Below are 70,279 nucleotides of genomic sequence, written 5' to 3' on the forward strand. Positions count from 1 at the left end.
ATTATCATTCTTCGGCATATATTCTTCCTACAGTCCATGGTGGAATGAAGCTTCTAGTTCCCTACCTACCTCACAGGTCCTCCTATTCTATTTTCTTTAGCCACCAACCCCACTGCCTTCATTCAATCCGTCACCTCGACCTCTGGAGTCTAGCGTCTGGTTAGTGAGAAACTATTGCATGTTTCCGAAACATGCTGAATTTTCTCTTGGTCAGCCCCTTTCTTTATAAAAAGTGAGTCCCTTTATTATTTCTTGTAATATTTTGGATTTTAATAAATTTAAAGTTTCTTCCAAGAATAGACTACAGACTATAGTATACTTCATGAATAAAAATTTCCTCACAATACCACTTTTTATGTTTAAAAATGAAAAAAATAAAATAAAATAAAATAAACACGTGACAAGTTATGAATTATGATTAATAGAATATTAAAAAGAAATTGTACAAAAGATATGTATTCATAATTTGCTTTAATTTTTGCTTACCGCAATGCGGGGTTGCATTTCTTTCACCAATCCTTAGTTCTTTTTTTTTTGAGAATTTAAGATGCAATTTCAGTTAAAGGCCCCGGGGCCTGATGGTTTTCCAGTGCTGTTTTATAAACAACTCTGGCCTACTGTGGGTAATGATATAATCAAGGCAGTCACATCCTTCTTCTATATGGGTTCCATGCCAAAAGAGTTAAATAGCTCTTTAATTGTCCTTATTCCCAAAATTTCTAATCCGTCATCTGTGAACCATTTCAGGCCGATCAGCTTGTGTAATGTAGTCTATAAAATCATCTCCAAGCTTCTAGTTGCAAAGTTGCGGCCCCTGTTGGACAAAATCATCTCTCCGACTCAATCAGCATTCATCCAAGATAGATGGATAGCTGAGAATCAGATTATTGTCCAAGAGATAATGCACAGCTTTAAAACTCGAAAAACAAAGCCTGGTCTGATGGCAATCAAACTTGACCTCCAAAAGGCTTATGACAGAGTTAACTGGAAGTTCATTCAAGCTGTATTGCTGCATTTTGGTTTTAATGAAGTTTTCACCAAATGGATTATAGCTTGCATCTCCTCAGTTTCTTTTGAGGTGTTGGTGAATGGGGGTAAATCTGAATCTTTTAAGCCGAGTAGAGGGTTGAGGCAAGGAGACCCACTGTCCCCTTACTTGTTCATCTTGGGCCAAGAAATTTTATCAAGGCTATTGGATCATGAACTAAGCTTGAAAAATGTTAGCGGCATCAAAACAAGTATCAGGGGACCAACTATCTCTCACGTCATGTATGCCGATGACATCGTATTGTTCTCAAAGGCTACTAGGAGAGATGCAGCAACTTTGATGAAAATTCTGGATAAATATTGCAAATGGTCGGGTCAAGCTATCAACATGGGCAAGTCTGGGGTCTATTTTTCCAAGCACACACAAGGCCAGAACCGAAGAACAGTAAAGAGCATTCTCCAAATGAAAAACCTCAAAAAAGATGCAGTATACTTGGGGGCACCATTATTCTTATCCAGATCCCCATGTAAGGATTTTACTTTCCTCATAGATAAGCTTGAGTCTAAACTGTTGGGATGGAGAAGCAAGTGTTTATCATGGGCAGGGAGGAGAACCCTCATCAACTCAGTGGCACAAACATTACCCAATTATGCTATGTCAACATTTAGCATCCCTAACAAGGTGTGTGATAGGTTGGATGCTCTAACCAGAAGATTCTGGTGGAAGCCAAGTCAGAGGGAGGGCAGGTTTATAGCATGGAGTGCCTGGGACAAACTCTGTAATCCAAGAAGTCGTGGCGGACTGGGATTCAAAAAAACCAAGGAGATGAATAACGCACTGTTGGCCAAATTGGCCTGGATGATAGCATCTAAAAGGGATAGTATATGTATGAGGGTTCTTAGACTAAAGTACAAGGTTAGTGAGGACTGGCTGCGGGCAGAAGCACCAAAGAATGCATCTCCCATTTGGAAAGCAATTGAGAAAACAAAGTCTATTGTATCAAAAGGTGCATGCTACCTTATTGGAGATGGAAAATCTGTTGATATATGGCTTGATCCTTGGGTGCCATGGATTCAGGAGTTCACACCGGCCCCAAAAACTGCATCAACTCTGCGAGTAGCAACAAAGGTATCCCAATTAATCGACCCTGACCTGCGGAAGTGGAAAGCACCTTTAATCCTGGAATTATTTGATCCAAGCTCTGCCAAAGCTATCCTCTCCATCCACTTACAGACAAGACCCCACCCTGATAGGCTCATATGGATACCGGACCCCAAAGGATGTTTCACTGTAAAATCTGCTTACAGGAAAATATCCCAACTACCATCCCAACCAGCTAATCTAGAGGTGGATTGGAAAAAGCTGTGGAAGATGATAGGACCAGAAAGGATTAAAATGTTCCTTTGGAGAGTTGCTGCAAATGCTCTGCCCTTAAAGGAAAATTTAAGCAGACGTTTGGAGGTGGATGATCCTTGTTGTGTGCTATGTAATCAGGAGGCAGAATCGTTTGCTCATCTCTTCTTCCATTGTCCGGTGGCAAGAGCTCTATGGTTTTCCATATGCTGGGGTTTCAAGGCTGATGAAGCACAATTTACAACGGCAGCGGACATAATCAATCTGATTCTCAACCCTCCTGAACCACTTTGGCAAGCGCATGATAAATGGTTAGTGTCCTTGCATTTCGCTTACACTATGGAAGAAATCTGGTATACTAGAAACGTGGTATGCAACGACAAAGGGAAGGTAGACCTTCAGTCCTCAATTCACAGAGTTCATGCCAAAATCCAAGAATGCGCTATCACTTTCCCCAAACCAGTACCTCACTCTGTCCCGGTGTTTCATCCTCAAAATTGGTCTAAACCTCCTTTGGGCACAATCAAGATCAACTTTGATGCAGCTATCTCCATTTCGAAAGCTGCCTTAGCTGTCATGGCTAGAGATTATCGAGGTGCTGTTATAAAGGTATGGGCTAAAGTCATTCCCAAACGGTCTCCTCTCCAAGCCGAAGCTGAAGCACTACTCTGGGCAGTTCAGCTTGCTAGCCGAGAAAGATGGTTTTCTGTCACTTTCGAAGGTGATTGTAAGGTTTGCTTAGATGGGGTACTGAAACGTAAGGGCTGTCCTGATTGGGTTATTGAGAGTTTGGTTTCTGATATTTTATTCACTGCTGAGTCCGTTCCTGTTTGTTCTTTTGCTTGGATCAACAGGTCTTGCAACAATGCTGCACATGTTACTGCAAAGTTTGCTATTGAGTCTAATATGTCTTGTTTTTTCATTTCGGGCAATCTTCCTCCTAGTATAGTAGATGCTTGTAAGAAAGATGCCCCTCTTTGTTTCTCTGTTTCTTAGTTAATATATATTGAAGTTTATCAAAAAAAAAAAAGAACCCAGTGGGTGAAAAGTTGATAAGGACTGAACTGTCATTCTAAAAAAAAAGTGACATATATCATATATGCATGCTTTTTCAATGCACTGTGCAGTCTATGCTCGCTTTCTTTTTGCACAGCTTTTTAATTCCCCAGACACGCTCTCGAAAACCCTACAAAAACCTTTACAAAGCGAAGTCTCCTATTTCAACTGACATGACTAAAAAGAAAAGGAAAAAAAAAAGACAAAAAAATTTGGATAAGGTTCCGTTAAATAGTTTTAGTTGGTCCCCTCAAATACTTGGATGGGTCCAAATAGCCCAAAAAAAACTAATCAGCTAACCATTTTTCTTGGGCCCCCTCTACAGTCCAAATACAACACAACAAAAACTCCCCAAATCACCAATATCATAACCAAGGAAATTCTCTTAAAGGGGTTCCAGACTTGCGGCATTTACAGCCACTGCCCAACATTTTATTGGGTAGCTATCATTGAGAAAGACAAATTGAAGAACTATCTTACCGTATGTAACCAGTTCGTTTGAACTTTGGGTGTCAAACTGTCAATAGACTCAATGCCAATTAATTTTTAGGTAAATTATAAATTACACCCTTAAAATTTGAGAGTGTTTAAATTTTATACCATAAAATTTCAGAATTTGGATTTGAGTTTGGCTTACCTCCAGTACTTTTTTAATTAGATTTTTTTTTTTTTTAATGAGAAATTATCACATCACCCATTAACAAAATAAAATGTGAAGATTAAAATCTACTACCACTTATTATTGTATATTTAAAACAGCAGGAGATGTCCAGTTTAAAAAGTATTGGAAGTAAGCCAAATCCTTTGGATTTTACCCCCTGAAGTTTTGGGTATTTGGATTTTTTACTTTAACGTTTCAGAATTTGGATTTTACCCTATAAAGTTTGGAAGTGTTTGGATTTTACACCCAAAATTCTAAAATTTTAAGTTTTAAAATTCAAACGCTTCCAAACTATAGGAAATAAAATTCAACCACCCCTAAAATTTAAGGACTAAAATCCAAATTCTGAAGTGTTAGGATATAAAACCCAAACACTCCAAACTTTAAGAGATAAAATCCAAATTCTGAAATTTTAAAGTGTAAAATTCAAATACTCTCAAACTTTAAGGGTATAATTTACAATTTACCCTTAATTTTTTTAGTAATGTGACGTGCACAACATTTTTATAAAAAATTATAGGTGACAAATTGTTATCGGTGAAAAAAAAGTAATATAAGTTATAGACTTATATTAGAATCACTAACAAGTTACTATCTAGGATTTGTTTTGAAATTGTTGTGAAAAATTAAAATGTTGTGAATATAGAATTATTCTAATTTTTTTTGTGAATAAATAATGCACATATGATTAAACAATTTATATGCCTTTTTATATTGATTTATAAATTTATGGGAAAGTCAATTACAATATTTGACTTTTTTCAAAAGATAAAATACGATTTATTTTAGTAGTCAATATTGATGATGAAGCATTGCCAACTCTTAATATTAATATCCTAATTTTTGAAAATCCTCAAACAAAGTTTTGAAAAACTTTGTTAGTGTGATTCAAGTTGCATCCAAAAGAATGGTATTATTTGTTGGTCAATGTGATAAAATCAACATATTATTTTTTGTGGGGTAGTGGGCCAGATCACATATTGGGCCTTAGGCCCTGTCCGAGAAGGTAAGTGATCCGAAGACAAGCAAACAGTACAAATTGTTTTGAGTCAGACTTTACGAGCAGAGCATGGAATTGGAGGCTGTCCGAGGAGGAGTGTCTCCTCGGACCGACTCAGAGTGGGTCGGACACCGAACCTAATGATCATAGCTACCCCCCAGGATGCATTGGTGACAAGGACGTACCCCCAAAATATGCAAAAGAGAAGAAAACCCCAAAAGAAAAATATAATATATTTGAAGGAAAGCTGCTGCCACCGCATTAAATGCATCACAGTTACTTTTCTGGCCGCATTTATATAGAGAAAACCCTTGAACAATAGTGCCTTGACAACCGCAACTCACAGAAAGCCAAGGACAGTGCTAAATGGGATAGGTACTTAAGTAAGGGTTCAGATGGCCAACAAGTGTAAGATCAAGATAGTCCAGGGAGGACTATATAACGTGAAAAGCCCTCCATGAAAGGGGAGGAAAAAAAAAACTATAATGAAATCTGTCATAAAACTTTAAGTACAGAATATCTAAGAATCAGCGTCCTCGGACCAGTTCGAGAGCATTATTCTTTAACAGACTTTTGTTATCTTTTTCTTTTTGGCATCAAAACCCGTTCTTCTGCCACTTGGTTCACCGGAGCCCAGTCCCCCAACCCATTCTCTACAAATTTAATTGTGTTGGGTTGCTTTGGGCTTAAGTCCACACATCCGTTGGGCTAGAAGTTCAAATCAGGTCCTTATATTTCTAATTGCCCAAAATCTGGAGATCCAAAGCCCTTTTTTTTTTTTCTTCTTCTTCTTCTTCTTCTTCTCTACTTAAATATTTATGTAATAAAGTGTAATTTTTTGTCTACCATGATTTTTTTTTTTTTAAACCATGTCACTTGGAAACTTTTTTTGTTCATGCTCCCCACACCCCCCCGGGCACACGACTGCACAACGGACGGTTTAACTCTTAAGGCTTATTTGGATCTAATAATGTAAAATAATTCATGGGTTCCACTTTGCTCACTAGTAAAATCTTTTATTGTCAAATAAGAGATGATTTGATAATAAAAAGCAATCATGATAGAGCGAACTTTACTAATTGATATTTTATATTACACATGCAAATAAAAAACACAAATAATTCAAATACTCATTTATATCATAAAAACAGTAAACTTAACATTTTTAAAACATGGGTAAAAATGTAAAATATAGTTAATACTCTCTGAGGATTGGACTAATGCCAATTAGGTTCAAGACTTTTTATAATTGATCAACTTGGTCTTTAAATCCAACTTGGACCATAAACCGTTACTCATTTTCCTCACAGTAATTATGGACCAAATTTGTAAGTTTTAAAAAGTTTTGGACTTGAGTTTACTGGATTTTATCCTTCTAAACAATTTTTTCACAACCTGACTCAACCCAAATATTTAAAAGTGGAAAATATTAAACACTTGATAAGTTGTAATCGATAAAATGTAAAATAAAAAATATATATATGGTATAAAAGATTTGTATTCATAGTTCACTCCTAGCTTTTGCAGTTTGCTCGCCGCAACACGGGGTTGCATTAATTTCTTTCACTAATCCTTAGTTATTTTTGTTTGGAATTTAAGATGCAGTTTCAATTATATAAACTGCAAGAAGAACCCAGAGGGGGAAAGGAGATATATAACTGTTATTCAATCTAGAATTATCTTTATTTCTCAATTAAACAGTGGCATACATGCCTTTTGAGTACACAGTGCTCACTTTCTTTTGCACAGCTTTTTAATTGACCACACACGCTTTCGAAAACCCTACAAAAACCAGTCGCAAAGTGAAGTCTCCTATTTCAACTGACACATGACCAAAAAGAAAGGGAAAAAATGGCTCGACTTGAACCTGAACCCGAATTCGTGCGAGTCCAGGTTTTAACACATGAAATTCATGTTTTGCGCTTGTTTGCTCTCTCTTTCTTCTCATAATAGTTAGCTCAATTTAGTACTTCTCTTATTTCCTTTTCTTATTTTATTTTCTTCTTTCTCAGATTGGTTAGCTCGAGTTCTCTTCTTAATTATTTTCACAGACACACACTTCATTTCATAAATCTACATTTGCACACTCATAGAGTCGAACCAACTGGCCAGAGCTTTAGTTACCATCAAAGCCTTTGTCCAGAAGTCACACCCACTTTCAGTAGTCATAGGGTCCGTTTGGATTGAGCTCATAATAGTTAGCTCAATTTAGTACTTCTCTTATTTCCTTTTCTTATTTTATTTTCTTCTTTCTCAGATTGGTTAGCTCGAGTTCTCTTCTTAATTATTTTCACAGACACACACTTCATTTCATAAATCTACATTTGCACACTCATAGAGTCGAACCAACTGGCCAGAGCTTTAGTTACCATCAAAGCCTTTGTCCAGAAGTCACACCCACTTTCAGTAGTCATAGGGTCCGTTTGGATTGAACTTATTTTTGCTGAAACTGAAAACTGAAAATACTGTAGTAAAATAATTTTTAAATATGTGAATAGTATCGTGAGACCCATTTTTAATAAAAAGTTGCTAAAAAGTGAAATTTGTGGGTCTGTAAACAGTGTACAAATGCACTGTTCATAGTTGACTCGGTCAAACAGTGTGGCTGGAACCAAAAAAACAGAAAACGCAGCCCAGGATTTAGTGGAAAACGCTGAATCCAAACGGGCACATAGTTATAAAATTTTAATTCTTTATTGCCCATTTTCATTATGATAAAGTTATATTAAAATTTTGTATTATATATAAAAATGCTGACAAAATTACTTGCCAGCTTGAAATGTAATTATCAAATATAAATATTTTTTCTTCTGAAAATACAACTAACATTGAGTAGATTGAGATTCAATTCATATTAATTATTTACTTATTTTCTTGCATTTATGTTTTATTTTTTAAAACTTTATAGGTATAGTTTTCTTTGTAAGTAATCTAATTTTATTTATATTTGTGAATCTAATGAGGTTGATAACGTGATATGGTTTGTATCTAGTTTTTGTTTTTATGTTCTTTTATGGTGATGATAAAATTAGTAAATAACTTTGGTTACTTAAGTATTTATGCATTATTTAATTTTAATTTAAAGATTTTATGTACTATTTAACATTTATTTTTTATTGTCTTTGTTTATTTGTAACGAAGAAAAAGATTATATAATTAAATTATATATATATATATATATATATCCCAAGTTGACTCGATTATTAAAAAATTAGGTTAGGGTCATAGGTATATATATATATCCCAAGTTGACTCGATTATTAAAAAATTAGGTTAGGGTCATAGGTTTAACAACTTGTTCAAGACAACACGTCTTTGACTCGAAAGTTGATTGACCCTATTACCCAAACTCCAACATGTCTATTAGGTCAAGTCAACAACTTTTATGGTGATGATAAAATTAGTAAATAACTTTGGTTACTTAAGTATTTATGTATTATTTAATTTTAATTTAAAGATTTTATGTATTGTTTAACATTTATTTTTTATTGTCTTTGTTTATTTATAACAAAGAAAAAGATAATATAATTAAGTTATATATATATATATATATATCCCAAGTTGACTCAATCATTAAAAGATTAGGTTAGGGTCTTTGGTTTAACAACTTGTTCAAGACAACACGTCTTTGACTCAAAACTTGATTGACCCAAACCCTAACATGACTTGTTGGTCAAGTCAACAAGTTTGGTAATAGTTGACACATAACAAGTTTCAAAGCATATGGAGTGATATTGGGTTGACACATAATATGAGTTCTAGTTAGCTCACTAGTAAAGTTTTTTATCGTCGAATAAAACACTATCTGATGATAAAAAACAATTATCATAAAGGAGACTCTTAGGTTGACATTTATAGTATGCATTAAAAAAAAAGAGAGAAAATGCTAGAACTACAAACCATTTTACAATATTTTTTACAAACTAGTAAAAATAAGAACCGGTAAGAATTGATCACATCAACAATTTGTAAAAATATTGTAAAATAGTTTGTATCCGTAGCATTACTATAAAAAAAAAATGAATTGCTATACCCATAATATTTTCACAAAAAACCTAAGTGACATGTTGTTACTAGTGGGTGAAAAAAATAATTTCACCAGTGAGTTTAAATTAGAATCAACAACAATTTATCACGTAAAAAAAAAAAAACAGTAATTTAAATACTCATTTATATCAAGAGATCACTGTAGTAAATTTTCCAAACATTTTTTCACAACCCAACCCAGCCCAAGGCCCCAAACCAACCGGATGCAAATTTCACACCATTTTTCAACGGCAGGTTTTCAAATGTGGTGTGGTACAAGTATGAAGTATCACAGGGGCTTTGCTTCTTTCAGAATGACCATCTCTACCAATAGCATGGTCGAGTTCCCAAAATCCCTCTCTCCCAAGCGAGTTCTCAAGCTCCTCAAACTCGAGAAAACCGCTCACTCCGCACTAGCCCTCTTCGACTCAGCCACTCGCCACCCGGGTTATACTCACTCGGCCCCCGTCTTCCACCACATCCTTCGTCGGCTCGTGGACCGTTGCCTCGTCTCTCAGGTGGGTCGGGTCGTCGAGCTGATCCGAACCCAGAAATGCCAGTGCTCCGAAGATGTTGCATTGACTGTGATCAAAGCCTACGCGAAGAACTCCATGCCCGATCAAGCTCTCGATGTGTTTCAACGAATGGACGAGATTTTTGGTTGTACACCTGGGATAAGGTCGTACAACTCGTTGCTCAATGCTTTCATTGAATCCAACCAGTGGGACAGAGCTGAGTCGTTCTTGAAGTACTTTGAGAAGGTGGGTATGTCTCCGAATTTGCAAACTTATAATATCTTGATTAAGATTTCGTGTAAGAAGAGGCAGTTTGAGAAGGCCAAAGGGTTGTTGGATTGGATGTGGGAAAAGGGTTTTGAGCCTGATGTGTTTAGCTACGGTACTTTGCTGAACGGGCATGCAAAAGGTGGGAGTTTGTGTAGTGCGTTGGAAGTGTTCGATGAAATGCCTGTAAGAGGGGTGGAACCTGATGTGATGTGTTATAACATTTTGATTGATGGGTTTTTCAAGAGAGGTGATTTTGTTAAGGCTATGGAGATTTGGGAGAGGTTATTGAGGGCCTCTTCAGTTTATCCTAATGTTGTTACTTACAATGTTATGATCAATGGATTGTGTAAATGTGGGAAGTTTGATGAGAGTTTAGAGATATGGAATAGGATGAAGAGAAATGAGCGGCGATGGGATTTGTTTACTTGTAGTACTTTGATACATGGCTTGTGTGAGGCTGGTAATGTTGATGCAGCTGAGAGAGTTTATAATGAGATGATTGAGAGTGGGATGTCTCTGGATGTAGTTACGTATAATGCAATGCTTAATGGATTTTGTCGAATGGGGAGGGTTAAGGAGGGATTTGAGCTGTGGGAGATGATGGGGAAGGATGGTTGTCGTAATGTTGTCAGTTACAACATATTTATTAAGGGGTTGTTTGATAATGGGAAGGTTGATGAAGCAATGTCTGTTTGGGAACTCTTAATGGAGAAGAGTATTAATGCAGATTCCACCACTTATGGAGTGTTAATTCATGGGTTATGTAAGAATGGATACCTGAATAAGGCTTTATCAAATCTGAAAGAGGCAGAAAATAGTGGAGCTTGTCTTGATATTTTTGCATATTCCTCAATGATTAATGGGTTATGCAAAGACGGGAGATTAGATGAAGCGGCCAACGTAGTGGATCAGATGGTTAAGCATGGCTGTAAATTGAATCCTCATGTTTGCAATGCATTGCTTAATGGGTTTATCAGAGCTTCCAAACTTGAGAATGCAATTCAGTTTTTTGGGGAAATGGGCACCAGGGGTTGCTCTCCAACAGTTGTCTCCTATAATATTCTTATAAATGGTTTATGCAAATCTGAAAGGTTTAGTGAGGCATATTCTTTTGTGAGAGAAATGTTAGAAAAGGGGTGGAAGCCAGACATGATCACGTATAGCTTGTTGATGGATGGGCTTTTTCAAGGCAAGAAGACTGACATGGCCCTCAACCTGTGGCAACACTTTCTGGACAAAGGTTTTAAGCCTGATGTAACTATGCACAACATTATAATTCATGGGCTTTGCTCTGTTGGCAAGGTAGAAGATGCTTTGCAGCTCTATTCAGTGATGAAGCAGTGGAACTGTTTTCCAAATCTTGTAACCCACAATACCCTCATGGAGGGGCTCTACAAAGCCCAGGACTGTGAAAAGGCATCAGAGATCTGGGCTCGCATCTTAGAAGATGGGTTACAGCCAGATATTATCTCTTATAATATTACTCTTAAGGGGCTTTGTTCTTGTAGTAGGATATCAGATGCTGTTGGGTACTTGAAACATGCTTTGGATCATGGTATTCTTCCGACTGCCATAACATGGGACATTCTTGTAAGAGCAGTGATTAATAATGGGGCTTCGACTGTGAACTCTTTGGGTTTACAATTGTAAGCACATTTAGCTCTTACCAGCACATTCACCTGCTACTTCTGGAGTACATCTGTATGGCAAGAAAAGCTAATCAATGATCATAATATTTTTTTCGGCTTCTGCTTGGAATCTATGTTTCAACCTCACATTGTGTCAACAAAAGTTACTGCAACCAGTCTTCAAGCTGGTCGTTACAGATGCTGATATCTCTACTGATAATCCTGGGTTCAAGTGCTGGTATCTGGCATCCATTCTAAAGAACTACAGATACACACATTGAGAGATTGTGGAGTTCTCTGGAGTAATGGATTATACACATAATGAGTGAGTTTTCTTGAATGTTCCCTGCTTAATTTTTACTAGAGGTGTTATATTCTTAACTTCTTATTGGAAGTTTTTTGCAAGTTGGATTTAATATCTTCACATACACTGAACAGGACTCTATCTCACCAAGTTGCTAGTGGTGAGCTCTTCAAAATCTAGTTCACAAAGTTGGCTCACCAGTATCCAGTTGCTATTGCCCATTGGTTTAATTCTGGGTCAATATAGATCTTGTTATGGGTAAGTACTAAAACCATGGTTGTTAACTGAAACAACTTGAAAGCAACCAATGAGCCTTGGCTCAATGGCACTTCCCCTCACAAATAGAGGTTATGAGTTCAGAACTCACTGAGTGCGTATGTGACTTGCCAAACTTGAAAACTTGTTTAGAATCTAGATTAAAGAGGTAGATTTAGTACTAGCTATTGGCTAGGGCTAGTCATTGACTCTTAAAAATCAACTAAGAAATTAAGTTTACCACCTGATGTGTTGGTCATCAATGCTTAAAAGTCAACAAAGGAATACTTACCTTATTCTTTTGAATTAAGAGTGTTTCTTATCTGAACTGGATGCTTATTTTTGTTGTGATTTTGTAGGATATTTCAGTGCCCAAAAAATCCTGCCTACATTAGATGAGAAATTGCATACTATATATTGGACCTTGGAGATACGTAGCCAAAAGCTTAAAGCTTTTTCTTGCTGGTTTGTTCATCTGTTCTCACAGAAAATCTTCCATATTTTTTATATGTTTTATCAAGAAGTGTCAAGAAAAGAGAACATTTAAAAACAGGTATGGTCATATAGAAGGATGCGAAACCTTTAGATATTCTTTGTATTTGTTTATAATGCATCCGACATGGTAACTCAGTTACGCAGATTTTGGTGATTATAGTGATATTACCAAAATCAGATGTTGATGATGCCAAAGCGAAGTAGCATGATATATCAGGCTCAAGTTGTAAGTTTATGCTTGGGTTTATTGAATCATGCCATATTCAGTTAATACAATTATGGCTAACAATTTTATTCCAAACTTATTAGAACACAGCCAAAAATATCCAGTTCTTTTCTTCCCTAGTCTCTCCCCTTCCCCCCCCCCCCCCCCCATTCTTTGTTTTTGTAATTCTGTTTCTTATGACATCCACTGCTCACAGATGAATTGCGAAAGCAAAGCCACTTAAATTGCTCCAAGAGCTGCAACCTTTTACCATTCAGATGAAGAAGATGGGAAAGAAGCAGCAATGTCAATGGTTGTTAGGCCTATTTTTTCGCTGAATGATTATAAGGCCTATTAATGCAAGGTAAATGTTCCTCATTATTCATCCATCATTCTCTTTAGTAAGCTCTTTTTTCTTCTCCGTTTCCTCCTTGGCTTTCGCTTTTTCTGCCAGGTATCCTCAGCCTCAGGTTCTTGAAGAAAAGCCCTTCATTCTGGTCTTTCTCGATCTGACCTTCGAACACTGCTAATATGTTTTGGAAAATTTTGTTTGATTTTAAAGCATTCTATATCCAAATTAGTTTAGTTGGAGTTTTTCGCTAGAGGTCAGAAAGAGACAAATAAAATAATGTAGAGAACATGTCTCTTGGTAATTAAATTAGAGCAAAAGCTTCTTTTTACATGTTGGCCAGATGCAAATTTCCATGCAGTATTCTTTGAGAGTGAGTAAATTCTCCACTACGTCAATCTTCTACCATTCCAACCCTACTTCGCCACTTGCTATTGAAACAAGTAATTTCAGATGTTGTATTGCTTACTAGTTTGCAGGTGCTTCCTCACATTGAAAAGTAATTTCAAATGTTGATTTGCTTACTAGTTTGCTGGACTTCTTGTAATTTTATTTTATCACAATTAAGTGGGGGAGGAAGGTTTTGAACCCAGGGGGGAAAGTCCTTTTCATTTAAAATCTTGTCCATTTGATCTATTTCATGGTCTAGGTTAGATTTTACAAATTTAAATGTATACAGTCTGCTATGTCATTTAAAATTTTAAATAATGTGGCAGTCTAAAAGCAGCTAGATCCTGAAAATAAAATCTAAATCATGAAATGAAAGAAATAGACAGTTTTTGAAATGAAGAGGGTCTTGTTCCGGGGGTTGGGTAGTGCCACCAATTGAGCTACCAAGCTCTAGGCCATATGTTATTTCGATTTTTATATTCTTAAACGTTGTATTATAGGTTCCAAGTATATAGCCATTACTTAAGTTGGTTTAGAGCTTAAGCAAACAACAATCAACCTTGATATTGCATCCATTAATCATCATGAGATTGTTTGAGTTTGACCAACATGCGAAGGAAGATCACAAGTTGGATAGAATTGGATAGAAGGCTTTAACGAGTTGCTAGTAGCTCAAAATTGCATTCTTTTTCTTCGGTATAGAGGAAAAAGTCAAACCTTGCAATAGTGTATTGGAGATTTCGAATGTGCGGAAGAAGGCAACGTAGAAATTTGCAATTTGGGAAACAAAATCTAAATCATGAAATGAAAGAAATAGACAGATTTTGAAATGAAGAGGATCTTGTTCTGGGGGGATGGGTAGTGCTAATTTTAAGTTACAAAGCCCTTGGCCTTATGTTATTTCAATTGATCAATTGTTGAATTCTTAAAATTGTATTATAGGTTCAAATACTTATAAAATTTAAAATAATAATAATAATAATAAAAATGTTGTATAATAGGATCAATTATACAGCTATTTACCATCTACAGCAGTAGAGCTAAATTTTTAGTTTTTTAGCACCATAAAAAGTCATTTTATCTATTTTACCTTCTCACATCCTACAGTAGTGGAACTGTTTTAGCTTTTAACACAATAAAATAATATAAACATTACAATAAAATAATATTTCATTCAACCACCAACACATAATCACAACCACCATCAAACCTATAAAAATCACTGCACAACCACAACCCCACTGTGCCCATCAAAACCAATGAAGAAGAAAAAAAAAAGAAAGTAGAAAAATCAACATAGCCAAACCAAAACCCATGCCCAAAACAAAAACCCAACCTGAAACACAAAACCGAAACACAAGCATAAGCCGAAACACAAGCCAAAACGCAGAAAATAGAGAAGAGAGGCTAAGATGGGTCAGGTCAGCGGCCAAGCATGGGTTAGGTCGGCGGCGATGGGTCTGTGGTAGCTGGGCTTGTGCATATCAGCGATGGGTCTGTGGCAGCTGGGCTTGTGCATATCGGTGATGGGTCTGTAGAGGAAGAAAGAAGAGATGAAAAGGCAGTGAGGAGAGAGACACGAAGAAAAATCAACACAGCCAAACTGAAACCCATGCCCAAAACAAAAACCCATCCTGAAACACAAAATCGAAACACAAGCACAAGCCGAAACACAAGCCAAAACGCAAAAAATAGAGAAGAGAGGCTGAGATGGGTCAGGTCAACGGCCAAGCATGGGTTAGGTCGGCGGCGATGGGTCTGTGGCAGCTAGGCTTGTGCATATCGGTGATGGGTCTGTAGAGGAAGAAAGAAGAGATGAAAAGGCAGTGAGGAGAGAGATGGGTGTGTTGCTAGTAGCTCAAATTGCATTATTTTTTTTTAGTACAAAGGAAAAGTCAAACCCTGCAGTAGTGTACGGGAGATTTCGAATTTGAATGTGCAAAAGAGGGCAACATACTAATTTGTGATCTAAACACTTTAAACTTATCAACTTGCTATTTTTTATCTAAGGTTTTAAACTTACCTCCTGAGTTGAATTGAGTACGTATCTGTGGCTCACAGTGATTTGCTTTGATATTTGCCAAGTATTTCTCCTACAGAATCTCATTTAGAGTAGCATAAGCAAGCCGCGAATTTGGGTTCATTTCCTACCTCCGACTCAATGCTTGCAACTACGCCGTGAATGTTCATTCCTACCCACAACTCAATGCTCACAACGTCAAATCTCTTGCAACAATTATTGAGATCACACAAAAGTTTTAACAGGTATAAATGTAAATCACACCAATCTTCTCACAAGTATAATGTGAATCACACCATTTACAATAACTAAAGTTTCTATCAGTCAAGAAACACTATTAAAATTTATAACAAAGTGAAAAGAATTCATTTAAGTACAAGCAGAAGCCAAGAACAACTACAAGAGAGCTAAAAAAAAAAAAATCTATATACGGAAGAAAGCAACCTTGGACGCACACAACTTGGAAAATAACTCAGTCATGTAAATAAAGATAATTTATCAATGTTGTCGCTTGCCGGAGAGGCTGATAGAGCTAACTTTCATAGGGGTAGCAACCACCAGTGGAGCTTCTGGCGAGTCACTAACGGCAAACTTGTCATGCATGAACCGACTCTCAACAATAGACTCATCCTTCAACACAATCTTGTAACAATAACAGCTTTTAAGGCCTTGTTGATTCCTGTAGCATGCATGAGCACTGTTTTTCACCTGCTGGAAGTCCCATATCACACTGAACTTTCCCACTGTTGCAACCAAGTGACGCTCTTGTTTACCATTTTCCGTGACCTGAAAGCAAATATCATACGAGAAACAAACACATAAGTTAAAGAAATTTAAGATGATAAGATCACAAAATATGAGAGACCAAAAATATAAAAGAAACATGTATCATAAGATAAAAAAAAAAAATATCCATAATATACGGCAACAAAACTATCCAATTCAGCCGGAGATAAGTAGTTAACAGGCACCAAATAGATACACCCAAACCACCAGACCATCTAACTTTGAGGACCCAAATGCAACCAGATCTAAGACACTAAAATAAAAGTACAATCTTACATGCACACAACAAAAAGAAACATTATACAAATTTTAATTGAAGTCCTTTTGTTTTACATTGGATTTCCAAACAGCTAACTCTGTTTTCTATCAGATATTTCACAGTTTTAGAAAAAGAGATCATCACCATCATTCATGATGAGTCCAATGAAAATCAGCCCCAAATACACAACTAGACATCATTTTAATGCCAAATAGCACCAATAAGGAAGCCTAAACCAAATAGCTTTCTTCTCCTCTTTTTTCCCCCCTCTAATAACATAATTTTTTTTTTTTTTTTGTTTTCTTTTCTATTTCCACAAGGTACATGTTCTTTTTGCAGAATCTGATCAACTAAACAATAAAGTGACAACCATACCTAAAGCACAAACCTCAGAAAGCTATTAAATATGAACATACTCACTAGCGTGTGAAAGTTCCAGGCAAATACAAAATTGCACTCTCCAGTAGCTTGTCCAAAAATATTTAATTAACAATGCAAGCTTTCCGTTTGAAATTTCAAGCACTTAGTGACTTACATAATAAGTAGCTATTTTTTTAAGCAACTATTTCCTCTGTATGTCAAGTTATTATTCACCAGAACTGCTTGCAAATGCAATCTGGTAAAAGACCATTTATTTGTTATATGTTAAAAAGGGTGATGCACTCAACCCTTGTGAACAGATCCCTTTTTTGGTAAGTCTCTGATGCGGTCTGCTTGTGTAACTAGGAGGTCCAATAAGACCCTCACTTGAGCTGACATTCTGCTTTTGCAGCCCCTTTTTGGCCTATGTGAAGCCAATAAGGGCCACAGTGGGGATTGCCCAAGGCCTGCGCACCCTTTTTAAATTTTGAGTCCTCCTCCAAGATAAAAGGAAAAATTGGAGATATAAAAACGTAATCAAAGAGGTAGACATTCTTTGTGTTTCTCCAGGTTTTCAACATAACATAACAATAATTTCTAAGCAGTGAAAATTACAACTATCCTCACTAAAAGATGCTGAAATACACGTTATCTTTAGTAAAATAGTTTTTCACTAAAGCTTGACAATAGAGATGACTCCTCAATGGCAAAAATATTCAATGAATGCAATACGGCGTGAGAAGAGGGTAGAAACGTAGTAATTAGGAGGTTTTATTTTTTATTTTTTATTTTTTTGATACAAGATAGAAATTCTACTCTAGCCTAATCTAAACGTATATGTGTGTGAAGCTCCCTTCTGGAAACTTGAACCTCGGCCCTTGTCCCCCACATCCCATAAGCACTTATACTTGTGGAGTGACCATCGCACCAGGTGTGCAGTGGTGGAGGTTTTATTTTTAAATGGTGTTGGAAAACCACTAAAATTTCACACATTTATTACATTGAAACAAACACATCAAGAAATTTGAAGTAACCAGGATTGCTTTAAAGCAGAATGTCAACTTAGGTACCACTTAAGGGATTTACACACACAATGCAGAGCTATATAAAAGGGCTAAATTATCCATAGATCCATTAGTCATCAAAGAAAAATTTCCTTGACAAAAGAACAAAAGATAATTTGTAGATATCCAACTGTTACACTGATGTATCTATTGGACCTCATGCAGGCAACATCCGACCCAAATCTCAAAAAAACCTAACATAAATAATATCTTCCTCTGGCAAATGAATCAAATTTGTTTTCGAACAGTTACACAATATAGTGTTTTCACAAAACACAATTGTCATGTTACTAATTAAAGGTCACTATATTTTGAAAATGACTGTAATATGAATGCAAACAGATGCAAAACAGAAAAGATGTTGGCTATAACCATAAGAGAGATGAATACACTGCATACAAAAGGTAGTATATTAAATATGAAACTGAGTAATAAAAAGAGACATCACCATTGCAAGAATCTCAATGGTGACCATTAAATGAGTTGCAAATATAATCTAACCAAGAAAGCTGAATCAACCAAATTTGCCAATTGTAATAAAATAACCATATAAGCAGATAACAAATTAGCATTGCCAACAAATACAACAGTTAAGTAGTTGCTATATATTAAAGAGATTAAGTATGCATACCCATGAGAAATGGCCGCCATGGAATTTATTATTACTCCCAGCCAAATGTGAATCCAGAGGGGTCAACTTCAACAACCTTGGAGCAGGAATCTTGTTCCCCATTCTGCCACTAAATCCAGTCTTTGTCTTTCCATCTTTGTCAGTAAATAGAGTGCAAATAAGGACCAAATACGTGTCAGTCGTGCCCAAAATCCACTTCCCATCAAATGTAACATCGACATGAGTAATTGGTGAACCAAGCCCTGGAAAAGCAGTCTTGGCCTGCCTCATTGATGTCTTCGAATACAACCTTATCTTCCCATCAAGAGACCCAACAACAATCGACCCGTCCCCAGTTGTAGCAAAGCACTGAAAATTCGTCCCTTTCGAGAACTGATGCCCCTGTGTCCAATTCAACACAGGCGAATTCGCCATTGTAATGTTCTGAACTATTCCACTCCGATCACGCATATCCCATTGACACAACCTATTATCATCTAACCCCAAAAACGTCGACTCTGACGGGTCCAATTGCGAACCTTTAGTATCATTCGTGATATCGCGCATTGTAATATCAGTCCCATCCTTCTCAAACTTCCATTCCGTGACAATCTTCCCCGTCTCAATATCGAGCTGTTGAAGCCCAGTGGCATGAGGCTTCCCTTCCTTAAATGGACTCATTAGCATCATATTCGTCTCGGCTCTCATCAACAACGCCTTTTTTGGAGTCATTTGGGCCACACTCGAACTTTTCCTTGAACTCGAACCATCAAATTTCACAGAAACACCTTTTCCATGAATTCCATGATTGAGATTCCTATAAACCTGAACACCAGTATCGTTCACCAAGAAGCTATTATCCAATGCACCCAATGTCAAGCTCTGTACACCGCCATTGGCAGCCTCTTCGAACTCTTCCAACAAGTCCTGACTCGCCCGGACCGGCGGCTCGGGGCTCTTCAACCCATCGTCTTCAGCATCCTCCCACATCGAATCGTCGGCCGCCTCGGGCTTCACCCACCCAATAAACTCTTTCCCATAAACCTTTAGCTTGTTCTCCTCCGTAGCTTCGAGTCCGTACACATTCTCAAAAATACAGTTCTGAAACTCAGTGACGAAATTCCGATACGCTTCGTCGGTCGGGAACTTCAAAGCCCAAACGCCACTGGACACGAAATCCACGCGCCGCTGATCGCCGAACATCTTCAATTGCATCTCCGACGAAACCCTAGCTCGCACCTTAGCCCCGACTCTCAGTATCCACCACGACTGTCCTCCACCGTCCGATTCATCGTCATCACTGTCGCCGTCGATTTTCGAGGTTTTCACAAAGGAATAAGACGAGTGCTTATCGGAGACGATCCATTTCGCATTCGGAGTGTTGCCGCCGATATGGAGGTAGAGCTTGACGGAATTCGCGGAATTAGGGTTTTGCGAAGAGGAAGAAGAAGAAGCGTATTTGAGTTTGAGAGCTTTGAGTTTAGCGTCGAGTTCGTCTAGGGATTTGGGATCGGATTTGGCTTTGGATTGGGGCTTTTGTTGGTGTTGTTGGTGTGAGCCTTGGGCGTCGTCGTATTGATCGTCATCTTCTTCTTCTTCTTCTTCTTCTTCATTGTCGGTGTATTGGTCTGAGTCGGCGTCGGAGATATCGAGGCCTTCGCGGCTCTGAGAGGTACCCATTGTTGTTGAATTTGGATTCGGAAGTGGAAAATAAGTGAGAGAGTGAGAATTGAAAAGAAATGTTAGAGATTGTTTGAAATGCTTTTGGGATCTGCGATTGCGAATAAAGTTAGTTACTCTGTTTGGATTTTAGAGATTTTATAGGTGATTATTTCTCACCGGCTGTCACCGTTTTCGTTTTTGGCATAGCTCATGGCCTCATAGGTGTGCGGTGTGCCTTTTTGCGCGTGTTTTGTTTTTTATTTTTATTTTTTAAAGATTTTCATAAATGTTAATCTTTTTTTTTTTTTGTTGAGAAAAATGTTAATCTAATATTTTGATATGAATATTAATTTGGTCTTTTAACTCCATGAACGTTAAAATTGTATATCAAGCCTTTTTTTTTTTTTTTTTTTTTTTTTTTTGTTGAATCTTAGGCAACGTTTGGATAGGGCGTTTGCATCTGCGTTTCCTTTTTTTTTTTTTTTTTTTCACTAGTTTTTGAGCTTTTTGAGTGTTGCGGTTACTGTTCATGTACTGTTCAATAAACAGTAATCGCAAATTTTGACTTTTCTAATTTGTTTCAGCCTATCACAGCACATTGTGTACTGTTCACGGACCCACAAATTTCACTTTTCAGCAACTTTTGCATTAAAAATGAGTCTCACCATACTATTCACACATTTAAAAATTATTTTGCTACAGTGTTTTTCAGTTTTCAGTTTCAGTTTTTAATTTTCAGCTGTATCCAAACAGACCTTTAATCAAATTTTAAGGCTAAAATATTGTCATTGTCCTAAATTTTGTATAATTTCATTTTTATTCTTAAACTCTAAATTTTTTTTTGTCTCAAAAATTTTTAAATAGATTTTTTTCAATAATTTAAACATGAAAATATGGAAAAAAAAAATCGAATCTTTTATAATTATAAATTAATAAGCGTAACATTTTCAATTAAAAACATATCGACATAATATAAAAAATTTATGTTTTAGTTTCTTATATTAGAATATTATTTAGTATTCACATAATTTTCCTTATAAAAAAAATTGTCCTTTTATTTTTCAAACTATATATATTTTGTGTGTGTGAGAGAGACCATTAAAATTTTCCACTAAAGTCAAATCATAGCTTAGTCAATATTATATTACACCTGTGATGGAAATTTTTTTTTTTTTTTTTTTCTCAGAGAATCAAAAACAAAACTTGTGTATCTTTAAAAAGTATATTAATTATTCATTCTAAATTTTAAAAAGATTGGTTCCTCTTTTGGAGAAATTATAAAATCCACATAGTGGACAAGTGATGTGGTCCACCATTTCACTAAAAAACTTCCATCTATTTAAAATTGTTAGTTAGAAAAAAATTTTAAACAGAAATTAATTACTGACTCGGCAATTTTAAACAAGTGGAAGTTTTTTAGTGGAATGATGAACAAATGACGTGGTCTACCAGAGGACTCTATAATTTCTCCCTCTTTAGGTCATTCTTGACTTTATTAGGAATTCAAGTATCTTGCTCATCCAATTTTATTTGAATGAGCTGTGAAATATGATCTTATATGGAAATTTGTATAATTTATTTTAGGAAAAGTTAAATTTGTTATTTATTTATTTATTTTTTGATATAAGATAGAATTCTACTCTAACTTAATCTAAGTGTATATATGTGTGAAATTTCCTCCTAGAGACTTGAATCCCGACCCTTGCTCTTCACATCCCACAAGCACTTATACATGTGGAGTGATATGCGTTGGAATTATATTATTTACATTAATTTTGGGTATAAATTTGTAACCTATAAAAGAGATTTGCTGAATGTATTGATTGTACTATCATTATTCACACTTAAGGAAGCTGATTTTTTTGCCTATAATATTGCACAATTGCCTCTTTACATTTTGAGGGAAAGATCCCCTATATGTTCTATTCCTTATTTTAGCTAAGGACCCAGGAATTTCCCTCAGTAATTATTAATTAATAACTTCTTTTTCTTATTATTATACAAAGAAAAAGAAAAAGAAGAAGGCATCTACTTAAGGCCTTGAGAGCCTTTTGGCTTTTGGCAAGATTTTGGTAAGAAAGACTAAAAGAAGGGGTAGACATGTCATTAGGCAATGCCACCGGCTATAACCCATTACCGGTTAGCGTTGATTCGACGTCGTGTTTACTTAGGACTGAAGGAAATGATTAACATAGGTTTTTTTTTTTTTTTTTTTTTTTTTTTTTTTATAATATTAAACTTTTTTTTTTTTTTTTCTTAAAAGTACTTTGGTATTTGGATGTGGAGGCACTACATCCCCCATATATACGCGGTACGGACACGGTCACTTCTCCGTATCAATTTTGTGTGCAGTGCGCGCCTGCCGCTCCATTTCTTTTCTCCCATAAACCAAAAGGCCCAGAGCTGAAGCTTCCTGAGGCCCACAGATCATATTAGACATAAATAAATAAAAAGGTTTAATGCAGTATAAAATGCCATACCTTCGAACAAAAAAAGTAGTAGGTAGATATAAGAGTGACAAACAATCAGTTATAATCTAACACTTAAGATAGTTTTGACAAAAATTATGATATTTTATATAATACTAGAACCACTCATTAGACATTACTTTTATTTTGAAAAAAAGTTAATGAATATCATAAAAGCATTAATTTATGAAATATTTACCACCGCGCACTTTTAGTGCGATGGTCACTCTATAAGTATAAATGTTTGTGAGGTGTGGTAGGTAAGGGTCAGGGTTCAAGTCTCTAGGAAGGAGCTTCACACATATATACACTTAGATTCGACTAGAATAGAAATTCTATTTTGTATCCAAAAATATATATATATATATATATATTTATATTTTTAGATTCTTTTCATGAAAAAGAAAAAAGAAACTGATTTTTTTTTTTTTTTGTAACTTTTTATATTTTTTAAGAAAGTAATATCAAAACTTTCTTAAACATAAAATAGTTCATTATCAAATGCTCTAAGAGTATCCATTAACCGGACTCATTTATTTTTCAAAGAATAACTTAATTTGAAAATTGAGATTCATATCATCACAAATAGCCCTATTGTGTTAGCTCAAATTAGCTTTGGCCAATGGAGAAGTGTGTTAGATGCAGTTGGTTGATGATGTGGTTTTGCATTAAACAAGGATTAACACATTACAATAACTTTGTGGGCTATTGATGGGCACCTTTGTCCTTAAATCCATGGGCGCCAACTGAATTGCAGGACTACAGCAAGTCCAAGGTCCAAACAACCATCAGAAATTAACGATAAATTTTCTCTGATTTCATATAGCACATCAGTGATTTATAGAATTACATTGACCCTCCGCTTTGCTAATCAAATCCCACATGTTACTGCAGATATCAGGTCTAATTGGACTACAGAGGGCTATTAATTACCAAGCCACCTAGCTCAGTTTGCTTAAGGTAGTTTAAAAAAAGAGGAACTAAAATTTTAATAGATTATAACTCTTCTCACAAGGCATCACGAGCAGCAATCCGGCATACAATAGCATCTGCAAGTGAGGATATCCCTAGTTCCGGGCCAGTAATCTTATATTGCTGAAAAATGAGAGGTCATTGCTCATTAGTCAATGGAAGCGGCACAAGGAAAAGGAAAGAAAACTGGTAAAGATGTAAGCAAAATCATTGCAAAACCTTTTGTATCTGGGCCTGGTTTGCTCTGCCATTTAACTCCTCCAAGTCGATCTCTTTTCCATGGATAAGTTTCTCAACGGCTTTCACCTGGCAGAGTACTAAAATTTAGTTATACCAGAATGGGCAATTACTTTTTACTCAATACCAAATATGATCTGCTACTTCACTCATAAATAGTGATCTCACCTCATCAAGTGTAGCATTGAAACGAGCAGCAAGGATGTAAGTTGTGCTTTCAGAGATGCCACACCTTTTTAAAGATTCTGTTATCTATTCAAAATAGAAGCCTAGAAGTTATCCATCTGACATAACAGAAAAATATGCAAATGAGCCACCATAGTTAACTAGCAAAAAACGATTACATGCTTAGATCCTGAGTAATTGTAAACAAGCTCCGAATGAAGAGTGCGTGTTGTCAATGACTCCCGTGACTTAGACACAAGTGTCTTATGTGCAGCTGCTAGAACAGGGAAAACATCTGGAATCTGTTCATAATTTATTTAGGTGAAATTAGAGAAATCAAACCCAGTGTAGCTTAGAAAAGATACAGAAATGAAATTGAATGGAGAAACAAGAAATAGGATATAGTATGTATATAAAAAAATAATCGTACAAGTGATGCATTGAGAAATGCAACTTCTGGTTCCAGTGTTCCAGCTTGCATAGAATCAAGGAGTTCCCTGCATAATAAATAGTTCAGAAGGTGTATTTCACTTTTTTACTTAAATAAGCACTCTATATCGTATGGCCAGATACTGTTATAAAAAATGAATTTAAAAAAAAAAAAAAAAAAAAAAAAAAAAAAAAAAGAGCTGTTAAATTGACATGAACAGAGAAGGATCTGGGTTGCAAGTGAAATTTTTGACACTGTTCTCATTTAGTATTACTTTTTGATAGGTAACTAAAAAGCTTTATTGAAGATTTAGGGTCTGTTTGGATAGAACTTATTTTGCTGAAACTGAAAATTGAAAACTGAAAATACTATAGCAAAATAATTTTTAAATGTGTGAATAGTATCGTGAGACCCATTTTTAATGAAAAAGTTGCTGAAAAGTGAAGTTTGTGGGTCCGTAAACAGTAAAGAGGACCCACTGGTGTATATTCCACGGCTTCTTTTGTTGTGAACAGTACTGAGTTTGATGAAAAGTGTACAGTGAATAGGTTGAAAAGTCAAAAACAACGGCAGGAAAAAAAAAAAAAAAAAAAAAAAAAACAAAAACGCAAACGCAAACGCAGAAAAGTTGAATCCAAACTCTGCCTTAGTGCCCGTTTGGGTAGAGCTGAAACTTGCGTTCAGCTCTACGTTTTCCCTACCTTTTTTTTTTTTTTTTTTTTTCCCTCTGCACGTGAACAGTAAAAACACTGTGCAGGGGACAAAAAATACTATTCATACACTGTTTACGCACTGTTCATGCACTATTCATGGGTCCCACGACACTATTTACACATTTAAAAATTATTTTGCTACAGTGTTTTCAGTTTTCAGTTTTCAGTTTTCAGTTTCAGCAACAATAAGCTCAATCCAAACGGACCCTTAGTATCACTTGAAAAGAGTACAACTTAAAAGGTCTGTTCACTTAAAAATGATGCAGAAAGTGTAACCATTTTGGCTAAGTTCACATAACAGACAAAACAGGATTCTCCTTCCATTTGACTTTGCCTAATGCTACTTTCTCAATCAGAAGTTCTGACTTCTGAGCCCAAGATCCCAAGATCTAAGAGAAAGAGACTGCTTCCACTATCACCTCCTTCTAATCTAATGGGCAAAAGACATGAACTTGTGTGCCCCCATCCCATCTAATTCCTCATAGCCTAGTTCATATCTCCAAGAAAGATCAGCAACACTACACCAGAGATTACAGGATTTTACTTTGAACTTGATTCTTAGCAAGGAAATATCTCTAAAAAGACCCTTACTTCTCCCAACAACTGCAGTTCTCCCTAGATCACGTATAAATTATAGTATTGTCTCTATACACAATTACAACCTCCACCACTATTTGACTCTAAATAATGCAACCCAACATTGCTTCACTTCATCCCAGAGCACAATGACCACCATCAACCCATTAAGAGCCCCATTTAGGCCTGCAACTTTGCTGATAACGCAGAAAAGTTGGCACCTGGATTTGCGTTATTAAGAAAATTGGGTTTTTGAAACAGTGCATAAATTGGCATCAGGCTTTGCATTTTTGAAACAGTGCAAAAAGTACCTTTTCAAATTTCAGCTCATGGGGTGCTTTTTTCAACAACTCTTGCTTTTAAAGCAAAACTGTGGGAATTTCACATACACAAATACTCCAGGAAAAAAAAACAACAACAAAGTTTCCAAGTAATTTGGGTGGAAATACACTTAATATTAGTATTAACATCAAAATTTGGAAGCACCAACTTTTTAAGAATAGGCTCTAGTTCTTCAGAAGCTAAGGTGGAAAGTGTGTTGAAGAATCATGAATGGCATTGGAGACCAGCAAGATCAGAAGATATGGTCCAAAAGTAAGCTAGGCCTGGTGCAATTAAAAGAGAAGGATGGAGCCATTTGGTTAGCATCCATTCTGGGGTATATGCTCGTGTAGCCACTTGGGATGAAATCAGGATGAAGGATGAGGGTCACACCATGGTGGAAGTTAATTTGGTATTCAGATGCAACTAATTCCTAAACATAGTTTCATTGGCTGGCTTGCTGTCAACGAGAATGAGACGAGTGCAGTGGGGATTAACAGGAGATAGTGCCTGCATTTTTTGTCGGAGATAAGTCGAAAGCAAGCATGGGCCATAGATTCTTTGAATGCTCTTTTACAAGAAGAAATTAGAAAACTGTAATAAGGCTATGCTTAGTGAATTCTATTCCTACCGTTTGCAAACCTCAAGGGCAGAAGTTTTAGAGCTGCATTATGCCTAGTATGGGCTACTGTATACAATGTATGGATTCAAAGAAATAACAAAATTCATGGTTGCACTGTCCAAACAAAGGAGCAAATCCTCAACAAAGACATAAGCAAAGCTGTAAAACGCAGAATGGCAACCAGAAGCAAAATGAAGGGATCCTTAATAAAGTACTTTGGGTAAATTGGGGCATTAGGAGAACATAATACAACTCTATGAGAGCTAACAATTGATGGCTCCTGTATGTGTCCCAAGATTTATCATTTAACAACTATACAGATTACATGGACCCACCACTTTTTGTCGACCATTAACAGTCACACAAGTCAACAAGTTATGAAATTGGGTGTGTCTGTTATTGTTATTGCTTTGCCAGTTGTGTTTGTAAGTGGTTCTACTCTTTGTTTTCAATGAAATTCAGTTGATTTATCAAAAAAAGTTAATCACTCTATATTCTACAAGTGTCTAAACATGAATTTGCACTCTGTATTAGTTTGACCTTTTCAAGGTTAAAAAAAAAAAATTTCTGAAAAAAGAAAAATCAGCCAAATATAACTGGTATAAAACTGAAATTTGCTTCAAAAGTTTGAACATTTAAGTATCCCCCATGAGCCCTTTTTTTTCCCAAGAAACAAACGGAAAATTAAGGAAAGAGAAAGAGGCGTACTTGGAGTTGGTGACGTCGATGAAGAGCGCGAGAGAGACTGTGTCTCCATTGATTTCGAACGCCTTCATCGCTGGTTTGGTTCTTTGTTTTCTGATTCGAACTTCAATTTCAGCTAGGGTTTTAGTTTACGCTCCATTCCAAAAAATTTCAAACCGCACCGTTTCGACGAAACAGGAAAATAGAAAAATAAAAAAACGCGCCAGATAGGGGTCGAACCTATGACCTTCCGCTTAGGAAACGGACGCTCTATCCACTGAGCTACAGGCGCTTTGTTGATATTGTAACACATTGAAATATTATATATACTAGTCTGATCGTGCTCCACCAATCCATTGGGCTCTTTTTATATTTTGAGTTTAAGGTAATTTTTCAATTTGAATTTATCTATTGTTAATGAGGTTACACGGGAATGAATTTTTAAGAAACTAAAACTTATGATTTGAAATAGAATAAACTACTGGTTTAGCGTTTGCTACTTTTTAAGAAAAGAACGTATCAAACGTGCGTGAAATATATTTAAATAGAGAGTGTGCTAATTTTTAGGAAAAATATTTCTCTGGTAGTTTTATTTTTATTTTGAATTACAATTTTAACCCCATTTTTTTATTTTTTAAGAATAATGATTATCTAACTAGATTAGAGGTATTTTTGACATTTTTTGAAGTCATAACTAACTTTCTAAATCATCTTAATATATAAAGATAGAGATAAAACAATGATGAGGATAAAACAATGATGAGGTTGAACTAGTCAAGCATGTTCATATATTCTGTAAAACCCATTTTGTCTATCTTCAAGCATAGCCCTTGACGTGTCAAACCCGTTGAATTCCAAACCTAACCATGCCCAACTTTCCCTTCTCATTCTCTGTTTGTTTTGAGAGAAAAAACCAACAAAACTTCCCCAATTTGCATCCTTTCTGGGTGCCATAACCCCATCGATATGTGCCTCTCCATCTTCCTTCTTTGGCTTGTCAGCATCTCTTTATCTCTATATGCAAACTCTCTTTCAATTCCTGACGTTCGAGGTATGTATATCACATTTAACCACAACCATAACATATATAAACATGCACAACATTTTTTTTTCTTTTTGTTAATCCAAAACAATTTCATTGATTTACATTATACAAGTATATTATGTTCATTCATTTGATGTTTTTAAAAATGTATAACACAATTCTCATGAGAGAGAGAGAAGACTTTCTATTTGATCAACCAAATAATTATGTTTTCTTGGGGTCGACTATGGATACTCAATAGACTAATTAAGGTTGGGAATGGAAAAGATTGATCCTTTCAATGTATATATGTATTTTTTTCATGCATGCTACAACGCCATTCGTTATGAAAATTCAATATGACACATATGTATATTTTTCTCATTGTTTTTCTTGATATAGGTTTTCTTCTAAATTGTGGTGCGGACCCATCTAACGAAGTAATCACAAATGGTGTCAAATACATCTCAGATGTGGGGTTCACATCATCTGGGAATAGAACACACCTCAAAGCCTCAAACCTGTTGCCTATACTAACCACATTGCGGTATTTTCCTGACCCGACTGCACGAAAATATTGCTACGAGATACCTGTGATCAAAGGAGGGAAGTACCTGCTGAGAACAACATATTATTATGGACGTTTTGATGGAGGGAAAGAGCCACCTGTATTCGACCAAATTGTAGACGGGACTAAATGGAGCATTGTGAATACTACAGAGGACCATGCCAATGGACTTAGTTCATTTTATGAGCTTGTGGTGGTCGCCATGGGAAAAATGCTAAGTGTGTGCTTGGCTAGGAATGAGAAAACTATTTCGAGTCCGTTTATCTCGGCTCTTGAGTTGGAGTTCTTAGAGGATTCCTTATATAACACAACAGATTTTGGCAAGTATGCGCTTAGTACAGTTGCGAGGAGTAGCTTTGGAAGTGAGGAGGACATGATTGGGTACGTAGTAGCTAGGGAAATTAGTTTGTTGATTGTTTTCTTTATGTATATGTTTTGTTAGTTTTAACTTGTTGCACATACCAAAATCCTAGCTAAGTGATTTATTTAATGACATGGAATGCACAAAGAACTAACATTAATCTTGAAAAGTATCTAATATGGCTTTTATCAATCTAAGGTTTGAAATTAGATTCTAAATGTATCTCTCTATATAGTAAATGAATTAAACCCAAATCATCCATGCCATGTATCCATTGGAAAATGTTAGAGTTACTATAGTTTTATAACTAAAAAAAAAAAATTTAAAATGACGTGACTATTAATGTGATTGGTGTCACGTTAATAACATAATAAATAATTTTAAGTTTTTTTTTTTTTTTTTTTCTTTCCTGTTGTGTTTAAAAGTTGACACATCAATTATGAAACTTATGTAGTAGTTGTAACATCACTATGTATCAATTAGTTTTATGACATGTCTTATAATTCTGGGAGTTTACAAAGATGTTGTTGTTAAATGATCTTGTTAATTCATTGTATGAAAATCAAGAAAATATCAACGGTTTAAACTTGATTGATTTCAAAATATCTTGGCCATAAAACATACATATTATTTGTTAGATTTATTTGAATAGTTGTATATTTTCATCTTCAAAAACAGTAGAAAAAAAACCCTGTAAAAGTAAGTAAACTTGTTGAGAATGATGGACTTTGTAATGGACATTATTAACTATTTATAGTTAAAATCATGTCAAAAACAACTAAATGTAATAGTAGTAGTCTTTGATTCAAAATTGTTTCTTTGGTTTCCATATGCAATATTTTTTGTTTAGCAATCGAACAAATGTAAAATGAAGAAAACAGAATGTGGAATAGAAGTTTGAGAGAATTCTGATGGTGAATATCTAAACATATGAACCTAGTTATCCAGATGACCAATTCAACCGTTTATGGCAACCATTCCTGGACAAGAACCTTGTTGTCACAAGCCACTTCAATGTAACTTCTTCAGATTTTTGGAACCTCCCACCACCACAGGCATTCAGCACAGCAATCTCCACAAGCGAAGTAAAGAAACTCCAAATCATGTGGCCACCTATGGCACTTCCTAATACCAGCTACTATATCTCACTCTATTTCCAGGACAATCGGACCCCTAGTCCGTATAGCTGGAGAGTTTTTGATGTTTCTCTAAATGGCAGGAAATTCTTCACTAATCTTAATGCCACAACCAATGGTGTGACTGTTTACTCGACACAATGGCCTCTATTTGGGCTGACTGAGATTGTCTTAACTCCTGCAAATGGGATGAATGTTGGCCCTTTGATCAATGCTGGTGAGGTCTTTCAGATCGTGCCTCTTGGTGGAAGGACACTCACAAGAGATGGTAGCCCCTTAAGCCAATCTCATTTCCACTTAAGTAAAGCCAAGATACAATTTTTCACAACTGCTAACATGACAAGTTGTGATTGGAACATCTCTTTACATGGATTCACGATCTACACCACTTTTATTAGCAATAATCAGATCATGCCACTTCAATAGTTGTGAAAAATTGTCCTTAGACTTATTGCTTCCACTTTATACCTGCAATATATGCTTTTTGGAACCGTTTATGTTGTCTTGCTTAACCATTTATTTGTTTTGGTATTTAGTGGTGGCAATGGAAAAGTTAGCTAGAAGCTTTAATGATCCACCTTCAGATTGGAGTGGTGATCCTTGCTTGCCTAAAGAGAATTCATGGACAGGAGTTACATGTTTTATTTCGGGGAAATTTGCTCGTGTTATCGCTGTGTAAGTTTACCTAAAATTGTTACATGAACCAATTTTTATTAATAATGAGATTTCTATGAAACATAATAAAATCACAAGATAAGGTATATTCAAGCGTGCTATAGGTAAGATTTTGTTGTGAATTAAGACTGACTTTGATTTTTGTTCGACGTGATTCTTATATGAAGGAATTTAACTAATGCTGGACTGTCTGGATCATTGTCTTCAAGCATTGACAAGTTAACTGCACTCACCCATCTGTAAGCAATCTAGTCCTGTTAATTATGCTACTTGACTACTCCACTAACTCAATACCACTACATCTTGATGATATTGGGGAGTGATTTGTTTGCAGTTGGCTTGGGGGAAACAATCTCTCAGGAAAAATCCCAGAAATGAGCTCATTGAAGGCACTACAAACTTTGTATGCTAACAAATGTTTTACGTTTCGTTCTTTATTTCGTATAATTTCTCTGCTTCCTTAGATTCATTATTCGTATGCAACATCCTAATCAATTTGTTTTTTTTTTTCTACTTCTTTTTATTTATTTATTTATAAATTAACGACAAAATTTCCTTCTTGTTATTCTAATGAAGGAATTTGGAGAATAACAAGTTTGAAGGAGAGATTCCTCAATCATTAGGACTACTTCCAAAACTACATGAGTTGTAAGTATCGCTATTCAAAAAACCTACCAAATATTATAATCTTTTGGTTTGTTTGTTTTGTAATAATTTTTTTAGTAGAGATAACAAGTTTGATGAAATGCTTTGTTAATAGATACCTTCAAAATAACAATCTTGATACAAGAATTCCCACCACACTACAAAATAGAAAAGACATGGACATTCTGTAAGCATAATACATCCTCTTTTTCCTCTTAGTTTGCTTTAATACAAATACATTACATTTGCATTTCTATAATCTGCATTGGAAAATGTTTTTAGTTTGACTTTTCTGCTAATATACTTAAATTTGACCAAGTCTTGCAACTAAAGGCAAGCTGATAATTCTACTTTTGTTTTAGGGTGTCTTCTTGATATGATTCAAAGAATTTAACATGATCATAATGAAGGATGGATGAGAGAGGAGCAACATATTCTCTGCACCAATTTAGGATGAAATTGGGAAGTTTTACGCCTTGGATGAAACTATACAAGTTGTGTCATTGTAAATGATTGCCTTGGAGGAAGGGAGAGAAAGATTAATTAGCCTTGATTTTAGTTCTGCATATTTGTGTCTCTCTTCTCACTTTTTTACTATTTGTCAACAAACTAAATATACAACTTTGGTATGAGTAACCAAATATATACAACTAACATGTTATATTACATACTTGAAATAACTTTTATCTCTAATGAATGAGGTATTAAAGAAAGTGAGAAACAAATTTTTATGAAAAAAATAATTGGTTTTTTTATTTCTTTTTATATCTCCCAAAAAGGTGGTATCAAAATATTCCTAAAATAGAATATAAACAAATATAGTGGTGGCTCCAAGAATTTTGTTTAGGGTGGTCATTAAAAAATTTTAATCAAAATAAAATTTGAATATATTAACATCACAAAATAAAAACATATGCAAATACATAAAGTTTTAAAACTTCATTTCACAAGTTTTTATATTTTGAAATCGTTGTGTGATATGTTAGTTTTAGGGTTGTCCACGGGTCGGTCCGGGTCGGGTTTGTGCCTAACCCAGAACCAAACCGACCAGATTGGGTCTCCTAAACCTGGACCCGCCGAAGGCAGCGGTTCGGGTGGTCGGATGTCATCGGGTTTTGGTCGGGTATTGGTCGGTTTCAGACTGTGTGAATGGTCGCCAGATTATACAAAAATCATCGCCGGATTTTGCCAAAATCTTTGGTTTTTGCTGGATTTGACCGGATCTCAAAGAGATCTTGGCGGATCTCAATGAGATCAGGCCAGATCTTGAAGAGATCCGGCAAGATCTTAGTGTAACTCGAGGAGATAGGACAAAATTAGACCGGTAACCACTCAAATCGGCGGAGAATAGAAATTTTGATGAGTTTTCCAGTCGGGTCGGTTGTTTCTTGGTTTTTCATGCTCAAACCCGTCAACCGACCCGCCGGTCTCGGGTTTTATGGGCGAAGACCCGTTGCCGACCGTCGCCGACGTCGGATCGGCCGGTTTTCAGGCCGGGTCGGCCGGGTTGATCGGGCTCTGGGTCTGCTTGGACACCCCTAGTTAGTTTCACTATTAATGTTATCTGCTACATCTTTTTCAATGTAGATAACCAAGCAATTATTAAGCTACTGATTTCCCATTCAATTATCAACATATTGCCTAAATAAGTAATAATATAAACAAAATGCATTATCTTTTTTTAAAAATGTATCACAAAAATCTAATAAATTCGGTTAAAGACTAAAGCAAGCACTAACAAACTAGCTATTTTAAAATTGTGCATTTTTTAATGTAAAAAAATAGCAATTTTAAAATATGCCATTTGAAAACACAATTTTAAAAATCACAATTAAACATTTGACTTGGGTTTTTAAGCTAATTTGTTTGTTTGGACAATTTTTGAGAAGTGTTGAGTCCATATAATTTTTGTAACACTTTCACAACAAAGCCTAGGCGGTAAGTTTTTATTGGTTCTAATTTGAACTTATCACTGAAATTAATTATTTGTTCAACAGTAACAACCTTCTACTTAGGATTTTTTATGAAAATATTGTGAACATAGCATTTCTCGCAATTTTTTATTTTAACATTCAACGGACCAAAATTTTGGAGAGGTTGAATTTTATTTTTGATGGACTCAATTGTTATTAAGGGTACTCAAGTTTTTTTTAGGGTGGTAAATTTTTTTTTTCTAGGATTGTCAAAAGACCCATATTAATTTAAAAATCAAAGAATTTTAAGTTATATTAAATATATATATAAAAAAAAAAAAAAAAAAAAGTCTGGGTGGTCATGTGACCACCCTGATTAACCCTTGGCGCCACCCATGAATAAATGCCCTAAAGACACCTGATGATTGGACCCTTAAAGGAATGGTGCATATATAACTTATTTTTTGATGGCTTTTGTTAACGACTGGTCAATTGCCTTAAAAATAATGATTAAGATGCGTTTAAAGTTTTATTAAATATTATTTTTATACATTTTTTTAAGTCAAATTGTGTACAAATATCCAAAGAAGTACACATAACAACAACAAATTTGTGTGTGTAAGCCAATAAATTATTAACAAGTATATTATTAAATATTAGTATTGATGTGTATATACCATGTTGTATATGTTAGAATAGATACAAAAGAGCAAGCATAGAATAAAAATATGAGAACATGAGGGTTATGTAGTTTAGCCTTGTTGGCCTACGTTCACAAAGGAAACTTTTAAGGGTTACATTTTTATTTTATATATATATATATATATATATATATTTTGAGATAATATAGATAGAAGACATAGGAGATAGGGAAGGAGGAAGTGGGAAGACAAGATTTTCAATTCTAGCACTTATGAAAGGGCCTATATTTTTATTATGCGAGAGTGTAGTACAAGTCTATGTTATAATGAACCATAATATGAGTATTTATAGTAGACTAAACTATAAACTTTTAGTACAAATAGGAGACTTTCTTGTACACAAAGTAGGTGGGTTTAGGGCTATTACAATAGACTAATATGTCTAATATATTTTTCACAGATATTTTCTTATTCGAAAAATGTATATTACAACTCATTATTGAACATTTATTAATGCTTAACTCATGTCCGTAGGCACTCGTTAACAGAATTAAATTAATTCTAAACTATTGTGTAGCACATTTTTCTATTGTTGCAATCATGATGTGTATGATCATCATCACAATTTGAAAGTTGAAACCCAAAACAAAAGGCCTAAGTGTAGTTCTTTAGTTTGTTTCGAGTTGAATCTCTATATGTTATACCTAACCCAATTTGCTATGCCTTATATGGCAATGTTGTGCATTTCTAAACATTCAATAAACTTTCCAAGTTTGTATGTACTAAACCACTAACATTTTCATAACATTTTCACAACGCTTTCATAAAAAATAATTAGTGGTAAATTGTTATTGGTTATAATTTGAACTTATCACTGAAGTTACTTTTTAGTTCATTAGTAACAATTATCAATAACAACCAGCTACTCAAAATTTGTTGTGAAAGTGTTGTGGACATAGTAGTTTTCTTACTAAAAATGTGAGTGCAAAAATGGACCAGGTTCAATTTGATCCATTACTATTAACTATATCAATTTAGTACTTAAACTTTCAAGATTAAATGAATTTCATAATTGGATCTCATTTTTCATTTAAACAAAATTAACTTATTTTATTAAGAAAAGTGTAAAAAAAAAAAAAAATTATAATTGAAGGACTAAACTAATAATTCAACCAAGTTTAGGTTATATTAAAAAAATCCCATCAAAGTCGGGAGTTGGAATAGTTGAATCATATTATGTATGGAATTTAGGCAGGTAAAACGACAAAGATTTCGTTGTCGTTTGCATAGTTGCACTTCTCTTCTGTTGCACTTCTCTTCAGTTGTACGTGAGTACGTGGACCTTGTCTTAAACTTAAATCCCCCAATCTTAACTCTCAGAACCCAAACCCAAACCCAAACAAACCTCCACTTCACAAAGTTCACAGAACCAGTTCTTCCTTTCCTCCAAGAAAAAAAAAAGAAAAAGAAAAACTGAAAAAACTAACCAAACAACAACCAACTGTCACAGCGTTTTTTCCACCACCAAAAACGGTAGCGTTTCGAATGTTCGTCACAAACCCTAGCTCCCTCTTCTTCTCAGCCAAGCTCTCCGCCCTCCGCTGCCGAGCCTCCGCCGCCGACATAAATCCGACGGGCCCCACATTCCCTCGCAAATGGTTCCAATTCCCCTCCATCTCCGCCTCCTCCGCCGATATCTCCATCGGAATCGGAATCGACTCCGACTCTGCCGCTAACGACGGCTCGGCTCGGCGCGCCGGTAAAAATGGCGGCCAAGTGAATGCGAAAGAGAAGAAATGGTCGCGTGACAGAGAGAGCTACTTGACTGACGATAGCGACGCTCTTCCACTGCCAATGACTTATCCTGATTCTTCTCCGGTCCCACCCGAAGTTGTCGATCAACGGCTCCGATGCAATCCTGTATTTGAGGTTTTTATTTCCTACTTACTCTGTTTGTTTCAAGGGAAAATCTTATGCTAAGAATTTTCCTTGGTAGCATCACAAAAAAAAAAAAAAAAAAAAGCTAAATAAGGAAAGTCAAGGTATAGCTTTCTAACTTATTTTAAGGTTGCTACTGAACATAGGAAAAAGATATAGTTTTCTAGAAAAATGTTTTTTGGAATATAATTAATTTGTTAGAAAGTGTTAATATTGAAACAAACACAACATAAAAAGTCATATTTACTACCTTTTTGGCTGAGTGGAGGAAAACGAACATTCTCGAATTTCATTGGTTTAAAAAGTGAATGAGAGATATACTTCTGTGATGGTTAATAGGATGTTGTTTAATCAACCAACTCATATAGTAGTCTCAGTAGGGGTTCGTGTAACCGAACCCCAATTATTGAGCTGAGATATTTGAAACCCTACACGTCTCCATTGGATTGGAAACATCAGGAGATGTTAGTTGAGCTACAAGCCTCTTGCGCCCGTCCTTTTCGTTTTTCTGTTTAAAGCTACATTTCCAAAGTTTATTTCCGGTTTATTCAGCATGTATACAACTTTTTAAAGCTTTACATTTTCAATAAGTACATGACGGCAACGTTGTTTTACAACGTTTTTTCTTGACAGTTTACATACTTGTTGGGATTGGTGCATTGGCCCATGCGAAACTGATGTTACTCTAATCACAATAAATCGTATTAGTAGTTGTGAAAAATGTTGTGTCCCTAGTATTGCTTTTACCTTTTTCGAGGTATGCCCAACTTCAATTTTAAGCCCATTAAGGATCCATAACCAAACACATTGGTGTGGGACTAAGACTTTTTTTTTTTTTGGGGGGTAAGTTATACACACGTTGAGTGCATTAGGGAAGTTTGGTTTTAGCTAGACCTCATTGAAATATTAGGGAAGTCCCAAAGAAGCTTCTTTTTAAAAAGAAAAAAAGAAAAGAAAAAAAATTAGGTGTCTAGATTGAACGGAGACCTCTGTAGTTCCCCTTAGGCACACACACCCCAAAAATAAAAAATAAAAAAAAGAAAAAAGAAAAAGAAAGTCATTGGATTTTGATCCATTTTTGGATTTGTAGGACTGTAAGGAAGTCGTGTACGAATGGACTGGAAAGTGTCGAAGTTGCCAAGGATCGGGACTTGTCAGCTATTATAATAAAAGAGGAAAAGAGACTATCTGCAAATGCATACCTTGTCAGGGAATAGGTATTCTTCTTCTTTACTAGCACTGCAAAAAGAGTAATTTTTTAGTGTTTATAATATGTTGATATTTCTTTAGCTCAAGTTGTTATTTTTGAATGAATAGGCTTGAATAGTGGGGTATTTTTTCTGGAGTGAAGTACATGCTTATATTCTCACCCACTTTGTACTTTTAGTTGTAGTTGAGACCCTATTATGATGTATTTTCTAGAAACAGATTACATACCAACTAGGAGAGACTTACATGATTCGTGAAACCGAACTAAAAACATCCCCATGAAAAAAAATGTGCATGGAGCTTGAGAATTATTATTTTTGATAAGGCATGGAGCTTGAGAATTATTGCTTTAAGATGGGGATGGTTTGTATATGGTTATTCATAAATACAAGCATTATACCAGTTTGAAGCAGGCACCAAGAAACACAAATGCGTAGATTATGAAAGTGCTCATATGACGTATAATGTTAATCTTGGTTTTAAAAGATCACACGTGTCAGAATATTTCTACTGGTTCTCAAGTACCCATTTCTCTGCATCAATTTCTTGATGTATTAAAATTTTACCTGTATGAGAAGTTTCGTAGTAATTTCCTTGGGGAGGTGGACCTTGACAGCCTAACTCAACTTGCTTGCCAACAGAATAACCTATGGATAAAAGCTTAAGCATTTCCACCACCAACTTTGGAATATTCCTTATGGTAGATAATATAGTTGTGCTTTTCTAGATTCTAAATCAGCTAATTCGGCCACAACTTTCTTTTCCATATAACTGTCTGGAAATATTTAGATGGTACTTTTTGCCCATTCAACTTTGCTAGATTCTTTTAAGTGTACCATTCCTTATTCCTTCTTCTTTTCAGGTTTCTCATACCGTGTAAAATAGGTATAGTAAGGCCACTAAGTTCTTCACCAGTAGGCATTCACTCAACTTTCATGTTCCAGTCATTGGGATTTGATACTAGCAGCACAACAGCATGTTCATGATATCTAAACATTGATCACATGTAAAAAGAAAGAGTAAATTAGAAAAAAATGAAACAATTGACCTCAAACTGCTGTGTGGTACAGTAGGATGATTGTAGCTTGAAAAATTTGATCATGCAATCAAGTAATGATAGTAAATTGTTCACTGAAGTATTTTTTATGATAATCATTTCAGTTATAAGTGCATCAATGTTCCAAACATGTAAAATCATATCTTACTTAGTAGGAGAATTTCAAGATTTTATGTTTTGTCTTAGGTCTGCAAGCTGTCGTAATGTACAAAATGACATTTGGAGATTATTCGTAAATAATTATTTCTGGTTTAAGTGATAGCTTACCAGTTGTTGAGCAATGGCGCATCCTACAAGAATATAATTTATAATAATCCAAGTTTTATGCATCTTGAAGCAGCTCAATTAATGAAAACACATAACATAGAAAAATTAAACTTCCAAGCAATAATTTATGGAAGTGAGTAGAGTTCCTTCAAAGTGACTTTGATATGGACTTGCTTCTAATGCCAACCGTGCTGAATATATTGATTTGAAACTGAGTCGTTTGGTTTCTCCTTTTTCTGGTTGATATGTACTGTTGATTTCATTATTTACTTGGACTTTTGCATTGAGATGAAGCATAAGTAACTTGTAGTGTAGAGTGGTATGAATATGACACCTGCCTATGCATCATATGAACTCTGCGACGTTGGACAAATTGGGGAATTTGTCTACATGTGCTTGTTGTGGGTTAAAGTTTAGGAGGATTTATACTTATCAAAAAAAAAAAAAAAAAAATTAGGGGGATTTATAGACTTAGGGTTTAGAGTTGAAGAAGAAAAGGTTAAGGCTCCAAATTGGCTATGGTTCAAATAGTTTTTTTTAAAAATATTATTATTTAGTTATGGTTATTTGATAGAGAAAGTATGTGGGGCTTTTTGGTTTTGATAGGTAAGAGGAAGGTCTTGATTTGGGGTTGTAAGGAAGAAGGAAAAAAGAGAAATATATGGTGTTCAAGGGCTATATAAATAGTACCCCTGAACAATAGTTTGAGAAAGAGAAGAAGAAAATACAGAAGAGAAAGGGAGAAAAGAACAATAAGGCCAATGTGCCTCAATACTAAAAACGCTCAATATTTTTTTGGTCTACTCTATCTATTTTAAAGTACAACATTGAGCATAAATTTATATAATGATTCCTTCTTGTACACTAGTAGTATTAGAACTCCTAGTTTGACCAATATACTAAAAGCTTACTAAGTTAATTACTAGTAAAATATTAACATGGACTCAACAAAGAGAAAATCTAAGATATTTTAGGATCTCCTAAAAAGTTCTAGACTCAACTAAACTACCAAAATATCTATAATTTGCTAGGATTGCTAAAACTATAGTTTTTCCCCCAAAACAAAATCGATCATAACTTGTTAAATAAAAACCTAAATTAAAAATTGTTTAACCTAGAAGACGCATATAACTAGACCTTTAAACCATACTACTTTTACTTCAGTTGACTTCACACGTGGGTCCCATTAAATTAATCTTGAATAGACAAATTTGCGAAGTAGTAACACATTTATCTTCCCTGGCTGCATCACTCTGGTTTTGATAAGCCACCCATTTTTGGACAGCTAAAGTTTAACATTTCAAGAAAGACTAACTACCAAAAGTTTATGGAAGACATGTACCATGATACCAAAGATATATAGAACAATTTAATTTATTACTTAATTAAATGTAGCATTCATTGTTGTGTTGAGGAATGTAAGGGGCATAATTTCCAAGAACCTTGTAGCTCAATGGCACTGTCTAGTCTCTTTTACAAAGAGAACCAAGGTTCAAATACTACCTCCCCCACTTGATGTAACAATTGAATTACTCAAAAAAAATTGTAAGGGGACATAGATGACTCATGCATTTCTGTGAAGCTTTTGAATCACCCAAGTCCATACTTGTTTGGAAATAGTTTTGTTGGGCATGAAGGTTGTTTTTTTTCAACATTGTGGTCAATGAGTTCTATAGTTGGAGTGCTGTTTAAGTTTCAGACTGTCTATGATAGGATGGATACAAAAAACACATGGTTTTGAAGAATTAAAATTTTCACTTGGTTTAATGGAATTTTATGAAGATGCATTGAAGCCTGAAACCAGGGATTTCTACAATGAAAATTTTGGTTTTCAATATGTGGCTCTCATAGGGTTGAGATCCTTGAGGTTCTGTGCTTTTATCATGAATTGTTTGTGATTATTGGTCACAACATATCAGATGGATATTGAAGGGTTAGGCTAGTCTGCTAATTTGATCTCGTCTCTAAGGTATAATGGGTGTGGTTTCAACAGTGTGGTCAATGAGTTTTATGGTCAGAGGGCTGTTAAGTTTCAGTCATGATTTATTATGGGATGAATTTATGAAGATGCGTTGAAATCTGAAACCAGGATCTCTACATTGGAATTTTTGAATTTTCCTTATGTGGCTCTCAGTAGAATTGAGGCCCTGCTTTTATCATGAATTGTTTATTGAAGTAGGTCAGTCAACACATCAGATGAATATGGAAGCTCCAAGTAACACAAGTTCCATTTTCATCAGGATTAAATCAAGTAATGTGCATGAGGCATCATCCTATTATCTTTTTACATAGCCGACGAATTCTAGGTATTATAAGTATATGATTAAATTTATTCAGCAAAAAAAAAAAAAAATGATTAAATTTACCATATCCTAATAGCTTACGCTGTTGAGACAATTGGTAATTTAACATGGTATCAGAACAGGAGATCTGATAGCTTAAGTGGGAGTTTTAGAAATATGTGATTAAATAATTAAATTTACCATATTCTAATAGCTTAAGCTGTTGGAACAATACAGTGGGCCATTGTCTTCTCACTCTTTGTTGAGTTTTCCTTAGCTTGCCAATTTAATTTCCTGTAAGTGGAAAGCTAAGACCAAGAAAACAGTCTGTCAACAACTTCTGCATTCTTTCTTTGATATATTTGAAGGGAGGGAAATATAAAGATATTTGATTGCGTAGAAGTTCTGTTCAAGTTGAGGATATTTTCTTTTTTTAATTTTATTATTATTTAAATCTAGGAATCTTTATTCTTCTTAGAGGGGTTAAAGAGTTTTTAATGATCTATAGGCTTTCTAGATTCCTTGGGTCATGGATGTTGCTTTCTGTGTATACCTTCCGTGTCCACTTGCTTTTCCTTATTAAATATGTAGCTTTAGTTTTCAAATTATTATTATAATTTAGAAATTTTCTTGTGAATTCTACCTAGTAAATTGCTATATGTTTCCTCCATGGATTTGTATGTGTGGAGTGTTAAATTCTCTTGAATTGTGGATGTTTGATTAGAATAGTTAGTGGTTCTGGAGTTAACACACAAACATTTGTGATTGCAGGATATGTGCAGAAGATAACAGCTCGCACGGACATTGAAGTAATGGAGGATTTGGATAATGGAAAACCACCATGACTGAATCAATATATAGTTTTTATTTTTTATTTATTTTTTTCCAATTCGGGAATAATACTTTACCATTGTTTTGATGAGTTGTACTTTCTCCCTCAAACTTTCTTCATAGTTTTCATGTAATAACCTTTTAGGTTCACCCCTTGAAAGATAAAAGCTAAATGCTATTACACACTATTTTACACATTTATACACGCACAAAATGCACTAAAATTGTGACTTGAAGTCATGATTTCTAAGTACTTATAAAGATAAATGCCTCCAATAGTGGACTAAGCAAAATTGGATCAGAACCCAAGGGATAACAGTGGGTGTGGGTGGAGGAATTTCTAACTCGTGGAAAATTTTGGGGGGAGGCGGATTAGCTTGAAAAACGGTTGGTACATATTTGACCCGCTAACCCAACGGATTAAAACACCATTTTACGGTAAGCCTAGCAAAAATCAATTAGCCAAAGCTCCCTTTTTTTTTTTTTCTTTTGTTGTAATCATAAGTTGATAAAATTAAATTATTAAGGACAGAAGTTAGGTACATCACATTACATTCTTTTTGAATAAATTTAAACATATAACTACATTGAATTTAAATGTTCTAAAAAAAAGTAATAGAGCACCGGCAAGTTGGCAAACTGATGCATTATAAGGTCTATAAGTAATAACCCGATTCAATTCCAAGTAATTCTGACATGAACCCGATCATAACCCAATCCCAATCGAGTTAAACCTGAATCCAACTTAACCCAAATAATTATTTGGTCTACTTAAATCCCAATCGAGTTAAACCCTAATCCAACCTAACCCAAATAATTATTCATTCGGTCTACTCAAAAAAGGAGAGATCACAGGACAAGCCAAAAAGAGAATTACAACTTTTGCAAAGAAATACTTTATTTTTTTTGGCACTATTGCTTTTCCACAAACCTCATCTGTTCATCGTACTTATCACTACAGAATATTGTTACGTGTTCTACCTTTACGTTGAAAAGAAAACAAACTAGGTGCCTTACCTCAAATTGCTGCTTTATCCTGCTACCAATGGGAAAAGAATAATCGATCTTTTCAAGTATCCCAAACTGGTTACTCTGCATATAAATAGGAAGACATTTTGCCAAAACACATTGAAGGCTGTTAGAACTTAGAAGTTCAAATCTAACATAAATTTTAGTATCTCCCACCCACTAATCAACTGGGAAACAACATCACACAAATGTCGAAGATGAGCTTCCTAGAATTCCAATATAACCTCTCCAAAAGAAAGTTCTTGCGAAAGCCATCCCATTTGTTCTCCTTTCGGGACAGGCAAAGCTCAGGCTTAAAACTTGCTTTCGAGCCGAATTTAGATGAGATGAAGCAAGTGTTTGATAAGTTTGATTCCAACAGAGATGGGAAGATTTCTCAGCAAGAGTACAAGGCCATGTTGAGAGCTATGGGAAAAGACCACATGATTGGAGATGTGCCAAATATTTTCAAAGTGGTTGATTTGGATGGTGATGGTTTTATTAATTTCAAAGAGTTCATGGATGTCCAAAAGAAAGGTGGTGGGGTTAGAACTTTGGACATACAGGGTGCATTTCGAACGTTTGATTTGAATGGTGATGGGAAAATAAGCCCAGATGAAGTTTTAGCCATGTTAAGGAAGCTTGGGGAGAGATGCACCATAGAGGACTGCAAGAGAATGGTGAGAGCAGTGGACACTGATGGAGATGGTATGGTTAACATGGATGAATTCATGACTATGATGACTCAGAACATGCAGCATGGTTAGAGGGGTCTAGCCGTGTGAGTAGAAGGGGCTTCTTTTGGTTAGATTGGCTAGATTCCATTGTAAAAGATTTGCCCAAAAAAATCAATGTGAAAGTATTTTACTAATGTAGTTTTTATTTTTATTTATTTAATTTCCCTCCAGTGAAACATACGAAACAAATCAGAAATATAATGTTGTTAATTTAGTCACAAAAAGAAAGACACACAAACCATAAAAAGAATATTTAGTGTGCGTTTGGATATCACTTATTTTGCCGAAAATTGAAAACTGAAAAAAAAAAAAAAAATTTCTAGTTACTGTTTATTATTGTTCAGCACTGTTCATTGGCCTAAATACACTGTTCATGTCTCATGAACAGTGCATTAAGCTCTAGTTAAAAAAAAAAAAAAAAAAAAAAAAAAAAAACTTGAAACGCAAAACATCCAAAATGTGGATGTGATCCAAACAAACACTTAGGATCCGTTTGGATACCGCTTATTCTGCTAAAAATTGAAAACTGAAAACAATAAAAAAGTAATAAAAAAGTTACTGTTCATGCGCGGGTTATTGTTCATTAGCCTAAATGCACTGTTCATGTCCCATGAACAATGCAAGAGACACTGGTTCAAAAAAGAAAAAAGAAAAAAAAGCAAACACAAGAGAATAACCTGAATCCAAACGCATTCTTAATTCTCTTTTTAGTGCGGAAGAAAAGATAAAAACAGCAACGTGGAGAAGATAAAGATAACTAAAAAGTAATTAATTGACCAACTTTAATAAAGTAACTTAATTTTTTTTATAATATAACTTTAATAAAATCACTATTTTTGTTACTAGTTAGCGCTTTACTTTTTGCAAATTAGTCCAATTATACTTGGAGATTATTTGTGGCTAAAGTAGAATCTTGTTATTAATGTAGTCACAAAAATTAAGATACACAGGCCATAAGAACACTTATGTGTTTGTTTGGAGGTGAAATAGGGTGGATGAAAAACTTTGGAGAGAAAATGGGAAGAAAAATTTTTTTGGAATGTGTTTGGTTGGGTGGGAGGGAAGGAAAATAAATAGTGGAGCCTAGGTGTTTTCTCTCTAGGCCCACCAAAATGTTTTCTTCCCAAAATGGAAAGAAAACTGAGTGGAAATGTATTTTTTCTTGATCGACAAAAATGCCCATGCCCATATGCATGTGCACACGGGCTTCATCCAGTTGCCTCTTTTTCTTTTTCCTATTCTTTTTTTTTTCTTTTGATTTTCTAGGGCCTAGGTGTGATAGTTGTTTTTTTTTTAAAAAAAAAACTAAACGTGATTTTTTTTTTATAATAAATACGGGTTGCTTAAAACAAAAATTTATTTGTCACTTTTTTTGTTTTAATTGGGTATTATTCTTGAATAAGGGTATATGAGTAAATTTGTTCAAACTCATCTTTTTTTTCGTCCCTCTGCTTTCCACTCCCAACTAAACAAAAAAGATAGAAATTAAAATATTTTCTATCCTCCCACTTTTCCATCCTCCCACCATTTTTTATCCTCCCACTTTTTTACCCCTCTAACCAAACGGTTACTTTATATCAGATGGTTGTGTTTTTACTGTGAAGAGAGGAAAATTGTGACAGTAATTATTAACTGGCCAACTTTAAGAAAGTAACTTAACTTTACTAAGTAACTTTAATAAAATGCTAATTGTGATGATAGAATTGTATGGTCTTCTTCCTCCTCAGGCTCTTTTGAGCCTTGGAAGAAGTAGAAGCGGAGAAAAAATATGGTGTGAAGAAAAAAAAAGAAAAAAAGAAAAAGAAAAAAGAGTGGTCTAACTTTGAGCATGACAAGTTTGTACAATGGGTCCCACACATAATGTGTTATTACCAAAATATCATTTAACTCATAACTCAAAATTTGAAAAATATCAAAAAGTTGTTCTAAATTCTTACCCCTCATTGTCAATATTTTGAGTTATGAGTGATAAGAATTGAGTGAAGAGAATTAAACCAAAAAATACTTGCACTGGTGTGACCCACATATTTTGAGAAACGGGCGATGAAAATTGAGTTTTGAGTGGTTGTGCAGGTTTCTAATGAAAAGAGGTAACATAGGCCCGGTATTATAATATGGCTTAGGCACTTCTTCAACCTAGGCACTTCATCTTTAGTCACTTCATGTGGGCCAGTATTATCATGTGGTTGCTGTTGATAAGTTAATATGTGTAGTCCATGTTACGCACTCTCTTAAACACTCTCTTCCTTTAAAAAATTTCATTTTCCTGCCAATCCTTAAACCGAAAATCTAAATTGTCAAGGTTAGTCAATGCAATCAAACCCACGGGTTTTCACTTGAAAACTCTTTTAGCAATTGTAAGAAGCACATTCTTTGACATGCATTGTAGAACAGAGGATGAAGCAACTGCAGAACAGCAAATAACTCTGGGCATTCAAGAAATATTTCAGAAAAAAAACAACTTGAAGCCAATTCAAAGTCGTTTCTCATAATCTGGAATTTCTTTGGCTATGACCATGGCCACCATCCTACGTACATGGTGTAAGTCAGTTTCTATCCCTGACTGATTGTAGTGGTTTTACCAGGCTTACCACAGGGAAAAGGAAAACTAACACTATAGTTTTTATGAATTCGAATCCCATGCAGCAAATTCCCTGCAAACTTTTTTCTGTATGCATTCTGCATAATACCTTACCAATATCAAGAAAAAATCTTCCTCCTTCGTCACTGAAATGTAAGATAGCTTGATTGTCTGGATCAACTTCCCACATGTTTGGGAGTCTATTCAAAAAAATTTCAAAACTCTGCAAAATAAAATTTGATATTACCAACAATATTTAAAAATTGCTAACTTTAAAATAAAAATATCAAACAAAAAACTTAGGTTCACATCGTTAGTTGGCTTTGGTATATCTTTTCTTGTGACCGGCGGTTCCACATTAAATTTAAATGCATAAAGAGAATTAAGCTTTGGAAAGCGTGAAATATTAGCGAATTGCTTTAGAATCCTACCGTCAACACAAATACAACACCACTAAAATTTAAAAATTATTAAATATATTTTTATTTATATACTAATGGTAAAAATGTGTTTATTTATATAAAAAGCATATGTTATATTAATAAACATATTTTTAATAAATATATGCTTATTGTAAGGACCAGATTTGGGTCTCTAGCCCAAAGGATGTATGAACTTAGGCTCAAAGAGCTCAATACAATGAATTTGTAGAGAGTGGATTGGAAAACCGGGTTTCAGTGAGTTAGACAACAAGTAAAGTGGATCCAGATGACAAGAAAATATAAGTAGACTGGTTTAATCTAAATAAAATCATTATCGGCACAGTCCAAGAAGATCAATTCTTATATATTACTCTCAAATTAGATTACAAGTTTAATTTTTGATTGCTATAGTGTTTTTCACTTAATTTCTCGATCCTTTCTCTTCAGGGTCTTCTTTTTGTTTTATACTCCCTTCCTTATTTTCTCTTTACCCTCCACGTGTAGGGCAGACTGCTAGTATTTGATCATTGTCCCATCAACACCTTCTTGAAATCTCTAGTAGTAGTTGTAAGGCTAAAAATTACTGCTCAAGTATCACCTCCACGTTAATGTGGCCAATTAGTTAGGTGCAGAGCATTCAATGCAGTGGTAGCAGCTTTCTCTTTAAATATTTTAGGACTTCCCTCTATTTTGTGCTTCTGTAATTCTTATCCATATCAATAGAATCTCTTGGAACGCTGCCTTGGACGGTAGACCACCACTTCGGACCTCGGCTTTGCTCAGCCGATGAGAGATTCATCCTCGAACCATCCTCATGGACCTATATGATCAAAACTAACCTCTTCACTTACTAACACGGACTCCTTTGATTATGTTCGCCCCTCCTCGGATTACTTCATGTCCTCGGATTGGGTCTCTGGCCCAATATACACATAGACATATATATCGCTGGGCTTTACATCCCTACACTTATTAATATAATGGTAAACATATGTTTATTAATATGTTTATTTATATGAAAAAATTATTAAATATATTTTTATTTTAGCATGTGTTACTTTTATTAATAAATTATTAAATATATTTTCTATATATTGCCAAGCATATTTTTTCATATAATGATAAACATATACCAATTTAAGAGCAATGAGAGAGTCAAAGAGAGTTTGAGATGAGTTTAGGGTTTTTTTATTTTTATTTTTTATTTTTTTAACTAGGATGTCAAAATAGTGTGTTTTGACAAATTTTATTACTTTTTTTTTAACACTTACTTCAGCCCGGACGCACGCCCAGTCGCATCCTTGGCCGTGCGTATCAGATGCGGGTGCACCAACCCAATCAGCGCACCCATGCTTTCTAGACTATGAGACTTAAGTGGAAAATTAAGTTTAGTAATCTTTGTGGAAATTTAGCAAGGGTAATATTACAATTTTGTTATAACATCAGTAAAAAGAAAAATGAATAAAAATTACAATAGTTGTGTAAGAACTTGCACCCAACAAAAACTTACCGATGGTGGTGGTTCCACATTGAATTGAGTTACATACCTATAGTCAACACAAATACAACATCACTGAAATTAATAAAATAAAATGAATAAAATGAAATTACTAGAAGTAACACATGCTAAATAAAAACTAGGAAGCACGGGTGCGGTGCGGCAACTTGGCAATTTTTGAAAAAGTAGGGTGCAGGTGCAGTAGGATGCATTTATTAATAAATTATTAAATATGTTTTTATTTATATTTTTTATATATTGCTAAGCATAATTTTTCATATAATTTGACAAATATATAATAATTAAATAAGAAATCAACTCAAGTCTCAACATTACAACTTATATAAAAAACTAAAAAATAGGATAATAGAAATAGATTGAGGGAAAAATATAGAGTGAGCTAAAGAGATCAAAGAGCATGTGAGAAAGAGATGGAGTTTTTGTAAATAAGGGAGTGTTCTAATATTAATAATAATACTAATAAATTTGCTAATGTAATTATGGTTCAAAAGAAACTCTTTTTTAGGTGATGGTGTTTTTGTAAATAAGGAAATGTGTAATGGCGTTTATAAATCATACACCTTCCTAGAAGTTTCCTTTTTCCAATTCACCCCTACCCCCACTTGACTCTCTTTTATGTAGCCACTGTATATATTTTAATAAATGTTTTTCTCAATTGTTGTGCTCTCCTCTCACAATTCCTTCTCTCTCTTCTTCTTCTTCGTATTATTCTCAGTTCTTTCACTTCTTTGTATTTTCTCTCTCACAGAGTCACAGTACTTCCTTCTGTAAAACTCTTTTCTCTTCTTATTCAATTTTTTTTTTCTTTTCTCCAGCATCAATTCCATCACTTCTTTTCTTTTCTCTTCTCGTACTGGCCCGTTTCAAACCGAATTGGAAAGCGAAAAAAAAAAAATTGTCACGGATGCGTGTGCAGCCGTGTCCACAGCCGCACGGCACGTCCGTGTCTATTGGACTTGGGTGCGCCAACCCACAGAATTACTACGGTTTGGTAAGTGTGGAATGGTGGCGATTTGTGTTACATTCCTACAGTCAACACAAATACAACACCACTTAAATTAAATATTTTTTTTTTGAAATTATTAGAAGTAACACATGTTGAAATAATAAAAATTAAATACCCTTCTATGATTGCTTTAGCCAAATTGATAGATTCCATAGAATTTCTACAGTTTGGTAAGTGAGGAATGGTGGCGAATTGTGTTACATACCTACAGTCAACACAAATACAACACTACTGAAACTAAAAAAAAAAAAAATGAAATTATTAGAAGTAACACATGTTGAAATAATAAAATTAAATACCCCTCTAATTGCTCTAGCCAAATTGATGGATTCCACATAATTTTTATGGTTTGGTAAGTGTGGAATGGTAGTGAATTGCGTTACATACCTATGGTCAACACAAATACAACACCACTGAATTTTTTTTTTTTTTTTAAAATGAAATTATTAGAAATAACACATGTTGAAATAATAAAAATTAAATACCCCTCTCTTATTGCTTTAGCCAAATTGATGGATTCCCTGTGTGGGTTTACCTTGCCTAGCTAGTGGGTTTTGCGTTGTCGAAAGAGGTCATCGCCTCAAAATCTCAAGGCGCAGATCAACTTCATTATAGTTCTAAAGGCTTGTCAGCAACTAGGTGAGTTCTTAGCTTCATGGACCTACCCATATCTTGGAGTGAAGGGGCTGATCGTTCTTAGCAATGAAAGATGGTGGTTGGGTCTTTGCAAAGCGGAGAGCTTCCATATTATCTCAAGAGCACTTTATCTTGGTTACAAGTAAATTTGTCTTTTAAAAGGTCACAGATTTAGGAGTTTTGTGTTGGATTATTGAATATATGAAGTAAGGTGATTAAGGTAGCTGAACTATGAGTATATTAAGTCTTAATTGCCGTGGACTTAGGGACAAAAGTGTTGTTGGAGAGCTTTCTAAGCTCATTAAAGTTCAACGTCCCCGAATTGTATTTTTGATGGAAACTAAATTTAAAAAGAAAGGCATAGAAGAAGTGAGAGATGAATTAAAAATAGATAATGTAGTGTGTGTAGATAGAACTGGAATGGGTGGAGGTTTGGCTCTGTTATGGGATTCAGAATGGGGTGTGAAATTGAAAACCTTGTCAAAAAGCCATATAGATGTTATTGTGATAGAGAAGGATGGGGTTTCATGGAGATTGACAGGAATCTATGGGCACCCTGAAAAATTGAAGCATATTAAGGCATGGAATTTGATGCACCTACTTCATCAGCAAGTCACATTGCCATGGATATGCATAGGAGACTTTAATGAGATACTTTCAACGGATGAAAAACAAGGAGGGGAACCAAGAAGTGAGTGGCAAATGGCGAATTTTCGAGAGGTGCTGGACGATTGCAGATTAAGGGACATGGGCTTTAAAGGTGCTTGCTTCACATGGTGCAATTGGAGAGATGAACAGGATCGGGTATATGTTAAACTCGACCGTGGGGTAGCTAACCAAGAATGGTATGATCTTTTTAGACTCGACCGTGGGGTAGCTAACCAAGAATGGTATGATCTTTTTCCTCACTTTGAAGTTCATCATTTATGCTTTGCAAATTCCGATCACATGGCCATTGGGGTGCAATTAATAAGGCAATCGCAACTTCAAATTGGGATGTATAAAAAATGATTTTATTTTAAGGAAGCATGGGTGAAAGATGAAGGCTGCAAGGACACAATTGCAAATGCTTGGTCAGTTTCCTTCAATGGAAGTCCTATATTCTAGGTGTGTAGCAAAATAAAAGAATGAAGGAAGCAGTTGTTAGCCTAGAGTAAAAATTTACTGTGTTCCTTAGGCAAAATGATTGAGGAAAAGCAAAATAGGCTGCAAATGCTAGAGCAGAACAACAGGGATTCATCATGGGTTGAATGTGAAGCTCTTAGGCATGAAATTAATATTTTAATTGAGAAAGAAGAAATTTATTGGAAACAAAGATCCCGTATCAGCTGGTTGCGTGAAGATGATTGTAATACAAAATTTTTTCATGCGAAGGCGTCTGTAAGGAGGAAAAAAAAAACTTAATTGTCTCGCTAAAGGAGATGGATGGTACGGTGATAGAGCAACAAAGCGATATAGAAAGGGTGATAATTCAACATTTCTTAACTCTCTTCCAATCTTCAAATCCGAATGCCATTGAAGAAGTGGTAGCCCATATTCCTAAAGTAGTTACGGAAGAGATGAATGATTGGCTTGTGAGAGATTTTCATCCAGAAGAGATTCAATTTGTCTTATTTCAGATTCATCCTTCAAAAGCTCCAAGCCCTGATGGTATGACTGCTTTCTTTTTTCAAAAGTTTTGGCATATAGTGGGTTCTGATGTAACTAATGCTATGCTATCATGTCTAAATTCTGGAATTATACTTCGAAATATAAATAATACCCACATAGTACTAATACCCAAAACCAAAGACCCTGAATTAATCACACAATATCGCCCCATCAGCCTATGTAATGTGCTATACAAAATCATATCTAAACTGATAGTCAACCGGCTGAAGCTCATCCTCCCAAATTTAATTACAGACAACATTTTAGTTTCATATGAAACTTTGCATAGCATGAAAAAGAAAAGGTGGGGCAAGATAGGTCAAGTAGTTACTAAATTGGACATGAGCAAAGCTTATGACCGGGTTGAATGGGGTTATTTACAAAGGGTGATGGAGAAAATGGGGTTTCATGCAAAATGGGTGCAATTAATAATGACATGCATAACAACTGCTCATTTTTCTGTTTTAGTTAATGGCAATTCTACTGGTTATATCTTGCCTTCTTCAGGATTGGGACAAGGTGACCCTCTGGCCCTTTATCTCTTTGTGTTTTGTGCCGAGGGGCTCATTGCTCTGCTCAGAAAGGCAAAAACAGATGGAATTATAAGAGGAGTGGCAGCTAGTAGAGGTGGTCCTTGTATTTCTCATCTCCTATTTGTTGATGACATCTTATTATTTTGTCGTGCCTTAATAGAGGAGTGCCAACAGGTCAATTCCTTACTTAATCTATATGAGGCTGCTTCAGGACAAAAGATTAATACTGATAAAACTTCTCTGTTCTTTAGTAGCAACACTGGATTAGAGACTCAAGAATCAATTAAATAGGCATTGGATGCAGAGATAGTCCCAGAATATGAGAAGTATTTAGGGCTGCCTAGTATAGTGGGGCATAACAAAAAAGCAGCTTTTGCTCCAATCATTGAAAGAGTCTGGAGTAAACTAAAGGGATGGAAGGAAAAGACGATATCTCAAGCTAGAAGAGAAATTTTGATTAAAGCCGTGGCACAAGCTATCCCCACATATGCCATGGGATGCTTTTTGCTACCGAAAGGCTTGCTTAAAGATCTTGAAGGGATGATGAGTAGATTTTGGTGGGGTCAAAAGATACAAGAAAGGAAAGTACACTGGTTGAGTTGGTCTAAACTTTGTATGCCCAAGTCGATGGGAGGAATTGGGTTTCGGGATCTTCATTCTTTCAACCTAGCCATGTTAGCTAAACAAGGATGGAGGCTTTTGAAAAATACACACTTCTTGTTCTATCGAGTCTACAAATCAAAGTACTTTCCCAATACATCTTTCTTAGATGCCCCATCACCAAATTCAAGGAGTTTTGCATGGAAAAGTATAGTGGCAGCCAGATCTGTCTTGGACAACGGATTGAGAGAGCGGGTAGGAACCGGAAATAAAATTTGAATTTGGCAAGACTGATGGCTTTCAACCCTACCATCATTCAAGGTAGTAACCCTGTGCTCCTTAATGTCAACAATGGCCACAGTGGATAACCTTATTGATCCAACTACAAGATCATGGCAAGTATCCATGATTGATCATGTATTCCTCCCACATGAAGCTGAGGTTATTAAATCCGTCCCATTGAGCAATAGAGCAATGCAAGACACCCAAATTTGGGCATACACAAACACAGGTGAATATTCAGTAAAAAATGCATATAAGATGATCCAAACTCAACATCTGAGATCTTCTCATGGCCAATCATCCAATCACTCACATAGCAATAAAATTGGGAAAGCGATTTGGGCAGTTAAGGTATGTAACTAAATCAAAACTTTCATTTGGAGAGCTTGTAGAGATATACTGCCTACTAAAGCTAATCTAACTAGAAGAAAATTTTTGTTTGATGTTGGATGTGGTTGTTGTGAGGATGGGGTGGAGTCAACAGACCATGTCCTACTAAGCTGTACATATTCTGACAAGGTTTGGAAGTCCTCATGCTTGAGGGAGATCATGACTCATTGCACAAATATCTCATTTGTGGATGTGGCTGATCAAATAATGCAAAGAAAAAATGACCCAGAGATTGCAATATTTTTCACAACCAGCTGGATGATTTGGAATAAGTGGAATGAGGCTCGCTTCGGTACTCCACATCCTAATCCCACTTTTCTAGCCATGTTTGTTGCAGCCCATGCTTTAGAATATTTGGAAGCTAATTATGGAGTTTTGTCTTGAGTAATAGTAAGATAGTCTTGTTTTTTTTTTTCTTTGGCATTGCTTGATGTAACTTTACTTATAGTTGTTATTTTTGTAAGGTGAAGAGAAAGCTATGTAGCTAGCTCAGGTTTAGCATGGTTGTTCTATGTTGCTGCCTTGTATAAACTTATTCTTTCTTTAAATAAAATGTTATCATTTACTCTAAAAAAAAAATAAAATAAAAATAAAATACCCCGTTCTAATTGTTCTATCCAAATTGATGGATTCCACAGAATTTCTACGGTTTGGTAAGTGTGGAATGGTGGTGAATTGTGGTACATACCTATAGTCAACACAAATACAATACCACTTAAATTAAAATAAATAAAAAAATTATCAGAAGTAACACATGTTGAAATAATAAAAATGAAATACCCCTCTCTGATTGCTCTAGCCAAATTGATGGATTCCACAGAATTTTTATGGTTTGGTAAATGTGGAATGGTGGTGAATTGTGTTACATACCTACAATCAACACAAATACAACACCATTGGAATTAAAAAATAAATAAATAAATAAATTATCAGAAGTAACACATGTTGAAATAATAAAAATTGAATACCCTTCTCTTATTGCTCTAGCCAAATTGATGGATTCCATAAAATTTCTACAGTTTGGTAACTGTGGAATGGTGGCGAATTGCATTACATACCTACAATCAACACAAATACAACACCACTGAAATTTAAAAAAAAAAAAATTTATTAAAAGTACCACTTAAATAAAAATATAAATACCCCTATTTGATTCCATTAGCCAAATTTGCCACTTTCCTCATGTCTTTGATTGCTTTAGCCAAATTTGTCAGTTTCATCATGGCTGAAGACTACTTGCAACTGTGAAAACAAGGAAAAAAAAATTAATACTAATGACATGAATTTGTTATTTTTATACTTTTTTTTCACTCTCTTCTCTCTCCTCGTCAATGTCTCTTCGAAACCAGGCCTAACCCTGCATCAACTAAGAGAGAGAGAGAGAGAGAGAGAGAGAGAGAGAGGTGAGAGGGAAGAGATAGAGAGATGGAAGAAATAGAAGGAAGATAAATGAGAGAGAATGAGTCAGATATGATTTAACAGAGATAAGCAAGTTTCCTTGCTACAATGGGATAAATACATACAAGTTTAGTGTAGCAAATGCTGTTGTGGCTCACATGCAATAAAAGTTGAGGGATGCGACAATATGGTTCACGACAGCAAAAGTTGAGGGATGTGATGGTGTGGTTACACTGCGGCGGCAAAAGGCAGACCTTTGTTGATAGAGGTCGAAATGTGTGGAGCTTTAGGTCAACAAAAGATTTGATGGGTATTAGTGTCCATTGCTTTTCTTTCCTTTTTTCCTGTAGCTCTTCAGAGTAAAGTACCACTACAAGAAAAAAAGAAAAAAAAAGAAAAGAAAAAACAACAAAACAACAACAACGACAATGAAAAAAGTCATTGCAATAACAACTAATATCGTTGTAATAAGGTGTTATTGCAATGACAAAAAAGTCAATGCAAGTCGTTGTAATAAAGTCCGAGGCAATAGGTTTATGCAACATTAGATTTTTGTTGCAATAAATTACACATATTGCAATGATTTACTTTGAGAATCTCGTTACAATAGGTTGATATTTTTAATTAAAAAATAATTTTTTTTAAATAAATAATTTTTTTACAATAATAATTTTTCCATTAACCTGTTTTGCAATTCAAAAACCATATCTAGGAACTACACTAACAAATCAAAAATACACATAAAAGATGTTTCAATACATATGTCAAAAAACACAAATATATACACAACTTGTTGAGCTTACATTCAAACACATAGTTTTGAAAAGTATGCAAAAATCAATACAACATGAAAGAAAAGTTTCTTCCCTAAAGTGTTATCCAAGCATGCTTCATGACCATTTCATTGACTTACCACCTATTTTGGAAAAAAGAATAAAAAAATAAGTATAAAGTTGAAAAACACCATATATATGTATATATATACAACACAATGTACAAACAAAGAAAAATCAAATTAAAATTTAAAGAAACCAAAAGATTACCTGAAAGTTAGAGAGACAATCCTTAAACTAAGAAAGAGTCTCTCTAAGGAGACTATTAATTAAGAGAGACTGAAATTTGAGTTAGAAAATATATAGTCTGTAGATATGAGAGAGAGAGAGAGATGGAAATTTAAAAGATAAATTTTATAGTTAGTGGATAAATTTGAATTTTGAGATAGGCTTAAGAGAAAGAGGGAAAGTGAGATGAGAAAAAAAAAAAGGAAAAAAGAAAGAAAGAGAGGCGTGAGAGAGAGAGAGAGAGAGAGAGAATTTGAGATTTTTTTTTTTAAAAAAAAAGGGAGATAGAGGTGGGTGAGAGAAAGGGGGAAACTAAGATGAAAAAAAAAATAGCTATAGGCGTAAAAAATTTGAGATGAGAAAAAATAGATATGAGAGAGAGAGAGAGAGAGATGGAGATTTGAAAGATAAATTTTATAGTTAGTGGATAAATTTGAATTTTGAGATAGGCTTAAGAGAAAGAGGGAAAGTGAGATGAGAAAAAAAAGGAAAAGAGAGAGAGAGAGAGAGAGAGAGAGAGAGAGAGGAGAGAAAATAGGGAGATAAATGTGGGTGAGAAAAAGAGGGGAAACTAAGATGAAAAAAAAAAGTAGGAGAGAGAGAGAGAGAGAGAGAGAGAGAGAGAGAATTTGAGATTTTTTTTAAAAAAAGAAGGAGATAGAGGTAGGTGAGAGAAAGGGGGAAACTAAGATTAAAAAAAATAGAGATAGGCGTGAAAAATTTGAGATGAGAAAAAATAGGGAGATAGATGTGGGTGAGAGAAAGAGGAAAACTGAGATGAGAAAAAAAAGGGAGACATGCGTTGGTGAGAGAAAATTTGAGATTAGAAAAAAAAAGGGACAAACATGGGTGAGAGAGGAAATTAGTGAAAAAAATAGCGCCAATTTACCAAATTTTTCCACTACTCAATTATTCACCTCTATTACATCAACAAAATTTGATGTGAAATAAATATTTAACCTATTACAATAATATAGTTTGATGTGAAATAAAAAAATTACCTATTGCAACAACATATCTCATTGTAAAATAAAAGTTACCTATTACGACAACACATTTCAATGTAACATAATAATTATTGCTACAATCTTTAAGTTACCATTACAACAAAAAACAACCTAGAGATGCAATAGTGTGTGTATATATATATATACATATATATTACCTCTATTATTTTTTGTTGTTGCAATAATACTAGTTTTATTATTATTATTTTTTTTTTCTTGTAGTGTACACTGCAACTGGAGCATGCCGGCTAAAAACTCAAAAAGTTAGACAAAATATATATATTTTTTTTTGGTATACAGAGTTAGACAAAAGATTCAAAATCACACAACATGTTACATGGTTTTAAAAACCAGACCAATCAAAGAATCGGAAAAGAGTGTGGTTTCCAGTTTTATGGTCCGGTCGTGGTCGAACCGATGGTTGAACTGGTGATGTCATTAATATTTAATTAATCATTTTTAAATTATTATAATAAATACTTAATAAGTTTAAAACTAATTATGTTTAGTTAAAAAATATATAAAAATAATTTTATGTAATTTTTTACATATTATTAAGAATATTAAAAAATAATAAATTGTAACTAAATATTAATATTATGGGTCTGTTTGGATAAGTTGTTTTAAAAAATACATTTTTAAAAATGAGCGTTTTTAAAATGTGCGTTTTTAAAACACAATTTTTAAAACTATTTATAAGCGTTTGGCAAAACTTATGAGAACATTAAGAAAGAAGTTTTTTATTGTAAATAAGCATTTGATCTATATATGTCTAAAATTATTGTTTGAGCGTAAATTACCAAAATAGGACACAACTCTAACACCAAAGTACACTCATAAAATAATTTTAGTCTGATTATAGTCACCCAACCACTATAGCTGTTCACTACTCAATAATAATATAACTTTCCCAAATCAGGCCTACCATCTATTCCAAACTACAAAGACTAACGGGAGAGGGAGAAAGAAAGAGCTTGCAGCAATGGCGTTCTCTATTTGTGGTGATTGAGCTTGCAGATGGTGCAATTGAGGCTCTGCCAATGCGTTCTCTCTACATGAAAGCCCCATGGATTTAATAAATCTTTCCCAAAAATTAATAGGACTTATGGTTTTTCCTTTAATAAGGATGAATGTGCCAAATTCAAAAAAAGCAGAAAGAAAAGAGGCAATGTGTAATTGTAAAAGGCAGTCAGTTATCCAACAATTAAAACCTAGCTCACCCTACTTTATTACAACACAAATACACAAATATACTCCATTGAATCTACCCTGATATGCACTCTCAAAAAAAAAAAAGTCTCAATGTAATTTATTAAATGCTCTATCGCCAATCATTGATTCTCTCCCATATTAATGAGTAGTATTTTGGAATTTGGATATTTATCTAATGATAACTCTAGCCATGTCTCTTCCTTTACTGGAAAGTGGATTTGGAAGCTTGATACTTTGCCTAAACTCTAAGCCTCCATTTGGAAATGTTTCATGCACAGCATTCCTACTAAGGACATCCTTGAAGGGAGAGGTTTTATGGGGGAAGTTCAATGCAATGATAGTCGAGAATCAATTCTTCATGTACTAAGAGATTGTCCCTATGCCAAATGCTTTTGGAATAAAACCCAAGCTTGTATGTTAATGCATGATTTTTACAGCCTAGATCTTTGTTTGTGGATGAAAAAGAATTTGGGCACTATTCCCTGCCATAATTCTTTGATTCCTTGGAATATTTATTTTTCTTTTGTCATTTGGAACCTTTGGCAAGATAGAAATAATATTTTGTCTAAGAACACTCCTTCAAACAGTGACTTGAGCAGAGATGTTAATTGTGCTGCCGGTGAATATTTGTTTTGTGATTCTCGGTCTGTAATGATCAAAGAGAACGCAGCAGGCTAATGTTAGGTAGAATAAACTTGAGATTGTCTAGTTTAAACTTAAACATAGATGGCTCATCTTTGGGCAATCCGAAGATGACTAATGGAGGGGGCCTTATCCGTGACCATAGTGGTCTTTGGATTAAATTATTTACCCAAAACATTGGGGTGACCACCAATGTTGATGCAGAGCTTTGGGTTACAAGGGATGGGTTGAAATCGTGTATAAATCTGTATCTCTTGGAAGTTGAAATAGATATTGATCCCAAAGTTGTGCTTGGCTAGGTTTCTGAAGCCTACAATAGTAATTTACATCATGTTTTTCTTATAATTTTTTTTTGAGTAAACAATAATACTTATTTGAACACATACGAAAATAGTAATATTAGTGTTTTAAATCGAGTTTATAATACATTATATAACCAGAGTACAATTGCAAAAGAGCCTAACCTTTGTAATTGTAAATTGGAGTTATAAACAGCGGACACTAGACACACACAACTATTGTGAGATAAACATCCCCCTTTTTTTTTTTGAGTAAACAATAATACTTATTAAAACACACACAAAAATAGTAATATTAGTGTTTTAAACCGGGTTTATCATACGTTACATAACCGGGTTTATAAACCGGGCTTTTCTTATAATGGATTGCAAGATTTTGTTGTTTTTGATATTCCGCTGTGGACCTTTTTATGCTTCTTTTCTATGAGAATTTGGGTTTGTTTTATGAGACTTTATTTTCAAGCTTCTGCTTAGTTAAAGAATGTCGGGGTTTACCACCCAAAAAAAAAAAAAAACCTTTAATAAAATGATTTTTATTTTTGTTGAGTTGAGATTTTGCTTTTACACAAATAGGTCCAATATATTTTACAAATAGACCCAATTATATTGGGGATACTTGAACCTAAGTATCTTGTATATTGTTTATGTAAAATCAATGTCTTACACTATATGAGGTCTATGGTCATGTGATTTTCACTAGCTACGATACATAAGATACCTGCAAATGATGTATACTCACTCTGCAGCCTCTATCATCCTGTTTTCTCCCATGTTGATCAATGTGACTTCTTTTCCTCAATAGTCAGCATGTGTACAATTGAGTCTTGCTATGCAAATAAAGTGATCACATGCAATGCACCTATGCACATGATCAATTTTCCTCCATCACGGTTGACCCAAGTGCAATGGAATGATCAATTTCATCATTTCTCAAATTTCATGAGTCAATAACATCAAATTGATAGTACAAGGAATCTGTTTAAAATAAACCCAAACCACAAGGGTCTATGCATTTCTACATTTTTCCCTATTCAAATTAAAAAAATGTGCAACATTGGAAAAAATTCTATAGGAAAACTGTCAATCCAAAATTTATAATACCAGCACACTGAAGAAAAGGCACAAGTCTAACCTTCTATTTAGAGTTACTACTTGACTAGTTTGAGCTCAAAAACTAGTTCCGTTCATGTGAAAATTCATGAGAAAATGAAACTGAAAATCATCTCCCTCACAACAAGTAGCCAAACAAAATAACCGGTGATGTGGTCAGCCACTTCAACAAAAATTAAACTAAGTTTTACAATGGGGATTGCCACATTGAGTTCAAAAACTACTTTAGTTTCACGTGAAAAGAATTAAGGTTGAAAGTTATAACCAAATTGAAAAAAAAAGTACTAAACTGACTCCATTGAGGATGCTTTGAATTTAACAGTGCTAGATTGAAAAGATCTCTTTAGAAACTACTTCGTTTAACAGGTCTGAAGAGGGGGTCACAGCATAATTAATTAACTAAAATGGAGACGATCCCTGTAAGGACTCCACATGAAAGTCCCACTTATAGCTGAACCTAGCTGCACGAGCTACTAAATAGGAATAAAATACTTGTACACTAGTTTCCTACGTCACACCACATAAGATAAACTAGTTTCCTCAACTAGATTTGGAGACATTAACTTCTTGGCCAGACCACTTGCATTAAGCACTGATTCATGGTTTCTATTTCTCTAGTTGTAGCTTGACCAAACAGCATTCATATGATACTAATAAAGACTGCCTTATTCCGTTCTCAAAATTGGAACCACCTCAGAGTCTAAATGATAGATGCGTTCATGTCTTGTGACATTAAAGATCACTATAACATATAACTCTTGGATCCTTATCATATCATTCGTTATATCGACATTGCATATAAAGAGATCTCTTAGAACATTTTTAACAAGCTTTTTTGCCTAGATCCAAAGATGGGAAGCAGAAAATGTGATAGATTTTGAGTCAACCAACCACAATTATTTCCCAATTACAAGTGTTAAAACAAAAGCCACCATATAATAACCCAAAGCCAAACTAACCAACACTTAATTATAACTTTTATCCTGTACAAAGGACAAAAGAATAATTCTGCAATTGAAAGAGGATGTGCTATGCAGGTGAAAAATGAATGCCAAGCAAATAATAAAAAGGTGAGTTGAAGTACAGAAAAAGAAAAGACAAACAAAAGAAAAGGATGAAAGGGAACAACAGAGAGAGAGAGAGAGAGAGAGAGAGAGAGAGAGACGTTCAATCTGATTTATTGAGAATGAGTTACACAAGTTGAGCAGTATGTGCACTGCTATTTATACATGTACTGAACTAAATAAGACCGAGTAGGAAATTAGTCTAACTGATTACATAACTGTAGGAACCCATCACACAGCAACTGACTGGACTAATCCTAATTGTAATACAAGAAGTTTCAATTTAACACAAGTAGCAAATTGGGCTGTAACAGATTTTGTTAAGCCAACAGTTATACTAGTTAATCTGTTACTAACCAATTTGTTACTAAAATTAACTAATTGCTAACCAATCCGTAACTAACTAATAGCTATTCTCTAACAGCAATCATGTCTACAGATTTTTTTGCATGTTTGAAGATAAATTCATGTAACAGAGAACTTTAAACACTAAAGGGGACTTGCACTAAGGGTGAGTTTGGTTCAGTTTTTTAAAACAGTATTTTTTCTAAAAAGTGGAGTTTTTAAAAAGTGCATAATAAAAAAGTGTTTTTTCAAAAAACTGAGTGTTTGGTAAAATCTGTTAAAAAGTGTTTTTTAAAAAAGTTAAGTGTTTGGCTAGTACTTATAAAAGTGATGGTTTGAGTGGTAAATTACCAAAAAGAACAATGTATATGTAAAGTATTGTGAAAATACTTTCTAATTTTTTTTATTTTTTATAAAACTTTCTAAAAAATTATTTTAAAAAGAACTTTCAAATTTTCTAAAAAAATTATTTTTTTCTCACCAATAATAACTAATAATAACTTACCACTTAAGATTTATTATGAAAATATTATGATAGTATTTCTCAATTTTAATTTCTCATTCTTTATTTTATTTTTCCCTTATTTCTTTACTTTTTTTTTATCCATATTTCCTTCTTCTTTTTTCTTCTTTTTTTCCTCTTTTTTTCTCCTCCACACACGTACCCTTCTCTTTTCTTTTTCTTTTTTTCTTTTTTTTCCTACCACTTCCTCCAGAACATTCCACTTTTCCTTTTTTTTTTTTTTTTTTCTTCCTTCTTTCCTTTTTCCCTTACCACTTCCTCCAGAACATTCCCCTTTCTTTTTTTCTTTTTTTCCTTCTTCCCCTTTTTCCTACCACCTCCAGAACTTCCCACTTCTTTTTTTTTTTTTTTTTTTGACAGTTCGAAAGCTACAAGGAAGAGAGAAGATGATGATGAAGATGATTGAAACATAAGAAAATCCCTCATATCTCTCCTTAATTCTCAAATCCCTTAAGTCTTTACCACCATTGGGTTTGGATTTGATTTTGGGTTTGGGTTATGGTGTTTCAGTTGATGGTTTAATTTTGAGTTGATTTTGTTTTGGGTTGATTTTGAGTTGGGTTTGGGATGGATTTTCCAATGGGGTTTTGAGTTGATTTTAAGTTGTTTTGTGTTAATTTTGAGTTATTTTTGGTTTGGTTTTGTTGATTTTGTGTTTGGATTATCAAATGTTGAAATGAGTTTTGTTGATTTTGTTGATTGTGGTGGTAGACCAGTGATAATTGGGTGGTGCTGTGTTTGTAGTAGTACAAAGAGGGCAAAACAGAGAGAAGAGATGAGACGAATGAGAAACAGGCGTGAGAACTGAGGACATGAGCATGATTTATTGAAAGATAATTTGGTAATTGCCTGAAGAGTCCAACGAATAGTTGATCAACGCGCATGAACATTTTCTAAAATGGATCTCAGAGCTCCTTTATGGTTTGCGCGTTCTTAACCTTGGCCCAAAATGCAACTTTTTTCAAAAAGTTGCATTTTGTACCTAACCAAATGGGCTTTTTGAATCAGCCTTCTTCAAAACAGACTTTTTGGGTTGAAAACGTTGAAATAAACAGACACTAAGGGTGACAACCAGATTGCTCCCTGCAATTAATGGGCTTAAGCAAATTCCAACTTCATTTACGATTTAGGATTCTACAGTTCTGGATTCAGAAACATATTAAGATGCCTACCTAACCAACACAATATTTGCCTCAATTTTTTCCAAAACAACATGCCATGAACATTTTGTACCTCAAGGACTGAGTCTCTTATATGCCTACCCAATTACAACCTACACATTAAAAAAAAATGCCATCTCTGCACAAAAAAAGATTTAATATTATTATATTCCAGACGGTTCTTGTCAATGGCTTTGAAGTCATGTTAAACAGAAAAACAGATATTTTACTAGCTTGGAGCATAGAAAGAAACCGAGGAGGGAGGGGATTGGGATGGTGAGCCAATGGTCACTGCACATATCTTAACAAATATTTGATTGAATGTCAAAGCAAGCAGACAATATATTATATGGCAATGGATGGTTCAAGTCCTACTGGAGTCTCTGTCTGCAATATTCCATATGGCTTGGCAACTTTGCACTCTACATACCAAATTGCAACTGGAAAGAAAATCTCAGTGGATACGTATAGTAGTTCAAAGTTTCAAGGACTTCACCAGTAATCCCCACAAGAGCGTTTTCCTTCCTTGAAATGATGAAACCGGTTGTTGTCCCTAATAATTAATTCCCTCCCAACAATCTTAGACATGATCTTGATGGCATTGTGACAGTCACGCAGATACAAAGGTTCTTGATGATCCTAAGAGGCGTTCTCGCTGGAGTACTAATCAGACCATACGCAATTGCCATGCTCACTATGATAGAGCAGGGCCTACTCCTTGGCCTCCTGATTAATGTCATGCAGAACATATCTTGTGTCTGGCACATAACCACCTTCTTTCATCCCAGCGGCCTTCAGCTTTTCATCATCCTTGTAGAGAGTTGGGTTTCTGAACTCACTGATCCTATTCTTCCCATCAAGCATGCTGATTGCAGTATACTTTCTGGGAGGTGGGGTAGGGATCTTATCAGCAACAGCCTTCGATGGGTCAAGAGAAACCATTAACTCCTCAGCATGGTCTTCAAGATCAACATTTCCATGAATCCGAGCATAATTTCTCAATGCATCCCAAACCTCCACAGTGCACTCAAAAGGCAGTTTCTCTATAAAATCCTCTGCTTCATTAAGATGCCTACACTTCCCAAGCACACCTAGAAGCCCCATATAATGCTTAAACTCTGGCTCAATTCCATACTCGCTCTTCATTGACTCAAAGTGTAAAAACGCTTCTTCCAAAGCATCTACAGATTCTACACTAGCACAAGCTGAAAACACCGCAAGAAAAGTATCCTCAGTGGGTTTCAATCCCAGCTCCCTCATCTGCTCAAACAACTGCAACCCATCACCACCCAACCCGTTATCCGCATTCGCATTAAGCATTAAAAGCCAAGTGTCCATACTCCTATTAGGCATATGATCAAACACCCTCCGTGCATCAGTCATCGCCTCACAACTGCTATACATTTCAATCACCATATGGTTCAAACTAAGATCACCTCGAAACGTGGATTGCAGAAAGAAATCAGGAACCTTTTTCGCATCCTCATACGACTTGGACGCCTTAACTCTTTCTAACAACTTATAGAAGCAATTCCAATCAGCTTTAACCCCTTTCTCCATCAATTCAAGAGCTTCCTTAACCTTCCCCGAATTGCAAAGCATTAGTACATCATTAACCGAAGGCGGTGGTGGAGAATCAACCGGGGCTTGAACCTCAACAGCTTGGCCTCTATTAACGTTTTGGGGATGTGGGTATCCCTTATTTTGATTGTACCACTGGTTTGGTGATCTGGGTTGTTGAAAACTCGGGGTCTAAGTGTTGAACTGGTTAGGGTTCAATCCACAGTTGGGATAGTTCTGACCACCTTGATTGGAATATCCACGGTTGGGATAGTTTTGACCACCCTGATTGGGATATCCACGATTGGGATAGTTTTGACCCTGATTAGGATACCCACCATGTGAATAGTTCTGGTTCTGGTTCTGGGTTTGTGAGTTCTATCCTTGGTTTTGTGGGGCCCACTGATTAAGGTTTTATGAATTCCAACCTTGGTTTTGTGGGTTCCATTGCTGTTTTTGTTGTGGTTGTGGTGGTGAATGGGGTATTTGATTATACTCATTTGGGAATGCTGAGGTGCTTAGGGTTTTAGTTAAGGTCTCAATGTTACTATTGTTGTTATGATTGAAAATGAAATGAGAAGGGTATAAAGGTCGTACCTTGAAGAAGGAGGATGAGAAGTTTGGGGTTCGTACGCGTCGTAATGCCATGATTGACGCCATTTTTGTTGAGCTGAACTGAGCTACCAAGTTCAAAACCCTAAACCCGTTTGAGATAAACCCTATCGAAACGGTGCGTGTGAGTAGTAATAGTGTGTGAGACTGAGAGTGAGGCAGAGTCGCTCAACTCAACGCTTTGCTTTCTAATATTTTTTTTGGGGGAATTTGGTTTTAGCTTGGTGTGGTGGATATGATCCCAAAAAAAAAAAAAAAAAAATTTCGAGTAGTGGGCCAGATACGGGCTCTGGACCTCGATCCAAAAAAATAAAAATAAAAAAGCATTTTTGAAAAAAAAAAATGATAAAATAATAAAATCAAAGGCAAGTTGGGAATGGGAGGAACGAGGAAGTGATGTTCATGACTCATGTTGGATGGTTATGTGTGCTACATCAATATTAGTTTTGATAATCTTGATTTGCATAATTTTTCCATAATTTGGTATTTGGGTTAGTTTTTCTTCTATAGGTTAAAAAAGATATCGGTGGGTGTTGGTCACTCTTTTAGACCAATGTCAAGTTTTGAGTTGGACTCTCAAACTCATTTGAATTAGTGTCTTTGAGGACCTTAATTGAAAAACCCACAACATATCCATGTTTTATGTTTTTTTTTTTTTTTTTTTTTTTTTTTTTTTTTTTCAATGATTTATGGGTGACACGTATACAATGCATACCTATTTTTCTTAATATTTGTGTATAATTTATTTATTTAAAAAAGATTAGAGCATCAAATGCATATTCACTTGTACTATTATATTACTCTATATATGATTCTATTACCAAAGTTTCAAGAAGTTTAAAATATTATTATGATTAAAACATTATCAAATGTTTCAGAGTAAGCGAGTTTTATTATTTGTTATTAACTTTTTATAAATTATAATTTATCATTTAATTTTGGTTAAAATCCGATTTCACTTTATGTACTTTAGCCGAACAATTTAAGGTGATTCTTTTACTATTTATTTAGGGTTTTTGTTAACAAGTGCCATTGCGCATATAATAAGGAGGAATTTATTGGATGCCACTGCATTAGAAAACAATAAGAACAAATAAATAAATATTTCTTTAATTTTCTTATGTGTGGCTGCATCTAAAAAACTAATCAATTACAATAAAAAACTCAACCTTAACCATTGCATTCAGGCAGACACTTGTTAAGTAGATCCTTTGTTTAGTATGTAATTTTAATGATACTATTTTTTTAATATGACTTTTAATAAGCATGTGCATCATGTGAGCATACTACATAAAAAGTAGATCCAAATTCTTCAAGCACAAGAAGCATCATTTTTCTTTTCTTTTCTTCCCTCTCTCCCCCCAGTCAAGCAATTAAGGACCTTCGTTAGCGAACACAGAGCATTTAAAGGACTATTTGGTGAGGATTGAACTGTGCAAGGCTTTGGCAGGAATGTCAAGTAAGTGAATGGTCATTTTTTTTTTCTTGCTAGGCATTGCAACCGAAATGAGCTATTGGAGACACTACCATGAGGCCTGCTTTAATTTACTCGTAAAATTCATAGCGTGCTGGCAGCCTGGCACCATTGCATTGAGGGTACAAACTTCAGAGTTCAGACACAAGCCACACCTCAATTGTTTAACTTGTATCGTCTAATTTATTGAAGAAACAAGAAAGACCTCCTCTATAACATTCATCACAGATATACTTGGAGTGAACTTTAGAAAACATATGAATTCTATGAGAACACCATAAAATTAAATAAATTTTTTGCTCCTGCTACATTTGTGGCACAAATTCCTTTTTTCTTTTCTTCTCAGACGAGAATAACAAAAGAAAACGCTGCACACAACATATAGCATATAAGCAAACAAACAAGTAGCAGGAATCTGCAGCAAGGGCCTTTAGCCTTTCCTTTCACCTTCTCATGCCTGGTGCCACTATTGGAGCTACTGTAATTCCACGCCGTTGTCTATCCAAGTTGGCTTCCCAGCCTTCATCAAGAACCAGCCACATGAAATCAAATAAAATCCCAGCTAAATAAACTAAGAAATGGATTAAATTTAAGAAAGTAGCAAGTCAATGCAAGAAATCATAAAATTAACAAGTATCAACGTGTTCCTTTATGACGCCTTCTATCTTTACCAATCACAATCTTTTGAATAGATTTTTATATTTGAAAACGGTATTTGTTTTGGTCTGCATCATCAATTATGACATATGGTTGGGTGGGGGTATCATGATCTCAGAAATCATGCTTGTAATTGACCAAGTCATTGTATTCTAATGCAGAAATTGGATTTTTTTTTCATGGTGAGAACCAAGTTGTCATAAACAAATACACAGTTGTGGATGTTATATGTTTTATTAGTGGGATATGATTTGTCCTTAACTGAAGATACCATTTACGAGGCTAAAATATAATATGCACCCAACTAATCTGTTGGCTGGAGGACTACTAGCTCATGTGATTGTCAGATTATTAAGGTACCAGTTGATGGTTTAAAGACTTGTAATTTTGAAGAACATTGACTGGGACAAAGCATGTGGTATCATAATAGTGCATAGTGTACCATGCTAATCAGATTCATTACACACTACTGCAATAACAATGTAACTATGTTTGGATGCAATTTCTTCGTCCCTTTGCTACTTTAATGTCAATATTAAAACAGAACTAAGGAAAATGACTTTTAAGAGGCCAAACTGCAGCAAATATAGGCATAACCACTAGACAAAAAGTACTATCTTCAAAGTGAAACCACTGGTTTTCCTTCACCAATTCCAAATAACTTGGAAATCAGAAGTATAATTTACTACAGATATCATGAGATTTTAATTTGAAGTGAGGTTTTAAGTTGCTTAACATGAAGAAGAAAGAGCAAGAGTATTCATAGAGATTTTAAAAACAATGGTATATGGATTTGATAACTAAGAAGCGATTACCTATCCCCATATCAAACCCACGACTCTTGAGCTCTCTGTATTCTTGACACAGAGCACAAGTAGCACAGAAGAAGTGCACTAAGCAGTCTACACAAGGTGCCTCTTCCAGGTCGTATTGCGCCCTCAATTTTGAACGATAAGAGCATGAGTACAAGCATGCAAAACCAGTAAGACCCAGAAGCCCATAGAGTATGCCACTTTCAGCACAATCTAAAAGCACCAGCAAGCAATATAACAAATATAAGTAACCTATAACCATCATTCCATATTCATGAAATTGACAATCAGCAAGTTGTTATTCCTAGGCTTACTTGAAGAACCTCTGGAAACTATCTCAGCAATCTGTCCAAATGTGACACAAGGGCAGAAGCAAGTAATAAAACCTTAAAACATAAAATTGAAAGCAGTTAATAAAAAAAAACATGGGTTGATGCTTATATGCCTAGAAATTAGTGATGAAGCTAGATGAGTTTTCAGGTCTTTACAATTTCCAGGATTATCACAACAATAGCAAAGACCAGTAGACCACTTCCCTGCAACTACACGAGCACTCATGCCGGGGGATACATATGGAGGAGCATACGGTCGTCTGGGACTTGTATTTGGAATTCCTGAAGCCAGGACAGGACCTGGACCATGTTCACTGGCATATGTCTCATAATCATGTACTGCAGGGTACATTTTCTGAGTAACTGAACAAAGGTAGTTGTGGCAATTAAGCTTAGCCCTTGTGCTTCTGTCATGAATAATAAGGTTTGGGTCCTAATATATATTGGCAGAATTGTCATTCAATTAGTGGAAATACCAAATATGAAAATAAAAATGCACAAATTTGACCAAGTGAAAAAAAAAAAAAAAAAAAAAAAAAATCCTTATATAGTAATCCTCTATATCTATCTAGTATCTGTGGAGTTACTCTCCAGTTTTGAAATACCAAATATAAAAGTAAAAATGCAGCATTCCTTCTTCTCCCTGTAAATTCTAAGAAGCTGCACAAAGTCGCATTTCCACTTTCTTATTATTAAATATTAAGAGATGATTCATGTAGGATTTTGTATTAAATGCAAGTTCCTTGGGCATTCCTGATGCAGATAACAATGACAAGAAGACCAACTTCAATATTTAGCATTGACTTGTGACTTGGTTATTTAATATTTCAACTTAAGTCTATATTTAAACATGGTAAAATAAATCGTTAGGTTGCATGATGCAGTATAGAAAACAATAAACATTATTTCATCCACAATCAGTAATACTGGTTTTAGCTGACATGATAGCTGACAAACATATGGCATTAAGTAAAAATATACTTGGTTTTTACACACAAGGAATTTATTTGTTCATTTAACTGTTACAGTTTCCCTTTAAATCACTGGATACTGCAATGGTAGGAATTCTTATACTAAATACACTGCGCTTTGCCAGTAATAATCGGATAAAGTACCAGCTTTCCCTAAGCTTAAACTATTAGGAAAATAAATTTAATCACTAAAGTAATATTTTAAGGCTCTCCCTCATGTGTGGGCTCAGAGAACTCATAATATCTTTCTTTAACTTTTACTTCTTGAACTTTGGGCTAACTTGAGTTGGGCTAAGCCAGATGGTCCTACAGCCAGCGCAATATTGCTTACTATTTCAACTTTCAAGGCATTTGCAGCTCCACTGCATCATTAACAAAATTTAGCAGGTTGGGATGCTGACAAAAACAGCATTTTTAAATTATTTATATAGTTTAAGACAAAGATTAAGGTACAAGAGAGGCTGATATATAATAGTGTCACTCATTTTTATGTTTTTATTTTATTTTTTAGCTTGATACTAACATGTGGAGAGCTGGTGAGTCCACTGTACTTTCTTATTGTTTCAAGGTAGATGAAGCTCCCAGCTCCCTACAACCTTGAGCAAAACTTAACAGCTTGGAACTTTGATATCGTGGTCTTTGTTTATTTATGGGGTCAAGAGTCAAGACCAAAGGTCAAGAAAGG

The 70,279-nt window shown here is 34.9% G+C and overlaps 8 protein-coding genes, 1 long non-coding RNA gene, 1 other non-coding gene and 1 pseudogene across 15 annotated transcripts; 4 read left to right on the top strand and 7 right to left on the bottom strand.

Annotated features, from left to right (window-relative positions):
- Positions 1-9,302: 9,302 nt before the first annotated feature.
- LOC115968796 (pentatricopeptide repeat-containing protein At3g09060) lies at positions 9,303-13,741 on the top strand. 5 transcript variants are annotated; one of them, XM_031088298.1, is made up of 5 exons: positions 9,303-11,822; positions 11,936-12,059; positions 12,416-12,609; positions 12,974-13,120; positions 13,211-13,741. In XM_031088298.1, the coding sequence occupies exon 1, from the start codon at positions 9,309-9,311 to the stop codon at positions 11,517-11,519; it is 2,211 nt and encodes a 736-aa protein (XP_030944158.1). In that variant the 5' UTR covers positions 9,303-9,308; the 3' UTR covers positions 11,520-11,822; positions 11,936-12,059; positions 12,416-12,609; positions 12,974-13,120; positions 13,211-13,741. The 5 variants fall into 5 exon arrangements, with proteins under 5 accessions (XP_030944158.1, XP_030944156.1, XP_030944157.1 ...); XM_031088296.1 differs by having other exon boundaries at positions 12,974-13,741; XM_031088297.1 differs by having other exon boundaries at positions 12,416-12,521; positions 12,974-13,741.
- Positions 12,952-15,685, bottom strand: LOC115966784. The gene is given in 4 exon segments (XM_031085942.1): positions 12,952-13,062; positions 13,097-13,207; positions 13,209-13,322; positions 15,647-15,685. Coding segments are annotated over 4 exon segments (375 nt in total).
- Positions 15,686-15,740: 55 nt separating this feature from the next.
- LOC115968256 (protein CYPRO4) lies at positions 15,741-20,456 on the bottom strand. Its single transcript, XM_031087597.1, has 2 exons — positions 18,616-20,456; positions 15,741-16,301 (listed from the first exon to the last, which is right to left on the bottom strand). Exons 1-2 carry the CDS (start codon positions 20,272-20,274, stop codon positions 16,014-16,016), a joined length of 1,947 nt encoding a protein of 648 aa, XP_030943457.1. The 5' UTR covers positions 20,275-20,456; the 3' UTR covers positions 15,741-16,013.
- A 3,058-nt stretch (positions 20,457-23,514) lies between these two features.
- LOC115967663 (EKC/KEOPS complex subunit TPRKB) lies at positions 23,515-27,619 on the bottom strand. Its single transcript, XM_031086805.1, has 6 exons — positions 27,469-27,619; positions 24,529-24,595; positions 24,278-24,400; positions 24,102-24,185; positions 23,916-24,002; positions 23,515-23,819 (listed from the first exon to the last, which is right to left on the bottom strand). Exons 1-6 carry the CDS (start codon positions 27,534-27,536, stop codon positions 23,733-23,735), a joined length of 516 nt encoding a protein of 171 aa, XP_030942665.1. The 5' UTR covers positions 27,537-27,619; the 3' UTR covers positions 23,515-23,732.
- Positions 27,620-27,663: 44 nt separating this feature from the next.
- Positions 27,664-27,736, bottom strand: TRNAR-CCU. Its single transcript has one exon. It is a non-coding gene; the product is annotated as a tRNA-Arg (tRNA).
- A 568-nt stretch (positions 27,737-28,304) lies between these two features.
- Positions 28,305-32,489, top strand: LOC115969534 (probable LRR receptor-like serine/threonine-protein kinase At5g59680). 2 transcript variants are annotated; one of them, XM_031089203.1, is made up of 9 exons: positions 28,305-28,495; positions 28,871-29,417; positions 30,338-30,801; positions 31,070-31,208; positions 31,376-31,447; positions 31,543-31,611; positions 31,785-31,856; positions 31,969-32,040; positions 32,216-32,489. In XM_031089203.1, exons 1-9 carry the CDS (start codon positions 28,411-28,413, stop codon positions 32,226-32,228), a joined length of 1,533 nt encoding a protein of 510 aa, XP_030945063.1. In that variant the 5' UTR covers positions 28,305-28,410; the 3' UTR covers positions 32,229-32,489. The 2 variants fall into 2 exon arrangements, with proteins under 2 accessions (XP_030945063.1, XP_030945064.1); XM_031089204.1 differs by lacking the exon at positions 31,969-32,040.
- Positions 32,490-35,768: 3,279 nt separating this feature from the next.
- On the top strand, positions 35,769-42,179 carry LOC115969330 (protein disulfide-isomerase SCO2). The gene is made up of 3 exons (XM_031088954.1): positions 35,769-36,336; positions 37,436-37,562; positions 41,932-42,179. Exons 1-3 carry the CDS (start codon positions 35,953-35,955, stop codon positions 42,003-42,005), a joined length of 585 nt encoding a protein of 194 aa, XP_030944814.1. The 5' UTR covers positions 35,769-35,952; the 3' UTR covers positions 42,006-42,179.
- Positions 42,180-43,136: 957 nt separating this feature from the next.
- Positions 43,137-43,876, top strand: LOC115969331 (calmodulin-like protein 1). Its single transcript, XM_031088955.1, has one exon. The coding sequence runs from the start codon at positions 43,209-43,211 to the stop codon at positions 43,764-43,766; it is 558 nt and encodes a 185-aa protein (XP_030944815.1). The 5' UTR covers positions 43,137-43,208; the 3' UTR covers positions 43,767-43,876.
- A 10,261-nt stretch (positions 43,877-54,137) lies between these two features.
- LOC115968241 lies at positions 54,138-55,026 on the bottom strand. The gene is made up of 4 exons (XR_004086715.1): positions 54,879-55,026; positions 54,499-54,597; positions 54,324-54,413; positions 54,138-54,225 (listed from the first exon to the last, which is right to left on the bottom strand). It is a non-coding gene; the product is annotated as an uncharacterized LOC115968241 (long non-coding RNA).
- An 8,288-nt stretch (positions 55,027-63,314) lies between these two features.
- LOC115966230 lies at positions 63,315-65,529 on the bottom strand (annotated as a pseudogene).
- A 1,736-nt stretch (positions 65,530-67,265) lies between these two features.
- LOC115967578 (protein PLANT CADMIUM RESISTANCE 2-like) lies at positions 67,266-68,975 on the bottom strand. The gene is made up of 4 exons (XM_031086698.1): positions 68,780-68,975; positions 68,606-68,677; positions 68,295-68,504; positions 67,266-67,342 (listed from the first exon to the last, which is right to left on the bottom strand). The coding sequence occupies exons 1-4, from the start codon at positions 68,973-68,975 to the stop codon at positions 67,266-67,268; spliced, it is 555 nt and encodes a 184-aa protein (XP_030942558.1).
- Between the last annotated feature and the right edge of the window lie 1,304 nt (positions 68,976-70,279).

The sequence above is a fragment of the Quercus lobata genome, chromosome 11 (genome assembly GCF_001633185.2).
Source record: "Quercus lobata isolate SW786 chromosome 11, ValleyOak3.0 Primary Assembly, whole genome shotgun sequence".
Taxonomy (NCBI): Eukaryota; Viridiplantae; Streptophyta; class Magnoliopsida; order Fagales; family Fagaceae; genus Quercus; species Quercus lobata.

Coding starts and splice junctions, on each gene's coding strand:
- LOC115968256 (XM_031087597.1), bottom strand. CDS start 20,274: ATGGGTACCTCTCAGAGCCGCGAAGGCCTCGATATCTCCGACGCCGAC. Junction 16,302..18,615: donor ATGGCGGCCATTTCTCATGG/GTATGCATACTT, acceptor ATTTGCTTTCAG/GTCACGGAAAATGGTAAACA.
- LOC115969330 (XM_031088954.1), top strand. CDS start 35,953: ATGTTCGTCACAAACCCTAGCTCCCTCTTCTTCTCAGCCAAGCTCTCC. Junction 36,337..37,435: donor GATGCAATCCTGTATTTGAG/GTTTTTATTTCC, acceptor TTGGATTTGTAG/GACTGTAAGGAAGTCGTGTA. Junction 37,563..41,931: donor CATACCTTGTCAGGGAATAG/GTATTCTTCTTC, acceptor TTGTGATTGCAG/GATATGTGCAGAAGATAACA.
- LOC115969534 (XM_031089203.1), top strand. CDS start 28,411: ATGTGCCTCTCCATCTTCCTTCTTTGGCTTGTCAGCATCTCTTTATCT. Junction 29,418..30,337: donor AGTGAGGAGGACATGATTGG/GTACGTAGTAGC, acceptor ATATGAACCTAG/TTATCCAGATGACCAATTCA. Junction 31,612..31,784: donor TTGAAGGCACTACAAACTTT/GTATGCTAACAA, acceptor ATTCTAATGAAG/GAATTTGGAGAATAACAAGT.
- LOC115969331 (XM_031088955.1), top strand. CDS start 43,209: ATGTCGAAGATGAGCTTCCTAGAATTCCAATATAACCTCTCCAAAAGA.
- LOC115967663 (XM_031086805.1), bottom strand. CDS start 27,536: ATGAAGGCGTTCGAAATCAATGGAGACACAGTCTCTCTCGCGCTCTTC. Junction 24,401..24,528: donor CATTTCTCAATGCATCACTT/GTACGATTATTT, acceptor AATTATGAACAG/ATTCCAGATGTTTTCCCTGT. Junction 24,186..24,277: donor ATTACTCAGGATCTAAGCAT/GTAATCGTTTTT, acceptor TATTTTGAATAG/ATAACAGAATCTTTAAAAAG.
- LOC115967578 (XM_031086698.1), bottom strand. CDS start 68,975: ATGTACCCTGCAGTACATGATTATGAGACATATGCCAGTGAACATGGT. Junction 68,505..68,605: donor AGTTTCCAGAGGTTCTTCAA/GTAAGCCTAGGA, acceptor TGGTGCTTTTAG/ATTGTGCTGAAAGTGGCATA. Junction 67,343..68,294: donor TGGGTTTGATATGGGGATAG/GTAATCGCTTCT, acceptor TTCTTGATGAAG/GCTGGGAAGCCAACTTGGAT.
- LOC115968796 (XM_031088296.1), top strand. CDS start 9,309: ATGCAAATTTCACACCATTTTTCAACGGCAGGTTTTCAAATGTGGTGT.